The sequence below is a fragment of the Rosa chinensis genome, chromosome 7, assembly GCF_002994745.2.
Source record: "Rosa chinensis cultivar Old Blush chromosome 7, RchiOBHm-V2, whole genome shotgun sequence".
Lineage (NCBI taxonomy): Eukaryota > Viridiplantae > Streptophyta > Magnoliopsida > Rosales > Rosaceae > Rosa > Rosa chinensis.
In genome coordinates this window covers 58,175,916-58,248,004 of record NC_037094.1, presented here as the reverse complement: position 1 = coordinate 58,248,004, position 72,089 = coordinate 58,175,916, and the positions used below count along the sequence as shown (strand labels likewise).

At 36.4% G+C, this 72,089-nt stretch overlaps 3 protein-coding genes and 4 long non-coding RNA genes across 16 annotated transcripts; 3 read left to right on the top strand and 4 right to left on the bottom strand.

Moving 5' to 3' along the window:
* Positions 1–19,432: 19,432 nt before the first annotated feature.
* On the bottom strand, positions 19,433–31,703 carry LOC112177229 (probable rhamnogalacturonate lyase B). The gene is made up of 16 exons (XM_024315512.2): positions 31,549–31,703; positions 28,428–28,549; positions 28,280–28,339; positions 28,058–28,171; positions 27,854–27,973; positions 27,629–27,776; positions 22,571–22,741; positions 22,127–22,282; positions 21,873–21,979; positions 21,581–21,671; positions 20,717–20,858; positions 20,452–20,608; positions 20,205–20,321; positions 19,965–20,091; positions 19,579–19,834; positions 19,433–19,536 (listed from the first exon to the last, which is right to left on the bottom strand). The coding sequence occupies exons 1-15, from the start codon at positions 31,588–31,590 to the stop codon at positions 19,586–19,588; spliced, it is 1,923 nt and encodes a 640-aa protein (XP_024171280.1). The 5' UTR covers positions 31,591–31,703; the 3' UTR covers positions 19,433–19,536; positions 19,579–19,585.
* LOC121050470 lies at positions 23,497–26,694 on the top strand. Its single transcript, XR_005803088.1, has 3 exons — positions 23,497–24,823; positions 25,753–25,817; positions 26,451–26,694. It is a non-coding gene; the product is annotated as an uncharacterized LOC121050470 (long non-coding RNA).
* LOC121050471 lies at positions 29,449–30,638 on the top strand. Its single transcript, XR_005803089.1, has 2 exons — positions 29,449–30,151; positions 30,538–30,638. It is a non-coding gene; the product is annotated as an uncharacterized LOC121050471 (long non-coding RNA).
* A 1,747-nt stretch (positions 31,704–33,450) lies between the features above and the next one.
* On the bottom strand, positions 33,451–39,855 carry LOC112177228 (probable rhamnogalacturonate lyase B). 3 transcript variants are annotated; one of them, XM_024315509.2, is made up of 15 exons: positions 39,703–39,855; positions 38,704–38,825; positions 38,556–38,615; positions 38,251–38,364; positions 38,052–38,171; positions 37,828–37,975; positions 37,187–37,357; positions 36,731–36,886; positions 36,474–36,580; positions 36,180–36,270; positions 34,719–34,860; positions 34,454–34,610; positions 34,207–34,323; positions 33,965–34,091; positions 33,451–33,839 (listed from the first exon to the last, which is right to left on the bottom strand). In XM_024315509.2, the coding sequence occupies exons 1-15, from the start codon at positions 39,742–39,744 to the stop codon at positions 33,591–33,593; spliced, it is 1,923 nt and encodes a 640-aa protein (XP_024171277.1). In that variant the 5' UTR covers positions 39,745–39,855; the 3' UTR covers positions 33,451–33,590. The 3 variants fall into 3 exon arrangements, with proteins under 3 accessions (XP_024171277.1, XP_024171279.1, XP_024171278.1); XM_024315511.2 differs by lacking the exon at positions 36,731–36,886; XM_024315510.2 differs by lacking the exon at positions 38,556–38,615.
* Positions 39,856–42,006: 2,151 nt separating this feature from the next.
* Positions 42,007–47,275, bottom strand: LOC112179880 (rhamnogalacturonate lyase). 2 transcript variants are annotated; one of them, XM_024318373.2, is made up of 15 exons: positions 47,022–47,272; positions 46,712–46,833; positions 46,330–46,389; positions 46,008–46,127; positions 45,816–45,935; positions 45,143–45,284; positions 44,658–44,828; positions 44,313–44,471; positions 44,110–44,216; positions 43,804–43,897; positions 43,576–43,717; positions 43,332–43,485; positions 43,126–43,242; positions 42,774–42,900; positions 42,012–42,347 (listed from the first exon to the last, which is right to left on the bottom strand). In XM_024318373.2, the coding sequence occupies exons 1-15, from the start codon at positions 47,223–47,225 to the stop codon at positions 42,075–42,077; spliced, it is 2,112 nt and encodes a 703-aa protein (XP_024174141.1). In that variant the 5' UTR covers positions 47,226–47,272; the 3' UTR covers positions 42,012–42,074. The 2 variants fall into 2 exon arrangements, with proteins under 2 accessions (XP_024174140.1, XP_024174141.1); XM_024318372.2 differs by having other exon boundaries at positions 42,007–42,347; positions 43,332–43,717; positions 47,022–47,275.
* Positions 47,276–48,652: 1,377 nt separating this feature from the next.
* LOC112180663 lies at positions 48,653–49,603 on the top strand. The gene is made up of 2 exons (XR_002928394.2): positions 48,653–49,143; positions 49,305–49,603. It is a non-coding gene; the product is annotated as an uncharacterized LOC112180663 (long non-coding RNA).
* Positions 49,604–53,651: 4,048 nt separating this feature from the next.
* On the bottom strand, positions 53,652–57,236 carry LOC112180662. Of its 7 annotated transcripts, none has more exons than XR_002928389.2 (7): positions 56,887–57,236; positions 56,553–56,693; positions 55,835–56,321; positions 55,649–55,722; positions 55,380–55,499; positions 54,532–54,697; positions 53,652–53,894 (listed from the first exon to the last, which is right to left on the bottom strand). It is a non-coding gene; the product is annotated as an uncharacterized LOC112180662 (long non-coding RNA). The 7 variants fall into 7 exon arrangements; XR_002928391.2 differs by having other exon boundaries at positions 56,553–56,662; XR_002928390.2 differs by having other exon boundaries at positions 56,939–57,236.
* Positions 57,237–72,089: the final 14,853 nt, after the last annotated feature.

Here is a 72,089-nt window from a genome sequence, read left to right as displayed (position 1 = left end):
ATTCTATAGTTGTATTATTATGAGATTAGTCTTTATTAATAAACATATATTTAATATTTAGAAAAAATACCTATGTCAAAACAGGGATATAATGTTTTGTTTCATTATTTTGACAATATAAAAGAAAGCATTGGTGGAATTGTCATGAAATTTTAAATAAAAATGTCTCATATTCAAATCTCATCATTGTAGTTTTTTAATATTTTTAAAAACAAAATGAAATTTTGTGTTTGTAACGGGTCGGCCCACAATATATCGTGCTCGGGCCGTGCCGGGCCCATTACGGGCTCGGGCCGGGCCGGGCCAATGGGCCAATATTCTTAGGCCCAGCCCGACCCGTTATTCTAACGTGCTCGGGTCGTGCCGGACCACTAACGGGCTTGGGCCGTGCCGGGCCGCTTTTAAGAGTGCCGGGCCCGTGCCGTGCTCGTGCTTAGTGGCCCGTTTGCCACCTCTAATCATCCGCAATCGGACTGCCAAACCGAAGTTGTGAACAGGTCCCTAGAACAGTACTTATGCTGCTTTGCAACCGATAAACCGGCATCTTGGAGTTCTCTACTTCACTGGGCAGAGTGGTGGTACAACTTCACATATCACTCCACCATCAAGATGACACCATTTCAAGCAGTCTATGGCACCCCACCTCTATCAGTTGCAGCCTACATCCCAGGTTCTACTTCCGTGAATACTGTTGATAATGCCTTAAAGAGTCGTGATGATCTCCTTCAATTGCTCAAGCTACATATGCATCAAGCTCAAAATCGTATGAAGCAAACGGCGGACCGGACACGTACCGAGAGGGAGTTTAACATTGGTGATTGGGTGTTCCTAAAGCTACACCCTTATAGGCAGCGCTCCTTGATCAAGCATCCTTCTCATAAACTCAAACCAAGATACTATAGTCCTTTCCAAGTTCAAACTAGAATTGGTCCAGTTGCTTACCGTTTGGCACTTCCCCATTCTTGCCGGCTGCATCCAGTTTTTCATGTATCACTTCTCAAAAAACGCATTGGTGAAGGAACTCCGCTTACCACAACACTCTCGGAATTCAATGACAAAGGTGAACTGCTATGGCAACCGGAACGTGTGCTAGACATGGCAGTGGTGAAGAAAAACAAGAGGAATATCACCCAATGGCTCATTCAATGGCTCGGTCTTCCTCCTGTAGATGCCACTTGGGAGGATGCCCACACCATCAAAGCCAGATTTCCTGCATTTGGTGCCTGAGGTCAGGCCCCTACTCAAGGGGGGAGGAATTGTTAGGATCAATTACTGTTCATTCCTGACTTTCTTTGCTTTTGGTTCATTATCTTATTAGCTTTAACTCATGAGCTGGACACGTTTTGGTTCTAGCATGAATAGTTGACAGCTAGTTCAGATTATAACATTTTTGTAAAGACTATATATGTTATCGTGGGAACCCTGTTCTGGATATGAATGAAAATGCAGTTTCTTTAACTTTCCTCTGTTTCTTCTTTGTTTTGGTAAACTGTCTCTACCAGAATCCTATCCGAAAACCTACCCAACCATAACCACATACAGATTCATACAGGTAACAGAGTGCATGCTCTAGTTCTAAAACCAATAGCCCATTTTTCAGTTGGAAATGATTCTATACAAATCTCTCAAAGAAATTTGTTAATTTTTTAGCTTCCTTGCTTCAACATCTTAATATAACTCATTTAATTAAAGTAATATCCATAAGATGATCTATTATATATATATGTGTGTGTGTGTGTGTGTGTGTGTACTATCCAGAGTGGAGCTCCGCTTTGAAATTAACGTGTGAAGTTCGAGTTTTGTGTCACTTTTCGGTCGCATATCTCCATCTCGACCGTTCCGTTTTTAGATACTAGTGTATAGATCATCTCTGCAAATTTTTAGCCAAATTGATGATCGTTAAGGTATCTATCTCGCTTAAACCAATGGACGGACTAAATCTGTCAACCTGAACAGTACTAGCTTTAAGGCAGTTATCAATGCCTTAACGATCATCAATTTGCAGAGATGATCTATACACTAGTACCTAAAAACTGAATGGTCGAGATGTGGATATGTGACCGAAAAGTGACCAAAAACTCGAACTTCACACGTTAATTTTCAAAGCGGAGCTCTGCTCTGGATATGATACACACACATACACACACACACACACGAAGCGGTTCCAAAGAGGACGTCCGCACTTTCGCTAAAGTGCAGACATCGACGATGCAGCTCTGCTCAGGCCGCGACGGAGCAGTGCGGCTTGCCGGACGAAGGCTAGGGGTCTGACGGACTAGTTTGCAGTCGAGTGGAGTCGCCGGCGACGAGGTTGCAACGCTGCCCAGAACCTTGTAGTTGCAGGTCGGGTCGCTACCCAGAACCTGCAACCTCGATCGCTGCCCAAAACGGTGTGGGATGCCTTCAGCATCCATCTGACAAGCCCCGAGCCGCCGTCGCAACCTAAAACATTACAGAAGCATCAACATCACGAAGTGCGGACGTTCGCTTTGGAACCCGCCTGTATATATATATATATATATATATATATATATATATATATATATTTTTTTTTTTTTTTGGGTCGTCGAGAATTTTTTTTTTTTTTTTTTAAGGGCAACGAAATCAGGTTCTATTAGGTATATCGGTCAAGTTAGATGGATTCGAAAATCCCTCATATTACAATTCGATACAGAAAACAAACTGCACAAAACAGAAAGGCCTAAAGAAAAACAAAAACTAAAAAACAAAAGTAAAACCCCTCCACCTATCCCACCTTAAATTAGAACAACCAATCAAAGGAAGAAATAGGCCAAGTTAAGAGTAGAGTGAAGCTCCATTATTCGAAAACAAAAGTAGAAAAAACCTACGCCTACACAATCTTAGATTAAGGCACTGTCTTGGAACTTTGACTCCTAGAGACCTCAATGGTGTACATCGTGAAGCTCAATTATTCGAAACAAAAGAAGAAAAAACCTTCGCTTACACAATCTTAGATCAAAACACACTCTTGGAACTTTGACGCTTAGAGATCTTAATGGTGTACATCACAGCAACCAACACAGGACCAACTTTAATTTAAGATAGTATAGGACTAGACCACTCCTCAATAGCCTATCCCAAGTCCAATCCAAAAGGAAAAGGTAAAAATAGTGGGCTAGCCAGCTAACTAGGCTGCACTACTACAACCCAAGCAGGTTGAGGCCCAAAAGCACGAAGCCCACCATCCCTACCACATTCCCCCAGATCCACTAGCACCAACCATTAAGATAGCTGCAGTCAGTCACCACTCCAACGGCCGGCCTCGACCCTCCACCATCATCTTGGTCTAAGGAAGAAACACTGACCCCAATTTGGACTCAATCAACCGCGATCAACAGCAAAAGCAGATGGTTGCCGTCTTTAGAACCAATAATCTCCGATGTAGCTGATGTAGGACCCTCCGATGCAACACACCGACACGAGAGAGAAACACCACCCATCGAACTATGCATCCAGATCTACACCCTCAACCTTCTCTAACATAACCCAAACAGGCCTGCAGGGCCCACCTTAAGTAAAGTTTTACCAAAAATTCGGCAGAACTTCCTCTAAAATTGGACTACCCAAATTTAACAAAACCTGGACATGAAGCTCAAACTAACAACATGACACCAAAATGTATATCCCAAATATATACATTCCAGGTATATTACATTTCGGATAGTAATTCACCTTAGCACAACCATAACAACCAATTTAAGGTATTAGACATTCTTCCAACTTAAGTTTGGTTATCAGAGCAATACTACGAAAATTAAGCCGATATCTTACATAAGTAGGTTAAGTAATAACCTACAGTCAAAACGGAAGTGATGGATCCTAAGCTTTGAATTCCTGAACGCATGAGCTTGACAATCTAAAATCTAGGTAGTTGAAAAACCGAAGGGCCCAGGGAAAAACATTGAAAACCGTTAGAGTGAGTGGACAAAAATAAAGTAATTTACTAAAGAAATAAAAGTAAATTGAATTCTTTCCCATTTTCTTCATCTTAAATCTGGCATGCAACTTAGTAAATCACCATTCAAATCCATCATTTTAAAATCAATGTTCAGTGTAAAACATTCGATGACTAGAGGGTACTGTCGACTAGTCACCTCATGCCATCTGGAGGAAACTGTTGACTAGATGACGCATTAGAGAGTACTGCCGACCGAAATGTAGAAGATAGTGGTTAGAGGGTACTGTTGACTAACCACAGATAGTTAGAGGGTGCTGCCGATTAATTACCTGATGACATCTGGAGGGTGCTGCAGACCAGATGACGTATCAGAAAGTACTACTGACCGGAATATAGTCTTGAGGGTACTGCCGACCAGACTATTACCTGGAGGGTACTGCCAACCAGGTAATGCATGCATGCAACATACGATAGCCTCCTTGTCAAGTCACGTTTTAAAACTCATTTCCTTTCGATAACAATGAAATCACATTTAATTAAATATTTTAAATCTCAAGTTGAAACCATAATCAAAGATTCAGTACTGCATGCATAATTTAATTTAAAAGCAAAGGTCTACTCACATGTAAGCCTCACAGCTATGCCTGCTGCCTACAGGGATCTTCCTCACTCGAGTGCTCACTACGTCCTGTACAAATTGGCAGCGTATAAATAATAAAAGGGAAAAAGTTTAAAATCGACAATTTTTTCCACAAAATATTAATAACACAATTACTCATAATTTTCCTTAAACCCGACTTTTCCAATTTAAGGTTCTTAATACTCGAAATCCAAGATTCTCGATGATTTAACTGTCCCCAAATCCTCTTTTAGCATTCCTTAATCTTCTTTTAACATGCTACAATCCAATAAGGATACCATCATGTTTGACCCAATAATTTCAAAACTAACACTTCCCAATCAATATCTAAATTCGAATTTTCTAACATGAAGTGTGGCCAAAGGTTCCTAATTGCAGGATATGATTTATAAGCTAAAATAAAGCATTTTAAGTGGCTGCATGCACCTCCACGCGCCAACACACCAACACCAACATCCGGCCACACCACCTACACCAAAATGATCTCCACAACATACAGAACAACTTTTACTACAACAACAATCAATTGGTTGGAAATTGGCCCGAAAGCAAAAATCTAACAAACCCTAACTGCGCCTCTTTAATTTCTCCTCCTCTGGTCGATTCAAGCTACAAGAAGGTTAGCAAAGTGATCAGTGCCTCCCCAGCAAAAAAAAAAACCCCCCAAGATTTCTAGCCGGAAACAGTCAAAAATCAGAAACCCAAACAAAATCGGCAAAACTCCAATTTGAACAATCCCACTTCAATTAGCTCAATTCAAGGTTTCTCAATGGGAAATACTTACATGGATTGGAAGAGGAGGAAGAAAGGATCATTTTGTGACCAGTGGCATGCTCAACGGCGGTTGGACGACGGAGAACTTGCCGAAAATCTGTTTTCGGGTCCGTACAGCAAAAAAGAAAAAAACAAGTCGAGCCTTTTGGATGTGTGGTTGACTGAAATGGAAACCCTCTCTCTCTTCCAAAAGTAGAAACCTCAAATATATATATATATATATATATATATATATATATATCCACAATTATCTAGAATAGTAACTTAGGGTTTTTTATTATAACTTTTCCGTACAAACTCCGTTTTGGGCAAACTTCAAGTCTATGAACTCGGTTTAATGTATTTTACAACTTCCACAAGAAATTTTCTAAATTATCGGGTCAAAGAAAAAGTCAACTCTTTGTCCCCTAAACGTAAAGTAGAAGCCCACAAACTAAAAATCATTTTTTACTAACTGTAACTATAATAAGTTAAAGATTTTGGTAAAGGGTATAACAGTCTCAGCCAAAAACCGCCGCTATTGGAGCCTTGAGCAGTGCCTCAATATGTCTATCGAGCTACACCTAGAAAGAAACGCGCAACCACGCCGTCAAAAGAGAAGCCTGCAGGAGCACCGCCTCTTCCAACCACGCCGTCATCATCACGCTGTCGTTACCTGGTCTGGGGACCTCAAGGTCACCGCTAACAGCACGCGAAACCTAATTTCGCCTCTCAAGGTCACTCGGTAAACTACGGAGGCCTCATACAGAGCTAATATTATAATCCACTACTAGCAAAATAACAATACACACGGATTTACTATAGTTAAAAGCCACAGAAATCCGTGTGAAATAGAAATACTAACAGAAATCCGTGTGAAATGAGCATAATCGGGCCCACAATAATTTATACAATAACAATATCAACGGAAATCCGTGTGCATAAACAACAGTTACAGATATCTGTGTACAAACTAAAACATTTTCACACGGATATCTGTGTGAAAATCAATTCACACTGATTTCTGTACGTATTATAAATTAGTTCATTTCGAAATAATTAATTTTTTTTTTATGTGAATTATGGAGGGACGGATTTCCGTTACAATAAGCATTTGATACAGATATCTGTGTGAAAAGAACATAATTGAGCCCTACAGTGATTTATACAATAACAATATCGACTGAAATCCGTGTGAATAAACAATAGTAACAGATGTCTGTGTAAATGATAAAATATTTTTATACGGATATCTGTGTGCAGATCAATTCACACTGATTTCTGTGTGAAAATCCGAAATTAGTTTATTTCGGGATCATTAATTTTGTTTGTTATGTGAATTACGGAGGGACAGATTTCCGTTATAATAAGTATTTGATACAGATTTCTGTGTGCAATGAGTAATACACACAGATTTCCGTGTGCAAATGTTGACACAGATATCCGTGTGAAAAGAACAATGAGCTACAAAATTCCGTGTGAAAAAGGAGACTACACACAGAAATCCATGTGAATAAACAACAATAACTGATGTCTGTGTAAAAACTAAAACCTATTCACACGGATATCTGTGTGAAAAAAACAATTAGCTACAGAATTCCGTGTGAAAAAGTATATGTGTATATAAAGTTAACCACTTATTTGATATTGAAAGAACGGCAGATTGAGTTAATTTTTTTACACCTTACCTATTAATACGCTATAAATAGATGAGTAATGTCAAATTTATCAATTTTTTATTTTTATTTTTTGGATTGCACAAAATTCTTATATGTCTACTAATGTGGTATAACTAGTTTATTAGTTATAATGAAAAGTATACCTTCCATAAGCAACAATGCGTAGGAAATAGACTTTATCAAAATCGACCGTAGGATGTTATCATGATAAGAATAAACGGTTGTGTTCAAAATTTCAGCTATTTTCGTCGTCGTTTGGGTTTCGATCTAGTAGGTCAATCCTAAACTTTAAATACTACATGAAACTAATATGCTCATAACCGCACACTCGTAACTTATTTTTTTGATCTGTAAACTCTTATGCTCTCATGGGTAGAAGCTATATCAACTAATGTAAAAATTTCTGAAATTTTATCTCCTCAAGGGTCGGCTCCCCTTAGGGAAGTAGAAGCGTTTAAAGGGTTGACCGGTTTTTGGTACAGACATCTGTGTGAAATGAGTAATACACACGGATATCTGTGTGAAATGAGTAATACACACGGATATCTGTGTGAAATGTTAACACAGAAATCCGTGTGAAAAGAACAATGAGCTACAAAATTCCGTGTGAAAAATGAGACTACACACAGAAATCCGTGGGAATAAACAACAGTAACTGATGTCTGTGTAAAAACTAAAACCTATTCACACGGATATCCGTGTGAAAAGAACAATTAGCTACAGAATTCCGTGTGAAAAAGTATATGTGTATATAAAGTTAACCACTTATTTGATATTGAAAGAACGGCGGATTGAGTTAATTTTTTTACACCGTACCTATTACTATGCTATAAATAGATGAGTAATGTCAAATTTATCAATTTTTTATTTTTATTTTTTGGATTGCACAAAATTCTTATATGTCTACTAATGTGGTATAACTAGTTTATTAGTTATAATGAAAAGTATACCTTCCATAAGCAACAATGCGTAGGAAATAGACTTTATCAAAATCGACCGTAGGATGTTATCATGATAAGAATAAATGGTTGTGTTCAAAATTTCAGCTATTTTCGTCGTCGTTTGGGTTTCGATCTACTAAGTCAACCCTAAACTTTAAATACTACATAAAACTAATATGCTCATAACCGCACACTCGTAACTTATTTTTTTGATCTGTAAACTCTTATGCTCTCATGGGTAGAAGCTATATCAACTAATTTAAAAATTTCTGAAATTTTATCTCCTCAAGGGTCGGCTCCCCTTAGGGAAGTAGAAGCGTTTAAAGGGTTGACCAGTTTTTGGTATAGACATCTGTGTGAAATGAGTAATACTGTAACGTCCCGAACCTAAATCCACGTGTTTACTAGTCATTTGGACGGTAAACGACCTTTACTTTCACGTTTACTTTCGGTTTAGTACTTTTAGTAGCCCTAAAAGTTGACTTTTTGTTCGGGTCAAAATTTGAGAAAATGTTCTTCATGAAAGTTGTAGGGGACGTTAAACCGAGCGCGTGCATATGTGGTACGTAAAAATCGGACTTCGTATGTGAGAGTTATGACCAAAATTGTAAAGTTACTGTTCGTGGTAACTTTTGATAAAAATGGAAAGTTACCCGGGTAGGTTTCCATTTCCGGAAACCACCCCAGCTCTTTCTCTCTCCTCTCCCCCCGAGCTCTCTCTTCTCCGGTTTGGCCTCCTCCTCCCCCCTCCGATTTCCGGCGATTCCGGCCACCACAGGGCGTGCCACCGGTCACCAGAGGAGCGCCTCCTCCCTCCGAGCACCCCAGCAGCCTTGGTTTTCCACGATTTGGCCGGAAAACCACGGATCGAAGCCTAAACCACTCCGGCTGCAGTTTGGGACTTTTGCCGATTCCCGGCGATTTCGGCCACCTCCGGTCCCCATTTCTTCGTCGAAGGTTTGGTTTTTACCACTGATCATTTCCCCTATGGTCTTGTAACGCGATTTGAAGTGTAGAGGCCGGATCGAATTAGGGTTCTTGAAATTTTCTGGGTTTGTGTTCTTGGATTGATTTCAACTGTTTCTAGTTCTTATTTGGAATTGTTGTAGTTATGAAGTTGAATCAGTGTGTTGAGTAGGTGTTGTATCTGAAATTTGGTGGCCGGAGGTGGAGGTTGGCCACCGGCGCGTGAAACCCACGCACCGCCACTGTAGGTGGCGCGTGAGACAGGGTTTTGGCCGGGAATTTTGACCTGTTGTAAATGTAATTAATCAATTATACGTCTAGGTTATTAATCGTAGCTTGGAAATGGATTTGGAGTTGAATTGAATATAAATTTTGATGGTTAATCAAAGAATGGTGAAATTGTTAATCGAATTACGAGGAATCCATCCATCGGATTTCCTCGGTTTGGCCTTTGAGCCATACATTAAAGGAATAATATTATTGAAGAAGATTGGGAGAAATTGGGCAATTAAAGTTGATGTTAGGGTTGGTTTTAATTATCCCAATTAAGTTTTCCATCCGGTAATTAAAGTTACGAACGTTATATTGTACAGGACGTGAGGAGGATTCCCTCGAGGAGGGTTTGGATCGACGGCAGGCTTAGCCGTACATTGTGAGTGGACGTTTGTTTTAAATAAGTGATGCATGCATTTATTTATTAAAGCATGTTTTATTTTATCAACATATTATTTTCCGAGCATATAAAGTTGATTGCAAATGATCTTATGGATTTGCTTTTAAATAATGATTCTCATGAATAATTATGATTTATACCGGTTGTGAGTTTCGGTTATTAAGTTGTTATGCTCGGATTCGAATTTATAAATGATGTTGATTTTCGACGAATTGATTTTCGATGTGATTTTCGAGATTTATACTGTTTATATTATCTTTATAATCGTCGATTTGAGATTTCTGAAAGATTTTCGAAATGGGATTTCGATGGAATAAATTCTTGTTTATTTATTCGATTTTTGGCATTGGGAATGCCTCATTGACAATCTACTTATTTCTTTAGCGTGTGGGACACGCTGTTAATTTATACGACTCTTTGAGTATTTCCGGGTACGGTTGGGAATCGTACCCGTGTTTTTCTTTACTCGTGGGATATGGGGAAGCCTTAAGGATTTATGGGATTTTATTAGTTTTTACCCACCATACCTGGGTCGTTATATATATATTTATTGCTAGCTAGCCTATTAGAACTCCTCCCTACTTACTATGTGTTTGTGGGCGAGTAAGAGCAGAGCATGGGATGCTCCAGAGTGTGGGACACTCCGACCCGAGCCTGGGAGGCTCCCTTCTTTAGTATGGTGAAACTTCTTCCCCATATTTTATCGTTGCTTGACTAGCGGGGCTAGTCCGATTTTCACTGTAGCCAGCGGGGCTGGTCTTATTTTCTTGAGAAATGAGATTTCGGTTTTACGATATAGTTTTCAAATGTGGTGACTAGCAAGGCTAGTCGATTTATCGTTTTGGAATTCTTGGATTTAAAGCTAAATGTATTTTTCTAATTGTTGCATGCATCGGTTATTAAAGAGAATAAATGTGGGAAAGTATGAAATCCCTTTTTCCTTTAAATTGTTTATTTTGTCCACTCACGCTAACATTTTTCGTCTACTTTCCCCTGGGCCTTTCGGTTTCTAATGCCCAGTTTGCAGGCGAATTAGTGGAGGTCGGGCGTACATGACATTTGAGGCATAGTTGTCACTACTTCCGTAGTGTAGGATCACTTGATCCTTTACTCCTCTGTTATATCCCTGTGTATAGTAGTATTGCTCTGCATAACCTTGGGATTAGTATTTTTGAGTTTTGTGTTTTGTGAAAGTGGAGTTGTTGGTAATTGGGAGCAGGGTGGCTCCAGGAGTATAAGGTTGGTTTGCTTGAAGTGTTTAGTGTGTTTTACAGGTTTTTGGGTAGTCCATTTTAGAGGTGACTCTGCCGAATTTTTGGTAGGGTTATCTCTAAGGTGGGCCCCACAGTGCCACCTCGGGTTTCAGGGTGAAATTCGGGGTGGGTCCTGTCAAATACACACGGATATCTGTGTGAAATGTTAACACAGAAATCCGTGTGAAAAGAACAATGAGCTACAAAATTCCGTGTGAAAAAGGAGACTACACACAGAAATCTGTGTGAATAAACAACAATAACTGATGTCTGTGTAAAAACTAAAACCTATTCACACGGATATCCGTGTGAAAAGAACAATTAGCTACAGAATTCCGTTTGAAAAAGTATATGTGTATATAAAGTTAACCACTTATTTGATATTGAAAGAACGGCGGATTGAGTTAATTTTTTTACACCGTACCTATTACTATGCTATAAATAGATGAGTAATGTCAAATTTATCAATTTTTTATTTTTATTTTTTGGATTGCACAAAATTCTTATATGTCTACTAATGTGGTATAACTAGTTTATTAGTTATAATGAAAAGTATACCTTCCATAAGCAACAATGCGTAGGAAATAGACTTTATCAAAATCGACCGTAGGATGTTATCATGATAAGAATAAATGGTTGTGTTCAAAATTTTAGCTATTTTCGTCGTCGTATGGGTTTCGATCTAGTAGGTCAACCCTAAATTTTAAAGACTACATAAAACTAATATGCTCATAACCGCTCACTCGTAACTTATTTTTTTGATCTGTAAACTCTCATGCTCTCATGGGTAGAAGCTATATCAACTAATGTAAAAATTTCTGAAATTTTATCTCCTCAAGGGTCGGCTCCCCTTATGGAAGTAGTAGCATTTAAAGGGTTGACCGGTTTTTGGTACAGACATCTGTGTGAAATAAGTAACACACACGGATATCTGTGTGAAATGTTAACACGGAAATCCGTGTGAAAAGAACCATTCGCTACATAATTCTGTGTGAAAAACTCTATTAGCTACAGAATTCCGTTACAACAAGTGTTTAATACAGAATTATCTGTGAAATGAGCAACACACGAATATCTGTGTGAAATGTAGACACGGATATCTGTGTGAAAAGAAAAATTAGCTACTAAATTCAGTGTGAAAAAAATAGAATAGAGACAGAATTCAGTGTAAACAATAATTAACATGACAGTTATATATTACCGAGATAAATACACACGAAAATCAGTGGTAAATATATATGTATCTCACACGGATTTTCATGGTAAATTTTTTCCCGCTCACTTTTTTGGAACAAATTCAATTTCCCTCCCGTAGTAGTATTACACACGGATTTCCGTGGATTTCTTAAGTACATACACACGGATATCCGTAGCAAAGGTAAATGTATTTCACACGGATTGACGTGGAAATTCCGCTTATACCCAGCAAATTGCAATTGAATGACAATTATTTAGTTTCAAAAAACAAGGGCGGGCCAATCAATTTATTCCCGCTCAATATTTGGATATTCCCACGGATTACTGTGGGTGCTGTTGTAAATATTTAAATAACAATAGATGATAGCTATTGGGTTACCGAGGTAAATTCACACGGATATCTGTAGTAAATGCAAATGTATTTCACACGGATTTCCTTGTGAAATACTATAAACACACAGATTTCCGTGTATAATGCTGCTTAAAACCAGAAAATTTTCCACAAAATAACAACACACACGGATTTACTGTACTTAAAAGCCACAGAAATCCGTGTGAAATAGAAATACTAACAGAAATCCGTGTGAAATACTAACAGATATGTAGCTCACACGGATTTTCGTGGTAAATTTTTTTCCCGCTCATTTTTTTGGAATAAATTCAATTTTCCTCCCCTAGTAGTACTACACACGGATTTCTGTGGATTACTGAGCCATATACACGGATATCAGTAGCAAGGGTAAATGTATTTCACACGGATATCCGTGGAAATTCCGCTTATAACCAGCAAATTGATCCAAATCTGAAGCATATCGATCCCTATTTCTCTCTCTCCTCTCCCCGAGCTGAAAACAGAGCATGGAGTCTCCGGCTCCGTTCTCCCTCCTCCGGCCACCGTTTGATGCCAAACCACATCCTACTGCTTCGTATCTTCCTTGTGCAGATGCCTGTGGTAGCCTTGAGCGGCGGCACGGCCTGTATCGGCGGCGGTAACCACGTTTCCATTTTCGGCCGTTTTGGTTCAAACCGAGATTTCTCCTATCTCCGGCCACCAAAACTCGAGTTCTTTAGTTTGTTGAACTAGTATCAAGGAGTAGAACACGCAGAAAGAAGGACCGGACCCGAAGCAACTGTTTTTACGTTGAACGGAGCAGCTATCGGAAACTGCAGTTTTTCCGGCCAAACCGGACTGTTTTGGTAATTTTCGATCACTTGTACTCATTTTCTGACTTCGTGCTAGTTATAAATGTTTCTCAAAATGATGAAATGAAGCGGAGCAGCCCAGCCCCAACACCATTGGAGGTGGTCGGTGGCGGCTCTGCCCCTAACTCCGGCGACCTTTTTCGGCCAGTTCCGGGGGTCCCAAGAGCAGTTTCTGCTCATTTTTAGATTCTACATGTCGATACGATCATTTTGATATATAGCATGTGAATTTTGGATATCGTATGATTTAATTGTGAGTTTTACAATTTCGATCGATTTTGATAGTTCGATTTGTGATATGTGAAGATCGGACCATCCGTTAGACTTGTAATTTTGATATGATGATCGTAGGACTGTCACAAATGTGGGTCTTGCAGAAACTACCTACCTATATTGATTTTCAATTTGCTTGAGACGTGTTACTCTATGACATTGTCTTGGTTGCCATCAATCGAATACCGGTAATCGAAGACAAAGTTCGGTTATGTCAAGCTCTCATCCAAACTTTTCACATTTCACTTGGAATGTTGCAGCTTGGGCAGACAATGAAATTAGTAGTACTTGCATTGTTGATGATCATGTACTAATTTTTATTCTAATTAGCATTGGTATGAAATGTAAAAAAATATCTTGCTATGAATGTAAAGTTTGAATATTTTCGATTGAGTTGTGGATTTGTTCATTTTATTGTAAATATTTGTAATATATTTAAATTGTAGAAAAATAAAAGTATTTTTTTTTTGAATAAAAAATAAAAGTATTATTATGTTTAGGTTGCAAATTAATTAGCAGAAATTTTTTTTTTAACATGCTGTTACTTTTACACACAGAAATCAGTGAGAGTTAGGGTAAAAGGATTTGACACAGAAATCTGTGTGAGATAGGTATGTATTTGACACAAAAATCCGTGTGAGATTGATACGTATTTGGTACAGAAATCCGTGTGAAATAGAGTTGTTCACACGGATACATTCCATTACGGTGATCTATATTTACGGAAAGATAGTGGGGCCCACTTCTAATATTCACACGGACAAAATAATCCGTGTGAGATAGGTATGTATTTGACACAGAAATCCGTGTGAGATTGGTACGTATTTGGTACAGAAATCCGTGTGAAATAGAGTTGTTCACACGGATGCATTCCATTACGGTGATCTATATTTACGGAAAGATAGTGGGGCCCACTTCTAATATTTACACGGACAAAATAATCCGTGTGAGATAGGTATGTATTTGACACAGAAATCCGTGTGAGATAGGTACGTATTTGGCACAGAAATCCGTGTGAAATAGAGTTGTTCACACGGATTGCAGCTAATTCCGGTAATTTATATTTATGGAATTATAGTGGGGCCCACGTAAGTATTTCACACGGACAACATAATCCGTGGCAGATGAGCATTACCCCCCCCCTCCAAACCGCACGGTAATACCAATCTGTGCGTGCACTGTGTGTAAAAGCTATCACACACTGAAATCAGTGTGAGATAGTCTTATTACCCACAGATTAAAATCCGTGGGTAATTGTTGTTTTGCTAATAGTGATCTTTATCTGATTTTGAATGTTCGTCGAGAAACTTATTCGTATATCTAATTTTTTTTATAACAAGTTCCTTTGGTGCATGTAGATTACTGCAGTACACATCAAATAGCATACATTTGTCAACTTTTAGGAGAATGAGTTTCATGTTGCACTATAATCGGTAATGAAAACATTATGATTGAGGAAGAAATGGGTCGAGCGTGAACCAAACAGAAGTGAATGTTTTTTGGGAATGAAGCAAAATGGTAGGGCATTTTCCATTTTCTTTGGAATTTTTGTACTAGCTAGAAACAAAGACGTTTTCAATTACACACACACATGTATATGTATATTTGTGTGTGTATATCCTATGTGTAAACTATATCTTTTCTCAACATCCTCAAGATGCGCAAAATGATATCAATTTTTGATTCACTTGTGCACATAAATATAATTAGTACTATTATTAAGAGAAGAGAACTTTGTCTCCGTAATTAAAGTTTTTATAATTATAACCCTGAAATATTAATAAAATTTTAAAAAAAATTTAATTAACGAGGATAATAAAAAACATAATAAAAAGAAATTGGGAGGTTATGAGTTTGACTCACAATTGACTAGTTATTATATATGAGTTATTTATTTGATTAAAAAAAAAAAAACAAATTTCTACCAACATGGAGAAAAGAAACTCCCCAGTATATTTAAGGGTAATCTAAAATGCTCTCTTCTCTGACTCTCGCAAGAGAGGTTTCTCCACGGCGGCTGGTTTCGACTGGTGGCGGCTCTGTTCCTTTGACAGGGACTGGGGTCCTTTCTCCTCTCTCTCGTCTAAATTGCGGTGGTGGCGGCAGGCTTCTTCGTCGGTATCACCTAAACGTAGGCTTTGGCCTTTTTCTCATTGTTATTGCTGTTGGACATGATGGCAGTGATAGGTGTGTGCCCGATCAGATTTGGGATCTGAGGTGCTTTGGAATGAGGGCAGGGGTCGTCTCGACTTGCAGTGGTGGTTGGTTTGGCAGCAAAGACGACTGGGCTGGCCTTCAGATGTCGTCTAGGGCTTTACCAATTGATGGATGTGATGGAGATCCAGGGGTTGATTTAGGGCTGGTTTGGCCTGAGATTGGAAGCTATCGTGTTGGGATGATTACTCCCTCGTCCAGCGCAGCCAGTTTTGGTAGAAGTGGGATATTGGATTCGGTGATGCCAGCGAAGCAACGCTGCTCGTGGATGGCTTCGGCGACGCAACCTCTGGCCGGGGTCGTTGGTCGTTCTTGCTTTGGTGGCGGTAAAGGTGGCCTGGCTATCGGCGGCACCTCTGATGACAATAGTGGCAGTGCAGGTGGAGTCGGTGGCCTGTCTTTGGCGGTGACAGGGTTGGTGCTCCTTGGGCGAACTGAATATCTTGGTAGGGCTGTGTTCAGTTGGGTTTGGGTCTGGTGTGCTAGGTTCCTCGATTTTGGGCCTTGGTAGTATGGGCCTGGCCTGATGGGTTTCATAGAACTGTTAGTTCTCTATTTTTCATGATAAGTTTGGGTTCGCATCTTTTCTCACGAAAAGATGATGGGCTTTATTTTTTCTTTTTTTGAGAGAAGAGATCGCAAAAATCTAGTAACTCTGAGGGACATTTTATTTAAGCTTCGGAGTACTAGGTTTTTGTTAGAATAAAGATGTGTGAACTTCTTTAAAAGGTGGGTGTACTAGGGGTATGCTGGGTTCCTATTTTGTGTTAGAGTAGGGTTTTAGGGTGCTCTAAGGAACGATTCTTTCTGTCGACCCCTTAGGGTTGTTTCCTTTTTGTACTGTTTGCTGAATCTATATAATGGGCTGACCTCTTTTCATAAAAAAAAAACCCAGCACACAAAAAATTGTCATTTATTTCCAACTTCACCCCTAGTTGTACCCAACACCAACTTCCCCATCGTCATGATTCCACTTCGGCTCCGCTTCAATTCTTCCAAGTAACCATACTTTGTGGTCTCTCTACGATCATTTGTCTATACATGTATAGGTTAATAGTTCGAGTTGTTCAAATTGGACATATATCTGTAGTAATTTAGTGAAAGCTCAGTGCAATCATATATATACTTATTAGTTCTCAATGAAACTTTCTTTGCCTCATTTCATCAAGATGTTTGTGGAGAATTCCTTCTTATATCGCTTTAAGTTTACTGGGCACTGTTACTTGCTTTTAATCAATTGGATCTTTAATTAATTGTAATTTTCTTTTGACATGGAATTCGTTCATATAGGGACGATAACACACCAATGAAAATTCTCAACAAGCTAATTGGAATTTAATAAACTGTTGAATCATTCCAACATGAAACATGGGTGTTTTTGGACTGAGGAAAGAAAACCTCAGTTGGAGAATTTCGTCAAACGCAGAGACTTTCGTCAAACTCCGTTTGGTGGATTACCAAGAAAGATCAGCCGCATTTGATGCAGAGTTTGGAGGCAGGGGAGGTGAGGTTGGCGTTTGACTTAGAAATAGTTAAAATTGGAAATTTGAGGAAAAAAAAATTTATGCTGGTTACACCAGGATATATTTGCTGGGTACACCCTTTCATATTTCACCACATACATAGGATGTTGGCGCTGCTTGTACACACACACACAAATATATATATATATATATATATATATATATATATATATATATATATAGAGGGCTCTTCTACTAAGGGATCCCTTTTTTTAGTCTTTTATAGGGATAGGGCATTAGACAACTTTTCACTCACATTTTGGCATCTCAACCATTTAGTTTTTAGGTCATAATGTGCAGGATCATTTCTAGAAATTTTTAACCAAATCGGTGATCGTTAAGGTATTAAACTAGATTAAATCAATAGACGAACCAAATATGTCAAACTTGAACCGTTCATACTGATAAATATAAATCACCATTTTGAATGCCTTAACAATCACTGATTTGGCTGAAAATTTGTAGAAATGATCTACACATTAGGACCTAAAAACTGAACGGTTGAGATACCAAAATGTGAGTGAAAAGTTGTCAAATTCCCTATCCCTATAAAAGACTAAAAAAAAGGGATCCCTTAGTGGAAGAGCCCTCTATATGAGTGTGTGTGTGTGTACAAGCAGCGCCAACATCCTATGTATGTGGTGAAATATGAAAGGGTGTACCCAGCAAATATACCGTGGCGTAACCAGCATAAATTCATTGGCGTGCTATTGTCTCTATATATATACAGAGCCCTTCTAGTGAGAGATTCTTTTTTTTGTCTTTTCTAGGGATAGGGGATTAGACCAACTTTTCGACACATTTTCGCATCTTAATCATTCAGTTTTTAGGTTCTAATGTGTAGATCATTTCTGCAAATTTTCAGCCAAATCAGTGATCGTTAAGGTATCAAACTAGATTAAATCAACGAACGAACCAAATCTGTCAAACTTGAACCATTCATAGAATCATATTTATAATCTTTAATCGCCATTTTGAATGCCTTAACGATAATCAATTTGGCTGAAAATTTGCAGAAGTGATCTACACATTAAGACCTAAAAACTGAACGGTTGAGATGCAAAAGTATGATCGGAAAGTTGGTCTAATGCCCTATCTCTAGAAAAGATAAAAAAAAAAAAAGGATCCCTCACTAGAAGGTATATCAGATCCTATCCAGAGCGAGGTTAGGGTTTATGGTCACTTTTCGATCGCATATCCACATCTCAACCGTTCAGTTTTTAAGTACTAATGTATAGATCATCTCTGCAAAATTTCAGCAAAATTGATGGTCGTTAAGGCATTGATAACTGCCTTAAAGCTAGTATGGATCAGGTTGGACAGATTCAGTTCGTCCATTGGTTTAAGCGAGTTAGGTACCTTAAAAACCATCAATTTTGTTGAAATTTTGCAGAGATGATCTATACATTAATACCTAAAAACTGAACGGTTAAGATGTGGATATGCGACAGAAAAGTGACCCTAAACCCTAACCTCGCTCTGAAATTTCAAAGCGAGGCCTCGCTCTAGATAGGATATATATATCAAAAAATGGATCCCTGATTAGAAGGGCCCTGTTTATATATATATATATATATATATATATATATATATATATATATATATATATATATTAGACCAACTTTTCGATCATATTTTCACATCTCAATCGTTCAGTTTTTAGGTCCTAATGTATAGATCACTTATGCAAATTTTCAGCCAATTTGATGATCGTTAAGGCATCCAAAACTGCAATTTACCATTATTAACACGAACGGTTCCGGTTAGACATATTCGGTCCGTTCGTGTAAATTGCAGTTTCGGATGCCTTAACGATCACCAATTTGGCTGAAAATTTGCAGAAGTGATCTATACATTAGGACCAAAAAACTGAACGGTTAAGATGTGCAAAAATATAATCGAAAAGTTGGTCTAATGTCTATCCCTATAAAAGACCAAAAAAAGGGATCCCTTAGTGGAAGCCCTATATATATATATATATATTAGACAACATGCATCCTTTCTTAATTATTTGTGGCGTGGAATTTTTATGTTTCCAGTTCATTATTACCATCCTCTAGGATTAATTAGTATCTAAAAAACATTAATTTCCTGGATCTGTTACTTCGCATCACACATTTGATATATAGACTTACAGTGCTACGATAAAATATAATTGCGAATTGTGAACCAACAAATCTTTTCAGAAATAAACAAAGTAAACACATATTGCTGCTGTTTTCACTTCATTTACAAACGAAGTCAACAACTTATGGTACACTATGCTTAAAAGTTTTGTTCTTTGAGAAACACAAGTATGTAGATATATATATATATATATATATATATATATATATATATATATATATATATTAGGCGGAAGTTGAAGATGATGGGGCTTCTAAACGAATATAGTCATACATGATCCCCACGAAAGGGCTGGTGCTCAATGCTTGCGTTAGAAACACTGTATTGTCACCTTTCACAAGCAGTGTGCCGGGTACGTCTATTGTATACAGCCGGTAGAGACCATGAATTCCATGTCTGCAAATTGTGTTGTCGTGTCCGATCACACCGGTCGTAAACAGAGGAGGGTCTGCTTTGGAATCATTTATGCGAATCTTCATTTGGAAAAAAAAAAAAGGAACCTCAGATCAGAGCTTTAGCATGTGTATATCTCCACCGCACTCCATGTTGTTAGCTAATGTACGTAAGTGGATCTAAAAATATAGTCGCTCTAGCGTTACTGACCTGTAATTCTGCAATATTTGCAGTAGCAAGGGCCAATCGAAGTTTGTAGATTTTGGTCTGACTGACATTGTCAAGCTGAAACTTGATTTTCCATGTAGTCCCTTGATATGTGCCATCATCGTTCTTCCTGTTACCCAACAACTTGAAGGTAAGGCTATGAGTTTTTCCATAGTTTATCAATGGGATTACCAAATTCTATTTAGACATTAGCTTTGAGAATATATATAGGAAGAACTTAACCTGGTAACTTGAGCAAAGAACCAATCTTTAGTATAGTCACTAGTTCCAATAGTGTAAACTAAATCCTCATTAGGATATAACTCGGCATATCTTTCCCATAACCCCCACTGCCTAAACCTTCAAGTGTAACAAAATATGTCAGGACACAAAACTTCAGACATACAGAAAAAAGTTGATGGAAGTTAGATTGGTGTGACTAGATTAAAGTTTCATGGACTGCTCAAATATAACAAAGTTCGAGCTTCACCTGTCAGGATGGTTTACATAAAGTTTATTGATATACTTTGGATTAGGATCGGGAACATAGAATCCAGCAGCAGAGCGATCCGGGTAACCAATTTCCCACAATGTTGGTCCATCCCTTGGAGGCTCATATACAAGACTACCAAGGTCAATATCACAACCTGCTCCATGCATGTGCATGTAGGGATGATGTCGATCAGTTTTAATTTAGTTCTACGTAAATTCATCAAATTTCAGAAAGAAAAAAAAAGAACACGAGAGAAGTAGACCTGGAGTTAGGTCAATGGTTAAACCATAGCGGTAATCTCCGATAAACCCAGGAACCCACGCGTAGAGATTATAGTTCCCCTCGCGTATATCTTTGATAGAGTAATAGCCATTCTCATCTGCCCTAGTCCAGAACTGGTAACCCTGCTAGCAAGTAAAATATAAAATTGTCAAGCTTGCATAGAAAATTGACTTAGAAGGTAATTAGCTAGTGTGGATGTCTTCAGAGAATAAAGAAGGTATAAAGAAGCTATTTTAAACAAGAAGCTAGCAACTCCAAAATTGGTGTACAATAAAGAACAAATTAACAAGGCAAACCTTAGTGACACTAAATTAATGATCCAGCAACTCGTGCAATGGATAAATCAAAACTTTTTTATTTGGTATACCCTAAATATGTCTCATTTCTCTTGGTCACATTGGCAACATTTATAGACATGAAGAAATGTAGCAGATCGAGTTTCCAATTAACAGTAACTTTGTGATTAAACAAGCCTAAGCATGTATAAACTATTTTGATGTGATAGTGATACCAAAATATATACTAACCTCAGCGCGCTGTAGGAGATTTAAATAGCAGGAAATATTGGAAGAGATTAATCTATCTTAAATTCTTTGATAGAATACTAACACAATGAGTTAAATTATATATATTATTTGGATTACTAATTGTAGGGTGGAAAAAGTCAGGGTAAAGAGGGTACGTAATTACATATCTCAATCTCGCATGCATGTCAAAATTAATTTAATTATATAAAAAGTAATTAATAAGGCGATAATTAAGTAAGCCAATACCGAACTATAAGATTAATAAGGCATGTGCCCCTTCATGTTGTTTAAAGTATTCTGTTTAAAAATAAATTTACCTTGCAATCTCTTTGCCATGATCCAACATCTCCAGGTGGTGCCAATCCAACATAAGCACCATGGCCGAGAATGTGATCGTCGCTAACAAAGCTAAACAACCATTACCTTTTACGTAAGATTTTCAACTAACTTGATCAGAAATCGAAATATATAAACTACTTCGTTATATTTGCTCAACTTTATTAATAAGCTAATTTAACAACATGTTAGTGCTTAATTAGATTAGATATAACCGCCAACAAGATTAACAGGAAAAGAAGCAGAGAAAGAATGACCGAGTTAAATTAGTACCTATCTCCAACACGTATTCTACCACTAACATTACCCCGTTGCTTTGACGTTGGAAAATCAGTGGAAGCTGGAAACTCATAAGGCCAGCTTTTTACTTCTGTCATCATCTGAAGTGTCGAAAACACGCACTTAACCTTAAGAATGAAAATGTGGACTAAAAGAAAAGTACCATATTTTTGAAACTAGCTTGTTGATTCTCTGTTTTCAAATTTATCCTCCTAATAATAATTGAGAAGAAATTATGAAATAAAAACCTGTTTCTTTGCATCTTCCCAGAGTGGTGATGAATCTTTTGCATCAGATGCAGAATTAAGATAGATAAAAACAGGGCCGAAAACTTTCTTCCATGGCTCATCTGGTTTAAGTTTCAGCACAAGATCCTCTCCTGAATAGTGAGCACTCAGAAACATCTGAATTATATAGTAGTATCATATCAACATTAATATTGAAGGCATCTTAATTGATTCAAGATTCTTGAATAAGCATACTTGATTGTATGATTATATATCAGAACTCTTTATGAGAAGCACAAAGAATTCGATAAAAAATTTAGTACTTATGAAACCTTGGATCACTTATCGAAGCGCTTCTAAAAGAAGCATGCAATTGATATATAGTTGCTTGTTTCAGAAGTACTGTCAAGAGCTTCATTACCCTAAATTAAAATATTGTTAATGTATAAAGTTCATTCAACTTACTGCAAGACAAATAGGACCGACGTGGGATGTGAGGTTCTGTTTAAGAGGTCCGCCGGATCGGAACTCATCACTAGGCGTTATCTGCCAAAACCCTACATGAGGGTCCATGCATGTCCAACCGTGAACCCGCAAATTTTGGTTCTCGCATGAGTATTGGTACTTGTCATCCACCTGAAAGTTCATTATATTTTTGTTTGTTTTTAGGAATCTAACACGAAACAAGCGGGTGGCTACTATGTGTGTGGAAATGCATATTTCTTTCTCATTTCTTACACCTGAAATTTTAAACTTATGGGACATTGCCTTTAAATCTTTAACACATATAAGATATTTAGGTCACCATAATATAGATAAATCCGAAAAAGAAATGTTTTAATTCGGTGAAAATACATGAATGCTAATCCTACACTACTAGCAAAATAATAACATACACGGATTTACTGTATTTAAAAGCTACAGATATCCGTGCGAAACATAAATACTAATAGATAACAGTGTGAAATGATCATAATTGGGCCCACAATAATTTAAACAATAACAATATCAACGGAAATCTGTGTGAGTTAACACCAGTAACAGATGTCTGTGTGTAAACAAAAACATTTTCACACGGTTATCTGTGTGAATATCAATTCACACTGATTTCTGTACGCTTTACAAATTAGTTTATTTAGAAATCATTAATTTTTTATGATATGTGAATTATGGAGGGACGAATTTCCTTTACAATAACTTTTTGATACAGATTTCTGTGTGAGATGAGCAATACACGAATATCTGTGTGAAATTAAGACACGGATATCCATGTGAAAAGAAAAATCAGCTATAGAATTCTATGTGAAAAGAGGAACTAGATACAGATTTCCGTGTAATTAATCAAATGACAATTAACACGACAGCTAGCTATTAAGTTACTGAGATAAATACACACAGACATCTGTAGCAAATGTAAATGTATTTCACACGGATTTCCGTGACTATTCTACTTAATGTTACAGACATCCATGTCAAAAAGAAGCTACATACGAAATTCTGTGTAAAAAATTCAAAATTGATGCGATGTTCTTTCAGGTAGCTATCGACACGCAGATATTTATGAGAATTTTGAATGTATCTCACACGGATTTCAGTGATTACATTGCTTATACCTCCCCCGCCGCGCTCCCAATCTCATCAAATCCTTCATCTTCTACTCTCTCCTATCCATTCCCAATCCTATACTTTCACTTATCCTCTCAGAGACCCAAGTCCAAAATCCTAAACTTGGAAATTTATTTTTCAATCTCAGGATTTTCTTCACCCATCATCTCGCATGATTTTCTTCCTCTCATTGATATCTTCGAACCCAGATTCGATCTCGGATTTAAGAAAAAGTAGATCAATTCCAGGTATGTTTTTAGATCTTATCCTATTACTCTGTTCAATTTGTTATTGGATCTTGAATATTTTTCTTTTTGTGCTTCTTGGTTCCAGTTGTTTGTGGTGGATTGCTTTAGATGTGTTCATTGTGAAAAGGTTCGTGAAATCTGGATTCCTTTTCTTTCGCATGTTGATTTTATGGTTAGTTAATTTCATTCAATAATATTCTTGTTTCTCTCTCCTTGGTTTTGCAGCTCATTTAATTTCATTCAAGTTTACTGTCTTTATAATTTTTTCATATCTTTGGTTCATGGATCCTTATGGTAATGCTTTTGCAAATCCATGAATTTCATTCAAGATCCTTATGCTGCGTTCGCGGCAAGCATGGCTTGGGCTTGAAGTACATTTACTAGAGGGTTAACTTTTACAATTGGGTTTAGATGTAATCAGTAATTACTGGGAGGCTAGAAGTAGTTTCATGTAATGCCCCGTACCTTAAAATTTTTACTAGTTACATTTATCGGTTTTGACCGAGGAGTTGACTTTTTATTTTTTCTGTTAAGTTGGGAATTTCCTCGAGAATGTCGTAGTTTACGGAAAATCGAGTTCGTGGACACGTAGTTTGTGTAAATGGGAATTTTGACGGGAAAGTTATGACCTAAAATAGGAGTTACTATACTTAGTGGGTTTTATTTAAGTGGTTTCTATTTTGGGAAGAGAGAGAAAGTGACATAACAAGAAAAATGGGGAAAGCACGATCTTCTTCTTCTCCCCCTTTCCTTTTCGCACGCACAATGACCTGAGAAGACAATCGGGCAAATCCGTCGCCGTCAAGCCACCCCAGGTCGTCTCACCGGTCGGCAAGCTTCCTCTCTTCCTCCTCTTTCATCTCAGGTAAGCGATTTGCATTAGGTGGCCTTGATTTGAGAAAAATTTTGGAGAAATACCGATCGGGGTTTGGGAATTTTCGACTGGGTTTTCAATTTCATATGGTCTCCGGCCGGAAATCCTTGTGATTTTGGTTCTTTGAGAAGTGTTAAACATATTTCCAACCTTGTTGCAGTTTGATTTGGCCGGAGGAGGTGAGATTGATGATGAACGATTGATGATGAACAATAACCATCCGATTTCTTGATTTTGGAGTGAAATTCCAGTATTTTCTGCTTAGAAGTGGTGGTTGTTGCAAGTATATATTTTGTTGGGCTAGTTGTGGAGATTGTGTAGGTGAGATTTGGTGGCCGGTTTTGGATGTTGGAGTGGAGGCCCGTTGGTGGCGTTTAGAGGCCCCATCAATTCATTAGAAATGCTTTATTTTAGCTGTTAATTATACTTATTGTTGGGAGCCCTTGTTTGTCACTGTTTGTGCTTATTTTGAGTTGAAATCGTTGGGAGGTTGGAGAAGTAGAATGGATTATAGAATATCAAAAGAGAAATTGGAAATTTGGAAGAAAATGTATTTATAACCTTGATGACTAATTGTTGGTGGAGAAATTGGATGGAATTGTGAATTGAAAAGGAAAAAATTAAGGAAGAATTTGGAAGTTCGGAAAGGAAATCATTGTATATTTGGTGGTTAGTTTTGGTTAAGTAATTGAATTAAATTGGCTAAGTTATTGAACTATCCTTGTGAAGGTTAAAGATTAATTGAGGATGTGGAAGTTGTTAAGAAAAATTCGAATTCGAGAATTTTAATTTCAAATTGAAGTGTGGGATTTTTTTTATAAGAATTTTTGAGTAACGAATATTAATTCCAGAGGGAATGAGTTTTGATTTTGAGATTATTGACTTATTATGGTTAATTATATCCTGTCCATTTGCTACAGGACGTATTGATCCCTCGAGCGAGGAGGATACGGGCAGGTAGCAGGATTAGCTGCGAGATTCACCTGTGAGTGGACTTTTATTTAATTTAAATAATGCATGTATTAAATTTATAATGGATTATTATTTGAGTAAATGTGGTTTTTGTGAAAAGAAAAGAATTTAAAGAAAGGAGTTGACAAGGAGGCTAGTTTCGGCGCATGCGTACATTACCTAGTCGGCAGTCCCCTCTAGGTAATAGTCTAGTCGGCAGTCCCCTCCAGCCGGTCGGCAGTCCCCTCCGGTGAGTCATCTGGTCGGCAGTCCCCTCCAGATGACATGAGTTAGTTAGTCGGCAGTCCCCTCTAACTACCTGTGGTTAGTTAGCAGTCCTTTCTAACCACTGCCTCCTAAATCCGGTCTGTAGTCCCCTCCGATGCGTCATCTGGGCGGCAGTCCCCTCCAGATGACATGAGATGACTAGACAGCAGTCCTCTCTAATCATCGAACGAGTCTTCTTAAGAAGGATATAAAAGGATTGAGTTGGAAACATTTTTGTAAATCTCGCTACATGTCGGTTTTTGTTAACAAGAAAATGGGGAAGCATTCAATTAATTGTTTCATAACTTGTTTCATAACTTGTTTCAGTTTTGTCCACCCAGTCTAACTGATTTTAAATGTTTTCCCCTGGGCCCTTCGGTTTTAAATGCCCCGATTTCAGATTTGCCGAGATCGCGTCCAGGAACTCGAGGCATAGGAATCAGTGCTTCCGTTTTGACCGTAGGTTAATACTTAACCTACCTTGTATGATATCGGTTTAGTTATGTAGCACTGCTCTGATAACCTTTTAATTTGGAGAATGTTAATGCTTGAGAATCTGTAACCATAATTGAAGTTAGGGTGGATTTCGTACTTCCTGAATGTAACTTATATACGTGGAATGTAAATATTGGAATGTGTATCTGAGTAGGAACTTATTACTATTCATGTCCAGGTTTTGTGAAATTTTGGGTAGCCTATTTTAGGGGAGGTTCTGCCCATTTTTTGGTAGGATTTCACTTAAAGTGGGCCCCACAGGCTCGTATCCAGGTTTCGGGGTGAAGCTTGGGTCGGGTCCTGTCATTTCATCTCATGGTAATTGGGTTGATTCTGAATTTCTGACTAGTCATCTTTCATTGTCTATAAGAATCTGATCTATTATGTAGTTCATGACCTGTGGGTTGGGTTGGGTTGGCTATGTGATTCGGATTTCCTGAATTTGGGCGTTCTTTTTGTGGTGCAATTGCTGCTGTGATTTTATGCGCTTGATATATGTTGTTGGATAGATTGGCTCTATTTTGTTGAAATGTTCAGGAAAAAAAAAAGTGGTTGACTGGTTGCAGATGTATTTGATAATTAATTTGCAGAAATTTTTTTTTGAAAGCTATAACTCTTTCACATAGAAATCCGTTTGGGATAGGGTTTATGTATTTTACACAGATATCCGTGTCGTTGTTCACACAGACTCCATTCCATTACGGTATTTTATATTTATGGAAAGTAGTCGGGCCCACATCTAATATTCACACGGACAAAATAATCCGTGTGAGATGAGTATTAACCCCCTCCAAACCACACGGTAACTCAATCTGTGTGTGTACTATGGGTAAAAGTCATCACGTACTGAAATTTGTGTGAAAAAGTCTTATTACACAAATTAAAATCTGTGGGTAATTCTTGTTTTGCTAGTAGTGCTAGCTAGGTGGTATATATACATCTATCTAATCAGTGGGTTTGAATTTATATTGAAAATTATTAATAATTTTCATGGGTACACGTAATTGACTTTTGTAATGCAATGATAGCGTTTCTCTTAACATGGGGTTAGTTTGTGTGTGTGTGCGCGTGCGTATATATTACCTCTCCCGTATATTGTGGCTCTATAGGATTGACAAGAAGGACTGCTTCTGGGAAATCTGAATTTAGGATTTGGCATCGTTCGGGTAATCGGTCGTCAGGAAGGGGCATGTTTCTTTGCCTGTCATCAGCTATCGCCATGTACTGAAACCTATACGTTCAATCATATATGACAGCAGTAAATAATTGATCATATAGATAATAGAGTTAAAATGGCTAAATACGCACTTCTCTTTACTGAGCTTGAACACAATCCTGGTTTGGGGAAGGTTGAAAGGAGGCCATTCTTTCAAGTGCTCGTAGATGGCGTACGAGTAGAAGCCTGACGAATTACGAAGCATTACAAACCTGAAAATTTGAAAAATATATCGTTCTTTTGTCATATCGTATAGTACGTATACAAAGATTATCTATGGCATCACCTAATCAAACCTTTTGTCTATATTTAGCGGGACATTCTTGTCCTCGTGATTCCACTCTCTAGTGAATGATATCTCTACTTGTTCTTCACTTTTCACTATAACAGTGAATTTTGTTCCTATAATTCTGCAATTAATGGATAAACAAGCAAGTTAAATCTCGATCACATGTGGAATTATAGAAACTTCCACATCATATGTTAGGGTTTAGGCCGTTTAGCTGGTAGTCTCGTACCGATCATAGGTTCCGGTTGTTCCGATACTTCCCGTTTCACTCCAAACAAGGTCCCAGTACCTTTAAAATTCAAAAGCATAGTAGGATGATCATTAAAAGAAAATGAACCGTAAATAGTTTCTAGTAGGTGAATTACACATGCACGTACCCTCTATTATCCTCTTCATTGAGAACTTCAAGTAAATTGTCAATGCCGTTATAATGGATCCCAGTAACAATTCCACCTGGATTTGATAATGTAACTTGGAGTGTGCCGTTATCCATAATCACCTGCAGAGCATTGTGTGTATATAATATATTTGTTATTTGGTATATGTAACATGTTAGTGTATTGATAGTTCTTTTGGTATTTGTAGAAAGGGATATCTTCATATATGGTATATGAACTTTAGGCATTTCTACATTTTGATGTACCAACTTTCATAACTATCAGAATGGTGTATCAAGTTTGCTCAAATCTTTCATTTTGGTGTATGTCGTTAAATTTTCCGTTATCTTTGACAAAAAAAATAAAAAATCTGTTATCTTTCCTTTAGCTTTGTCAATTTTTGACTTTCTGTTTTGTTTTTGTTTGTAAGGATAACTGAAAGATAACGGAAAACTTAATGGCGTACACCAAAATGAAAGATTTGAGCAAACTTGATACACCATTCTAATAGTTATGAAAGTTGGTACACCAAAGTATAGAAATGCCTAGAGTTCATACATCATTTGTGATCTTTTCCCTTGTAGAAAATGCCTCAAGTTTGAATCCCCTTCTCATCTAATATTCATTGATAAAAAGAAAAATAATTAAATACTATTTAGTCCATGAATTTTTACTAAAAATTATTTTAGTTCATATCTTTCTAATTTCACATGTTTAATCTTTGTACTCTCAATTTTAGACCAACAAGTTCATTCAGTTACTTTCAATCTAGAAACTTGTTAAGTTGTTGACGTGGTAATTTTTTCTCATCAAAATGTCTATTATACCTTCACTTCTTTTTTTAATTTTTTTTTATATTTTATTTTATTTTATTATGCTTACCACTTGTCTCCAAAACCCTCCAACATCTTGCCCAGTATCATTTAGTCTAATGACATAGTCTCTTCTTCAAAAGTATAAGTTTGTGAGTTCGACTCACAAAAAACTAGTTATAGCATTATCTAATAAAATAAATAAATAAATAAATAAACCAACCTCTTCTCTCTCCCAACCACCACCTCCCGCCCACATTTCTCAATCTCAACCCACACTCTCACATAATTTGGTTCTTCGATTCTTGGACACACAGTCTTAACCCAAACGAGATAGTCCGGCCCCGGCTCCAGATTTCCGCCGAGAACAAGAACCACCTCTGCCGCCTACTCCTCAACTCCGGCCTGTCGTCCGCGGTCCCGGTCGTCGAGTCGCTCCAGATTTCCTTCTTGATTGTCACTTTTCCCTATCAATCCCCAAAACCCTAATCGATTTTCGCTTTTCATGTCAATTTAGAGGAAGGTCGAAGTGCAAGTTTAGCCATGGCCAATGACAAAAGCTTGTTCAAGAAAGAACATGGTCTGGAGAGGAGGCAAGCAGCAGCTTGTCGAATCAGGGAGAAGTATCTGGAGAGAGTACTGGTAAAGTGGTGACTGTGGAGAAGGCTCCGATCAGTTGTCGGAGGTCTGGGCTGAAATCTGGGTGAAGTTCTTGAGCGTCGGGTCTACCGGCGAGTGAATCTGACAGAGTATGGGAGAAGCCAAAGGTTCCAAGTACCAACTGCCAAGTCTTTATCTTGGTCAAATTGTGCTGAACTGCTATCTGGGTTGGTTTATTTGGTTGGGATTGTAGTAGCTTGTGTTTAGCGACGACATTCCTCTAAGATCTGGTGGTGGGTTTCGGCAATCAAGGTCAGTCTTTTCGATCTGGTTTTGCCTCATTCTGAAGCTCGCAGCTTTTTCTACAACGTTCTGTTTTGTATCTTGGAGTTTTGATCTGTTCTTGGATGTGTGAATTTATATGAATTCTGTAAAAAGTTTGTTTCTTTGTGTGAGACTTTTTCTGGGTTGTATACCATTTGTTGTTAATCTGCTGAGTTGTTTGGAAAGAACCATTCTTTATTGCAAAATCTAATCTGGGGTTGTAGCGGACTATGTTTAGCTCAAATGTTTGGAAAGAACCATTCTTTTTGGTCTCTGGTAGTTTATCTTCTTTGATTAGAATTGTCTATTAATACATTGGTGTTATGATTTTGTCGTGCGTTTGATCTGATTCATGGTATTGTATATTTATCAAGGAACAATGGCCGAAGCCAAAAGCAGATACCCTTGAAGGTGGAAGAAGAGCTAAACGGGAAAAATAAAAGAAAAAAGAGAAGAAAAAAAAAGAAAGAAGAAGTGAGGGTATAATAAACATTTTCGCATTAAAAAATTACCAAGTCAGTAATTTAACGAAGTTTTTGGATGGAGAATAACAGAATGAATGTATTGGTTTAAAATTAAGATTACAATGATTAAACATGTGAAATTATAGAGAGATGCGCTGAAGTGTTTTTTTTTTTTTCAATAAAAGTTTTGGGACTAAACAATATTTAATTGAAAGAAAAATGAAAAATTAATGCAAAATGTATGACCAAGATGCTTACTTGTTAAAATCAACATGATGTTGAGTATACTAAATTTTGTGTGATAAACATATATTAACCTCAAGTTCAAAGTTCAATCCAATGTAAATAAAAAACAATCCATTAGCTGAACATGTTAATATATCTACCCATTCGTAAATTAATAATCCAAAGCTACCACATTTTTTCGTATATAAAAGAATTTAAGTGAGTCACTAAAATTTCAATATGTGATTGATATTTACAAATAAAACTAAATTTCTTTCAGAAGTTGTACAAAACCAAAAACTCATCATTCTTTCTCCAAAAGTCTAATACATGAACTTTCTATGAGCGATTACTAGTTAATTAGTAAAACATGCTATAGTATTCCTAGTTAATTAATTTTTTTTCCTTTTCTTTTTCTTAATCATTTGATCATGTAGTGGATAATATGTATAATATTGCTTTCTTCTTAAAACTTATTTGATGAATTGACCGGAATTATGAAAATTTGATTGAAGTTCTCTAAATATTTAACTTATTTAATTAATTGTGTAAAACTTATCGGTTTTAGCAGGATTTATACGCATGTTTTCTTAACAAACATGTCATATATACAATTTATATGCATATAGCCATGCATACACAGATTACAAAAAAAATAAGAACTAAACAAAACGAAAAACTTATAGTATCACTTACATGATCATCCTGAATATGCAATTGCACCCCCAGGGACGACATTGTGTGAAGACTCCCTATGAAATCTCAATATGGGTTTATAGGCAGAACTGAATTTTATGAAAGATATGCATATTGCTTCTTCATTAATCTGTTATATATAATATATCCTACCTACCCTACCCCTAGATGGCTGGGTTCAAGTTAGGGGTTGATTAAAAGAAGCGTTCTTTCTTTACTTTTCCTTTGCGTGTGGTTTTCATTTACTCATGTATACTGCCTGAAGTTCTTTGTATCCTTCTTCAATTATTAGTTTTCGATCAAAAGACATAGGAATATCTGCTAACATCTTCAAATATGTGTGAACGAGTCTGTAATAAGAAACCAAAAATGTCCGTGACTTGGAGTCTTCTGTCTATGTTCTATAATAAGATCTGGATTTTTTTTGTTTTTTTTTTAAAGGAGATTTGGATGTTGATATTGGATTGTTGTTTAAAGGATAAAGGTCACGGACTCAAGGGAGCTTATTTTCAAGCTTAAGTTTGCTTGACTGCATTGGAAGTCATGCTAGTAGAAGTAACATCTCGCTCAAGCTCAATTTTCATGAAGTTCCCATAGGTTTGATCAGACTCAACAAATGATGAAAACTTGGGACAATTCAACGTTGGCCGCCCAACTGCGCAAGCATATGCATCTGTTCTGGGCCACATCAAAATGTAGTTCCATATGTTACACCTTCGATAGCAAATATATATGACGGTGAAAGGATATGATCTTGCAACATGCATGTCACATCGAGAATCACATACGCCAACCGATAAAGCACTAATGGTTGCAAATTGCTTACAAGCGTGAAGCGTGCACCGGAACACAATATGCAATCCAATGCAAATATTGAAAATTATGTCCAAAGGAAACGTGAACTTGCCCTTTTTTTTTCCGTATACTTTATCCTTTATATACCAACAAAAATTCGATAGAAAATCCCTTTTCTTATTTTTTTTTTTTTGACAGGAGTGAGAGTGAAAACTTTACGGTCAAGTAATTGACTATACGTCTTCGGAACTTAGATCAGTATTTTTAGAGTACTTGAGATGCCTAATTAAATCAGTGATGGTTTGAGTTGTAGTAGGTTTAGATGGCCAGAATTAATTGGTTACCGGCCTCAAATGTTCACTTTATCAATTATATATAGGTGAGTTTGAATGCATATCTCGATACTCAAGTACTGCGCGCAGTGGTGTGCATAGTGCGCAAGTCATGCCTTAGTGGATCCACTAAACCAATAAATTATGTAAGGAGGTGGTCTGGAGTTCTGAAATGAGAGTCACGCAAGTACGAAATTCATCAAGGCATGGTACATCAAGACCTTGACAAGAAATTATGCGTAGGAGGATCACGTCAAGGTGGTAGTGACGAACCTCATACTATATATTCAGAATTGTCAAAGTTGCATGCGAAGGCTGACGGTAAAGTTTTTTCTTCCCCCACTCTGAGCTCATGTGGAAAGAAAACAGAGGGAATTTTAACTTAGGTTTTAGTCACGGAATGGTCTGATAGAGAGAGAGCCCAACTTGTTTGAGATAAATTCGTTGAGGTAAAATTCCATCCAAATAAGGTGCAATGAAATCCTCTCAAAGCAGATGTGCAATTCTCTTAAGACAGATTTAAGTGAGGTGAAATCCACACAAAACATAACCATTTATTATCATCCACTAAGGATTATTATTATCTAAAAACCATTAATTTTTTCAAGCGTATATAGCTAGCTAGTAACACCGTTACTTCCTTGTTTTGGTCGAAAGTAACACCTTTATTTCGCACGACACATTTGATTTCTTGTGGTACGTACAATCATGACAGTGCTAGCTAAAATATTATTGCGAATGATGAACCAACAGATCTTTCAGAAACAAATCAACAAAAATAAACACAACAACAGAGATATTTCACTTCATTTGCAAATGAAGATCAACAAGTTTTGTTACACGATGTTTAAAAGTTTTATTCTTTGACAAACACAACAGCAGAGGTATTTCACTTCATTTGCAAATACTTGCAATTTAGGCGGAAGTTGAAGATGATGGAGCTTCTAAACGAATATAGTCATACATGATTCCCACGAAAGGGCTGGTGCTCATTGCTTGAGTTAGATACACTGTATTGTCACCTTTCACAAGCAATGTGCTGGATACATCTATGCTATACAGCCTGTAGAGACCATGAATTCCATGTCTGCAAATTGTGTTGTCGTGTCCAATCACACCGGTCGTAAACAGAGGAGGGTCTGCTTTGGAATCATTTATGCGAATCTTAATTTGGAAAAAAAAGGAACCTCAGATCAGAGCTTTAGCATGTGTATATCTCCACCGCACTTCATGTTGTTAGCTTAGTACGTAAGTGGATCTAAAAATATGGTCGCTCTAGCGTTACTGACCTGTAATTCTGCAATATTTGCAGTAGCGAGGGCCAATCGAAGTTTGTAGATTTTGGTCTGACTGACATTGTCAAGCTGAAACTTGATTTTCCATGTAGTCCCTTGATATGTGCCATCATCTTTCTTCCTGTTACCCAACAACTTGAAGGTAAGGCTATGAGTTTTTCCATATTTTATCAATGGGATGACCAAATTCTATTTAGACATTAACTTTGAGAATATATATATAGCAAGAACTTGACCTGGTAACTTGAGTAAAGAACCAATCTTTAGCATAGTCACTAGTTCCAATAGTGTAAACTAAATCCTCATTAGGATATAACTCGGCATATCTTTCCCATAACCCCCACTGCCTAAACCTTCAAGTGTAACAAAATATGTCAGGACACAAAACTTCAGACATATAGAAAAAAGTTGATGGAAGTTAGATTGGTGTGACTAGATTAAAGTTTCATGGACTGCTCAAAAATAACAAAGTTCGAGCTTCACCTGTCAGGATGGTTTACATAAAGTTTATTGATATACTTTGGATTAGGATCGGGAACATAGAATCCAGCAGCAGAGCGATCCGGGTAACCAATTTCCCACAATGTTGGTCCATCCCTTGGAGGCTCATATACAAGATCACCAAGGTCAATATTACAACCTGCCCAATTCATATATACATATGGATGATATCGATCAGTTTTAATTTAGTTCTACGTAAATTCATCAGAGTTCAGAAAAAGAAGGTAAAAGAACAAGAGAAGTAGACCTGGAGTGATGTTAATGGTTAAACCATAGCGGTAATCTCCAATAAACCCAGGAATCCACGCGTAGAGATTGTAGTCCCCCTCACGTATATTTTTGATAGAGTAGTAGCCATTCTCGTCTGCCCTAGTCCAGAACTGGTAACCCTGCTAGCAAGTATTTTAATCAAGCCAACTAATCTAGAATAGTGTTCGAGTCGGCCCATAACCGACCTTATTTGGGCCGAACCGCTGCCTAACTCCAAAACCGAACCGGTCAAAGCGCAAACCGATATTTCGGTATGCGGTCGCTTTAATTCGGTATTAGGCAACCACCTTTTTGTTTTCAGGGCCCATTTCAGTTTTGTGTGGAGGAATAAACTCTTGAAGCACAGTTTTACTTTTACAGCATTTTTTGAGTTTTGAACTTTTAATTGACTCTCCGGCTCATTTGGCATAAAATGAATCAACATACCACAAACCACAGTACTCCACCGTCAATATTACATCCTATTGAAGTCACAACTCCATTCAAAATTGGCAAATTCTGTTAGGAGTTGAGACTTGATGAGGTATTTCTAGAAGGGTAATTAGTCTGCGTGTCCAATTAAATAGAATAAAGAAGGTACAAAGAAAGCAATAACTTTAAACAGTTTTTTTTTTTGGGGATAAAATTCTCCTCTCCAAACTCTACACCATGGAGCAACCCCAAAATTAATGTACAATAAAGAACAAATAAGGGAGACCTTAGTCACACAAACTGGTCCAACAACTCGTGCAACGAGTATATCAAGGCTCTTTTATTTGGTGTACCATAGATATGTCTCATTTCTCTTGGTCACATGCATTTACAACATTTATAGAAAAAATGAAATGTACCTGAGTAATTTCCAATTAACATTAACTTTGTGATTAAATCATGCATGTATAATGCATGGCTAAGGATGGATAGAATATTTGCATATGATACCAACTTATATACTAACCTCAACCCGTAGAAAGATTCAGATAACGTGAGATATTGAAAAAGATTAATCTTATATTATTTGATAAGATAGAATAATGTGTTATTAATAGGGGCAGAATCAAGATTTGTAATTTGGGGGGGGGAGGGGGTCGAGAAGAATATACTTATTACCAAACAAAGAAATTAATTTGCTTAATGTAACGTCCATTCTTATACATTTTCTATTTGATTTTCCTTATATGTGATTTAGTCTCACTAAACAAGTTCTTTTATATTAATTAGTAAATACTTATGAAAATTATTTTTTATGAGGTGTAATTAACATTTCTATCTCATCATCTTGTATCAATTTATTTTTCAGTTTTCTTCTTCATCAGATGTTTTAGTAGAAAAGTAACTAATGAGGGAGATAATTAATTTAAGCCAATACTGAAGTATAAGATTAATCAGGCATAATGTGCCCCTTTAATTATGTTATCTAAAGTATCATTTAAGAAAGATTGTTTGAAAGTGCATTCACCTTGCAATCTCTTTGCCATGATCCAACATCTCCAGGGGGTGCCAACCCAACATAAGCACCATGGCCGAGTATGTGATCGTCGCTAACAAAGCTAAACAACCATTACTTTTTACGTAAGACTTCCAACTAACTTGATTAGAAATCTAAATATATAAACTACGTGGTTATATCTGTTCAACTTTGTTAATAAGATAATTTAACAACATATTAGTGCTTAATTAGATTAAATATAACGGCCATCATGATTAACAGGAAAAAGAAACAAAAAGAATGACCAAGTTGATTAATTAGTACCTATCTCGAACACGTATTCTACCACTAACATTACCCCGTTGCTTTGACGTTGGAAAATCATTGGAAGCTGGAAAGTCATAAGGCCAGCTCTGTACTTCTGTCATCATCTGAAATGTTGAAAACGCGCACTTAAGTAACCTTAAGAATGAAATATAGAAAAAGAGAAAAGTACCATAATTTGGAAACTTGTTGATTCTCCGTTTTCAAATACATCCTCCTAATAATAAAATAGAAAAACTTATATATGAAATAAAAACCTGTTTCTTTGCATCTTCCCAAAGTGGTGATGAATCTATTGCATGAGATGCGGAATTAAGATAGATAAAAACAGGGCCGAAAACTTTTTTCCATGGCTCATTTGGTTTAAGCTTCAGCACAAGGTCCTCTCCTGAATAGTGAGCACTCAGAAACTTCTGAATTATATATAGTAACATTAATATTCAAGGCCGTCTTGATTAATTCACTATTCTGGAATAAGATACAAAAAACTCATATCTACTGGGAAATGCTTTTGATGAAAACCTCTTTATGAGAAACACAAATAATTCGATAAAAGTTCTAGTACTTCTCAAATCTCAAACCTTGGATCACTTCTCGATCAAACATTTCTAAAGGAAGCATGCAATTGATAGGTGCTTGTTTAAGCAGTATTATATAGAGAGAGCTCCATTACCCTAAATATATGCTAAATGTATAAAGTTCATTCAGCTTACTGCAAGACAATAAGGACCGACGTGGGAGGTGAGGTTTTGTTTAAGAGGCCCGCCAGATCGGAACTCATCACTGGGCGTTATCTGCCAAAACCCTACATGAGGGTCCATGCATATCCAACCGTGAACCCACAAATTTTGGTTCTCGCATGAGTATTGGTACTTGTCATCCACCTGAAAAAAAAATTATTTCAACCTTTTTTTTTTTGGTAAGCTAAACACGAAACAAAGCGGGTGGCACGATTAAATAGTAATGTGCGAGGAAATGCATATTTGTTTCTCATTTCTTGCACCTGAAAGTTTGGACTTATGGGACATTAATTTCCTTTAATATATATCAGATATTTAGGTCACCAGATATAGGTAAATCCAAACACGACATTAGCCGGTGAAAATCTGAACATGAATTGCTAACCCTAGGTGTATATATAGGGACATTTCCTTTAATTTAACTGCCATCAACAACGGCTTAGAATTAATTTTGAAAATTATTCAACGCCATTGGTAGACGTAATTGACTTTTGTGATGCAATGATACTGAGAGTTCCTCTTAAATATAATAATATAGCGGATAACATGGGGGTAGTTTGTGTGTGTGTGTGTGTTATAATAGATATATATCCTAGAGTCGGTGTAGATATTACCTCTCCCTTATATTGTGGCTCTATAGGATTGACAAGAAGGAGTGCTTCTGGGAATTCTGAGTTTAGGATTTGGCTTCTCTCTGGTGATCGGTCATCAGGAAGGGGCATGTTTCTTTGCCTGTTATCAGCTATCGCCATATACTGAAACCTGTACGTCCAATCATATATGACAGCAGTAAACAATGATCATATATATAAAGGAGTTAACATGGCTAAGTACTCACTTCTCTTTACTGAGCTTGAACACAATCCTGGTCTGGGGAAGGTTGAAAGGAGGCCATTCTTTCAAGTGCTCGTAGATGGCGTACGAGTAGAAGCCTGACGAATTACGAAGCATTACAAACCTGAAAAACATAGCATTTTTTTTTGGTCATATCGTACAGTATGTATATAAAGATTATCTATGGCATCACCTAATCAAACCTTTTGTCTATATTTAGCGGGACATTCTTGTCCTCGTGATTCCACTCTCTGGTGAATGAGATCTCTACTTGTTCTTCACTTTCCACTATAACGGTGAGTTTTGTTCCTATAATTCTGCAATGGATAAACATGGTTAAATCTCACACGGAGAAACTTACGTATCACGAGGTGAGTTTTGTCCCTATATACACAAACACACACACACACATGTATATATATATATACATATATACACATACATATATGTTATGTGTGTGTGTGTGTGTGTGTTAGAGTTTAGCCGTTTAGGTGCAGTAGTCTCGTACGGATCAAAGGTTCCAGTTGTTCCGGTACTTCCCGTTTCACTCCAAACGAGGTCCCAATACCTTCAAAGTTCAAATTGTAGTATCTCGATCATGAAAAGAGGAACGAATTGTAAGTAGTTGCAAGTAGGTGAAGTAGCTATGTACGTACCCTCTATTAGCTTCTTCATCAAGAACTTCAAGTAAATTGTCAATGCCGTTATATTGGATCCCGGTAACAATTCCATCTGGATTTGATAATGTAACTTGGAGTATGCCGTTATCCATAATCACCTGTATGCATTGTGTGTATATAATATATTTGTTATTTGGTACATGTTAGTCTATTAGTATTTTGATTTCTTTTGGTATTTGTAGAAAGTGCCTCAAGTTTGAATCCCCTTCTCACATACTAATTGATCGATAAAAGATGAATGAAAAAATAATGCATAGTGTATGACGAAGGATGCATTACTAGATAAAATTAACATGATGTTGAGCAATACTAAATTTTGTGTGATGGAAACATATATTAACCTCACGTTCAAAGTTCAATCCAATGCTAACCACAAAACTAAAAAAGAATCCATTAATTAGCTTATATACAAAAGAAAAAAAAGAATTTCATTAGCTCTACATAGTAATATATCTGAAATATTTGAAGAAATTAAAGTTTATTAATATATAAATAATTCAAAGCTGACTAGTTCTTCGGTATATAAAAGAATTTAAGTGAAAGTGTAGAATCTTCTTTGAAACTTCTGTCACTCAAAATGTGACTGATGGATACAAATAAAACTAAATTTACTTCAAAGGTAGCACAAAACATAAAACTCATCATTCTTTCACCTATTAGTATATTTTTCCTTTTTCTAATCATTTAATTATGTAGTAGATAATACGTATAATATTGCTTTCTTTTTGAAACTTTGATGAATTGACGAAATCATGAAAATTTGATTGAAGTACTCTATGTGAAATATTTAATTTATTTAATTAAATGTGTGAAAAAAGAGAATCGATTATAAAACTTAACGGTTTTAGCAAGTTTTCTATACATGTTTTCTTAACTAACATTTCATACAATTTATAGGCATACAACCATACACTCGCGACAAAAAAAAAAAAAACAAATAAATAAATAAAATGAAAAACTTAGAGCATGACTTACATGATGGTCCTGAATATGCAATTGCACCCCCAGGGACGACATTGTGTGAAGACTCCCTATGAAATCTCAATATGGGTTTGTAGGCAGAACTGAATTTTATGAAAGACACGCGTGTTGCTTCTTCATTGATATAGTGTATCCTACCGACCCTAAGCTACCTCTAGTAGTTGATCAAAAGAAGCGTTCTTTCTTTACTTTTCCCTTACGTGTGGTTCTTATTTACGCATGTATAATGCGTGAAGTTCTTTGTATCCTTCTTCAATTAGTTACTTTTCCATCAAACGACATAGGAATATCTGCTATCATCTTCAAATACATGTGAACCAGGCTGTAATAAACAACCAAAAATGTGTGTGATTAATTTGTACTTTTCTGTCTATATATATTTTATTATAAGATCTGGATGTTGATGTTGGATTGTTGTTTAGAGGCTAAAGGTCACGGACTCAAGGGAGCTTATCTTCAAGATTAAGTTAGCTTGACTGCATTGGAAGTCATTCCAGTGAAAGTAACATATCGCTCAAGCTCAATTTTCATAAACTCACATGAAATTAACCCTCCAACAACTACTTGATTAGACTCAACAAATGGTGTAAACTTAGGACAATTAAACGTTGGTCGCCCAAGCATATGCATGTGTTCTGGGCGACGTCAAAATGTAGTTCCATGTGAGTTTACACCTTCGAAAGCAAATATATATGACGGTAAAAGGATGTGATCTTGCAACGTGCATGTCACATCAAGAATCACATTCACCAACCAATAAAGCACTAATGGTTGCAAATTGCTTACAAGCGTGATGCGTGCACCAGAACACAATATGCAATCCAATGCCAATATTGAAAACTATGTCCAACGGAAACGCGAACTTGCCCTATTTGTTTTTTTTTGAGTAAATTTGATTCTTTACCTTTTGGTGCGGAAAAATTAGATATACAATCTCCTCACCTTTTTTTTTTTTAATTGGAGTGAGAGCAAAAACCTCACGGTCAAGTAATTGACTACGCATCTTCAAAATTTAGATTGGCGTTTGTCAAGCCAAGCTTGAGAAGGGAGAACTTACAAAAGATATTATGATGTCTAAGCCAGTGAAAGTTTACGTTGTAATAGGAGTAGATGGGATTGATTGTTTACCTCATATGTTCACTTTATCAAGTATTTATAGTTGAGTTTAAACGAACGTACATCTCGATTAATGCTTATAGTGGTGTGCAAAATTCGCAAATCATGCGTTAGTAGATCTACTGCACCAAAAACTTATGAAAGGAGGTGGTCCAGAGTTCTGAAAGGAGGGTCACGCAAGTATGTAATTAATTCATTGAGGCATGAGATATCAAGACATTGACAAGAAATTATGCATAGGAGGATCACATCAAGGTGATAGTGACGAACCTCAAACGATATATTGAGAAGTGACAAAGCTGTGAAGTCCGACGGCAAAGCTTGAAGAGTTTTTCCTTCCCCCACTCTAAGCTCACGCGGAAAGGTAAAAGGGAACATTGTGGGGATACAAAAATAAAAAAATAATAAATAAATAAATAAAATAAATTTTAAACCATTTTATTCACGAAATTGCTTGATAGAGAGAGCCAAACTTGTTGAGAAAAATTTCTCAAGCTAAAATTCCCTCAGAGAGGATTTAAGTGAGGTGTAATCCCCTTGAGACATATCCAAAAATAGGTGAAATCCTCTCAAGGCAGATTTAAATGAGGTGAAATCCGCTCAAGACAGATTCAAGTGAGGTGAAATCCCCTCGAAACATATCAAAGTGACGTGAAATCTCTTCAAGGCGGATCATAGTGAGGTGAAATCATGTTCTAGTTAAGAGATGAGCTAAAAGAGAGACGGTCCGATCTATTTGTGGAGCTCTGAAAATTGTTAGATTCTCCTGAGAAGAAATCCTCTCTAGATGGATATAGATTAGGCGGAACCAGTCAGCTCGACTGAATCCGTAGCGAGCGGGAAGCATTCTCCCATGTTATCTTGAGACTTGAGAGTGACGTAGTAAATCCACGCATGACTTGAGGACTTTGCACACTACTATGCACACTAGTCGAGATTTCGTTCAAGTTGGCTTATAAATACTTGGTAAAGTGAACATTTGAGGCAAGTAATCAATCTCATCTACATCTACTACAACTCAAAATATCATTGACTTAGGCATTGAATTATCTTTTGCAAGTACCATCTTTTTTAAGATCGGCTTGTGAAACAGCGATTCAAGTTTTGAATAGTCAATTTCTTGCTCTCACTCCAGTCAGAAATAGGTGAAGAGATTTTCTATGAAATTTTCCGTAAGTTTAAAAATTCTTTTCTATACTATCAGATTAGTGGCTACATAGTAAAATGAATGATTAATTTCTTATTTCTTTCTATGAACTAAATCCAATATTATTGTTGTCATTAGAAGATTGGGGGCCTTCTAAACGAATATAATCATACATGATTCCCTGAAAGGGGCTGACACTCAATTCTCGAGTTAGAAATATGGTATTGTTCCCGTCGACTAGCTGAGCGCTTGGAATGACCACATTGTATAGCCTGTACAGTCCATGAATTCCATGCCTTGCGATCGTGTTGTCGTTCCCAATCTGTCCGGTAGTAAATAGAGGATCATTCTCTGAATCGGGGTCATTGATCCGAACCTTGAAGAGTTGAAAAAAAGTTATCATTAGCAAATAATAATATATGTTACATGATCATGCACTAGAATACTAAAGTAAAACAATTTAATATGCTATGTTGACAGATTTTCATTCTCAACCAATTCTCATTTATCAAGCCAGTAGATTGTTATTAGAATAACAACCTTGCATATAAAATGTACATGTATCTAGTTAAATAAATCATTTGCTATATTTTGTAAGTGCGCAGTAAAATATTAGATGTACTATTTCTTGGAAAGAGAACATTTTTCGAGTACTGCATCTAAATAGATATGATATATATATATATATATATACATATATATATATATATATATATATATATATATATATGATTCAAATTTTCGTGAGTATAATGATTTTAGGGAAAGCTAATAAAAAATTGATCGAGTTCAAGAGTAATACTTGTAATTCAGAAACATGTGCTGTTGCAAGTGATACTCGTAGTTTGTAGGTAGTGTTCTTGTCCACGTTGTCTAGGTTAAACCTAATCTGCCATGTTGATCCTTTGTATGTGTTATTACCTGTCTTCCTGCGAACAATAAAACAAGGTTTAATGTTGTTATCTGATCATATATGAATTGGAAACACGTAATATTAAATATTAAATGAAAACCTGCTATTAAAGATGCAGTAGATCGATATTTAATTGATCATTTTTCTACTATACGCTAGAAGGGCGTGTGTAGTAGTAGCTGAGTAATGGCGGTTTCATGAATTTTTCCAAAGAAGAAGAACAATCGAAGAGTAACCGAACCTGGTAACCTGAGCAAAGAAGAAATCCTTTCTATAATCGCTAACTCCAATTGTGTAAACCAAGTCATTGTCAGGATATAACTCTGCATATCTTTCCCACAATCCATATTGTCTAAACCTGTCGATCATAATAAGCATATGCATAAGTTTCATAACATACCTTTTCCAATCATTAAAAGAAGATAATTACCAACAAGTGCAACAAACCTGTCAGTGTTGACGTAGAGTTTGTTAATGTACTTTGGATTAGGATCTGGGACGTAAAATTCTGCTGCAGTTCGATCGGGGACGCCTATTTCCCACAGAGTTGGGCCAGTTCGCGGAGGCTCATATACAAGTGTACCCACATCAACATCACCATCTGCAGCGTAATTTACATTAGTATAAGATAAACCAAAAATTATGTATGACAATACATATATAAAATAAAAAGATTGAAGTAGAATAAGACCTGGAGTTACAACAATTTCAGAAACATCTCGGTAATCACCAATAAAACCAGGAACCCATGCATAAAGATTATAGGTCCCTGGGCGTACGCCATGAATAGAGAAGTAGCCATCATTATCAGCTTTGGTCCAGAATTGGTAACCCTAGGGTTTTATATGAAAATATGTTATGTGAAAATACAAAATTGCTATCTTAACAGACCTTGCGTGAGAGATTTAAAATAACGTACCTTGCATTCTAACTGCCATGATCCAACAACTCCTGGAGCTGCCAAGCCTACCAGAGTTCCATTTCCCGGTACGTCTTTATCATCCGTAACATACCTATATATGCAAGTGTACTTGGTGAAATTTTTTTCTGATCGACTTGTGAACTTTTCTCGATATATAGGGCAAGAGGAAAAAGCTCTCAAACAAATTTAATTTTGCCGGTCGTTTGAGACATTTTATCGAGCAGATTGCACTCATTCTTATAAAACAATATATCAGGCTAGAAGTTCAATTATATATAAGCTAAGAATTAGCAAAGTAAGTACCTTTCGCGGACCAATAGTCTGCCGCTAACTGTTCCTCGTTGCTTAGGCGACAGAAAGTCCTTTGAAGCTGGAAAATCATATGGCCACCTTTCAACTTCATCGTTCATCTGAAAAATGTCAATTATTTTTATAGTAAATTTCCACCCATTTACCCATTGAAGTTGTAATTATATGCATAACTTTAAGTATTGAAGGCTTTGGACCTGTTGCTTAGCATCCTCCCATAGACACTGGAAAGGGTTAGCTCCATCACCCAAAGAATTAAGATAGAAAAAAACTGGGCCAAACACTTTCTTCCATGGCTCATTGGACCCAAATTGTAATATCAGTTCCCCTCCTGAGTAATGGGTACTATGAAAGATCTGTTGATTATTCCATTGCAATCGAAATTAGCATGGTAGTTGCATATTGTTACTTAGTGATCTTCGATCATATTGTAGTAGAGAAAACGTTATGTGTATAAAGAATCCTAATTGCAAGCATCATTTAGATTCAGAACCTAACAGATATTCAACAAAAAACAACTTTACTTGTTGAACGATACTTACGGCAAGGGTGATGGGTCCCACATGTGAAGTAAGGCACTGCTTGAAGGGACCTCCAGATTTAAACTCTTCGCTGGGAGTAATCTGCCAAAATCCAACCTGTGAGTCATTTGCTATCCATCCATGCACCCGATTATGTATGTTCTCAACCGAATATTGATATTTGTCATCCACCTGAAAAATAGATGAACCAAAAGTAGAAGAAGGAGATTAATGTGATTAGTTAGACGCAACACCAAATCCTAACTGTGTTGTATCAAAGATGTTATGTTTTATTGCTAGACTATATTATCATGTATTTGCCAACATATCAGTTGACAACATTGAATTATGGGTTATTATTCTCATTTTTTATGGTGTGTCAAATTCTTGGTGCGCAAGAAAACTTTATCAATAATGTGAATATAAAAGTCCAATATAAATACAGTGCAAGGTTTTATTTTTTTTATTTATTTTATAAGTTATATCAGGAAGAAAACAATACATACCTCTCCTTTGAACTCTGGCTCGACCGGATTGACGAGCAAGACCGCCTCCGGGTAAGCCAGGGCTTGCCCTCTTTTTTCTGATCGATCATCGGGAAGGGGCATGTGTCTTTGCCTGCTGTCTGATATTGCCATGTAATGAAACCTACGCAGACATCAAAATTAATGTAAAAACACACATGATGAACAAAATATTACAATTGAAAACCTCATATAACTAGTGAACACGTTTACCTATTTAGAAGTATAATTTTGTAAATCATTTGAGGTTTGATAGCTAACGAGGATAAAATATTGACCAGCACGTACGTTCTCCACCTTCCTGGGTTTGTTGGCCACGACAAAACTAACACAAACTAAGTCCTACTACAGTTAGGTTCTAAATCCTAATGCATTGATTTACTCTATGTTGAAGCTAAAGCTGGTGCCTCTCTATTGGAGCTTTAATAATATTTCTGGATCTGCTTGCATGAGATATTTTTGAAAGGATCATAACCATCACGAGAAAGCAACCATTTGTTGTCTTTTGGATCAGAAATCACGAGAAAGGTTAGCCGTACATTTTTCATTTTTCTCTTTGTTTATATGTATGGTAAGAATCAAGCTCCCAACTAACCCAGGAAGAAAATGAAAACTTGAGTAAATAAAAGAAAAAATGGAGGAAGTTGTAAATTACTTGTCTTTTCTGAGCTTAAACACAGTCCTGGTGTTGGTCAAGTTGAAAGCAGGCCATTCCTTCAAGTGTTCATAAATGGCGTAAGTGTAGAAACCCGACGAGTTACGAAGCAACACGAACCTTCAAAATGATTGTGTTATTATCATTTTAATCACCTATTAATCAAACGAAAACTAGTGTAATATAAAAGACCTTTTGTCTATGTTTAAAGGGACAACTTTGCCCTCTAAAGAGGGATCCCACATTCTGGTGAATGAAAGCTCTATCTGATCCTCAGTTTCCACTATAACCGTAAAATTTGTTCCTTCCATCCTGCACATAGATGTAGCAAGCTTATTATGTTAAACAGAAAACTTGCATTCTTTTATTAGAGGGTCTTAGTAGAACACTATATATAGTTGAGCAAAATGCATGTTCAACTATCTAGCAAGATCAACATTTCTTGTCATAATCGATGATTGTAGTAATATTATTGACCAAATTGTATTGTATGTACATAGAGTGAATGGAGTACCTATCAAATGCGCCTTTCTTTCTCGTAATTCCTGGTGCAGACCAAACCATATCCCAGTACCTACATCGTTATATTATGAGTTGATAAGCATGCATGTATTGACTAAAACATTAGTTAGATACATCTTTCTGTACGTTTTGGTTGAAAGAAAAGTAATCGTAATTATTTTCTCATCATGACTAGCCACTTAGGGAAGGAATTATTTATATGGATTCCAAATAAAGCGAGTCGTGAATTGATACACACAGCATTGAATATTGAACATGCCTTATCTAGCCGGCCGGGTTATATTGAGATTCCTTGTATGTCATAATCAATTAATATAATCCTTAATTTGAAAAATATAAACAACATGAAATAGTAGCAAGCAAGAGGCCGGTACCCTCTATTGGTTTCATCTTCAAGAACTTCAAGCAGATTGTCGATGCCTTTATATTGTATTCCAGTAACCATCCCCTCTGGTTTTGAAAGATTGACTTGGAGAATGCCATTATCCATGACCACCTGCGCATATAAAGTAAAATCGGTCAGAAACTGATTCCTTACCTCAATGTTTAAAACTTTAAATCAAAATGGTAAGAACACTATTATACAGAGACCACTTATTTCTACCATGCACCGGCTTTGTTCATCTATTCCAACAGTACGTAAAACACTGGTGCATGCATGGTTGAGTTTCGGACTGAACTTACATATTGATTGAAGATATGCAGTTGCAGGCCTGTTGTATTTTCTGAAGTAGTGGCTTGGATGAATAGATCTTCATCCAGAAATGTCTGGCTGGAGAAGAGGAGGAGAATCATGGTACCCAACTTTGCCGAAATCCATGTTATTGTGGAAAGCGAAAAAATGGTGCGGATTGGTCCTTTGCCTAATCCAACAGGAAAGGTCGACATGTGAACTTTTTGGCCAAGCTTCCGTGAACAATAAACAAAAGGCTAGGCTTATGATGATATGTAGATATTCTCTACGTTGCTTTCACTTTCTTCTGATTGATTGCTTTACTTTGTCGCTACCACTGTACATTTGTGTTTGGTGAACAAGATGTGGGTGAAGCATGATTCCTTTGTTGAGAAACAGATGAAAATATTTATATGAGTTGGGAGGGGAGACTTAGCTAGGTAGCTGTTTAATTACTACCGAATTACAATTAGGAAGTGATCTCATGCATGATCTTAACGGTCTGCTTATTGATTTGGTGAACTGTCAAGATTCAGTCATAAATATAATTGGGTCAGATTATTAAGAAATTTCAATGTCATTACATTTATGGAAAATGCAATATGTGCATTTGTTAGAAATATTTAAGTCTTAAAATCATGAATCATTAATACATCATTTGGTATACATTTGAAATATCTAACGATACATAATTATTTCACTTTGACCATTGTTTTTTTCTTTGGACAAGCACTTTGATCATTGTTAAGTAGAATACTGAATCACAGTCTATACTGACATGCATCTTCTGTTTGAATTTGTTTGGATAAATCGCAACATTTTCTTCTTCTTCTTTTTTGGCTAAGAGCGAAACACTTTTTATCATGGATAGATTTGAGATCCTACATACATACCCAAAGTAACATTAATTCAGGACACCATTTAGATTTATCAGACACGGGTATCATTAATTAACAGCGCAATTGATGAATATTTACAAATCATATTATTAATATCCTTTCTGTTATGACTAAATATGTTCTTCTTTGGTTCCTGCAATCTTTAATAACCAAATCTAATCTTCGATTTGTTTTTCTTTTTTCTAAGGAATCTCAATTTATTTTTGTTCCTGCAATTCCTATACGATTAATCATAATTCCATTCTACGACAGTGAATAAATAATATTTAGGTAATAGGTAATACTTGCTACCCTTGGTCGAAGCAGCTGAAAGTAATTTACTGGAAACAGGCTCATTTGAGAATAATCCCCACTAGACGCGCCATAGCCTTCTTCGGAGTAGAGGAATCTCTCAAAGTAATAGTTTGGTTGACAGTATCATTTGGACAATATTTTGGTTGGCAATATCCTCCAAAACATATAGGATCAACAGTACCATCCGATATGTCATCTTGGGAAGTAATGTAGTATTGTGGGATCTCTGAAAGTTGGTTTCCTATTTTTGAAAGGGAAAAATATTTTGAGCCATATTTTTATTTAATTTCTATTATTTCCTATAGTTTTTATAGCTTTCAAAAATTATTTAAATTTTGATTTTGTCAAATTTTATCTTTTGAGCCTGTAGGATTAAACTAGAGGTTGTTACGAGTTCGTAGAAATTTTTGGAGAATTTCAGACACCGAAGCTATTTTTAATGATATTTGGCAGTTGAAATTATCCAAGAATTATTTAAAAATAAATCTTTTGAGGTGGCTTGATCTGGACCGTGGATTTCAAAAGACAGAAGATGTAGACCGTTGAAGAAACAGATATACAACGGATCAGCTCAGACCGACCCAAGTCAACGACTCGTTTTGCAGCGGCGGTGGCCCGACCTTTTCTCCTCCGTCCAGCCACCTCCAGACGTCACACTGGAGCAGTTCGACTCGTCTCGGAGGCGCGAATCAGAGCGCGGTCGCTCCTACTCGAAAGACCGGCGACGGTGGTAAGAAGAATAAGCCCGAAAGCTTTTCGTGTTGGCCGGCGGATTCTCTAATGTCGGCCACTTCTCGGCTACGGACGGGTAGCGGCAGCTTCCTCTCGACCTCGCCGATCTATCTATGGTGTATGTTTTTCCAGATGATAAGGTATGAGAAAGAATCAAAGCCAGTAAGCTTCGGTGCTTCTTGCTTTTCCGGCGACTTCGACGAGTAAGGTATCAAACTTCATCCCCTCGTTGAGCTCTACATGTTGGTGCAATTGTTTTTCATATTCGGTTCATGTTTTACGATTTGGTTGTTTCGGGGCTCCGACGTTTTTGTTGTGTTTTCCGCCGTTTATCTGTGTACTTTCCGGTGACGATTAGCTTTAAACCAGGTATGAAATATCATCTAATCAGCAAGTTATAACCTGAGAGTATGATTTTGATTGTTGATTATGCTTGAATTCAAGAATTGGAGGAGTAATTGAACTCGAAAATGCGAATGGTTACTTTGATTTTCACCAAAGGCATGAGAGAGAATCGAAGGGGAGAAGAATTTTGGAATTCCCGGCGAGTTTCCATGTTTTTCGCCGACCATTCTGTTTTAGTTTGCTTGTAATTATTGTCTTTTGAAGATTATGCTTTCTGGGATTTGATTGTTTCAGTGTGTAATTGCTAGATTTGGGTACTATGATTTGTTGGGCCACTGTAATTGCTAGATGTGTGTGTGTGTTTTACAGTAGTTGAGAGAGAAAAAAATAGAAAAAAAATGTTTAGATAAAAAAAAAACCAATGGATGAAGACATGAAAAGACGAAAAAATCTTTAACGGAGCTAAATGCTTCAGGTTATGGAGCTAACAGCTGCATGTATCAATCTTCGGCCGGGATCAGAACTTCAGGTATCATTCTGATATTATATGAACATGAGATACAGAAGTTTAGAATGAGTCAAACGTCAGGTAGTGTATGGATGATTTTCCCATGATTTGAAAATAAATGAAGAATTAGTGTGTAATTGTTTATTTTGGGTCGTTTAGGTTCAGAAATTCTGAAAAAAAAAGAACAATCATTGTGCTAACATATTTGGGATTGAAATGATTTATTGAATGCATGAAGTTGGAATTGGTTCAAGAACATCAGTTATCGGGGAATTAGAATTGATTTATGTTTCAGATCAAACAATTTACGACGAAGTAGTTTAGATTATTATTTTTGGGTGTCCATAGATTGAATGAATTTATGATTTGATTTCATTATTGAAGACGGAACATTCGGAGTTTGGATTAGTGTTTGGAGCCGGATTGGGTACGCTAACAGAATTGAACCTATGTGATATTGATTGGGAAAGTATTGAAAAATCGGGAATGAAAATTTAGGTGTCCTTAGTAAATTGAGGGATTTGGCTGATTTCTATTTTAGAATAATTGATCAAGTTGATTTGAAGTACTTCGGTTACTGTCATTGAAGAAGGATTTGATTTGAAGATGGAATGTGGTGCTACCAATGTCATAAGCATAAGAACAAAGATTTCATAATGCAATTCGCAGTGTTACTAATTTCGAGTAGCGATGCAGTTAAAGCTTAGATTTCCAAGTAGGATATCTCAGGAAATCTTTTCTATTAAATGTTAAATAGTATTATAATTGAAATCGGTGAATCGTTTGATATTGCTTGACTAAATCGCGAAGGCATGTGGTGGACCTTATATTATGAGCATTGATATTCAAATTGTCAATACTTAACGCATAAAGAGGCATTGTGGATATGCATTTGAAAGTGGTGTATGCGGAAGGATGTGAGGGATGTTGATATCAAAATGAGATTGAAAGAAATGTATTCTTTTGTGTAGTTGAGTTTACGTCATAAGGCGTTTAGGATCTATGATAAACCAAAAACAAGTTTCGGAACTGTAATTATAGTCGGCCTGTAAGTGCACATTGAGGGAAAGCAAACCTTTTCAACAAAGAGTGTTGGTTAAACGACATCGAGTTTCGGGTCTTAAGATCATGAGTAAACAAGATGACTAACAAAAGAGGAATGTGGATTGAATTGTTACGGGTGTTAGATCATATATCCGAAACATCTAAGGCCACCCTTAGTTGGTAAAATACACGGTATGAGACGTGTAGGCTCTTTTGTTTTAATATATGGACTAACGGGTAATTAAGTGGAGTTCATTTGACTTACATGTATCAATTATTATCATTTATAGATAACTTGATTGTTTTACGTAGTTAAGAATGACATAAAGAGGTTTGGCCCTATTGAGCGGAAGCTCACCCTTATAGATATTTACCTTGTTCAGGAGGTTCGACACGTTTATGGAGAGGACTAAGTGAGATGTTACTTATGTTTAAGAGACTCAAAAAAGGATTGCAGAAGACAAAAGCGAGTTAGACTAGAGAGTACGATGTAATTTTCTCTTTATTTGAGTATTGTTATTTCAAATGTTCTAGGGGTCGTCATGGGCCGGGCTAGGGCCGGCCCTACCCTAAATTTTAGGGCTTAGGGTCGGGCCGGGCCGGGCTTTGACCAAGTCAACAAAACTTAGGGCTGGGCCGGGCCAGGGCTTCAATATGTAAACCCTTACCCGCCCTTAAGGCCCATTTTGCAAGGGTCGAAAGGGCCGGGCCGGGCCTTTCTCTGTTTTAACACTTTTTAACTCAAACTCACAAGGAATAACATCAAATTTGAATAACATCACTGAATGTCTTCAATATTGTAGTTTGAAATCTCTATATCATCAATTACAATATGACTGAAGACAAAATCTCCATATGATGATTACAATATTACTTAAACTAAAGTTACTGAATGAGAATGATTTCAATATTGTAGTCTGAAATCTCTATATCATCAATTACAATATGACTGAAGACAAAAACTCCATAGTCCATATGATGATTACAATAAACTAAAGTTACTGAATGATGTTAAAAACAATATTACATAATCAGTCCAAGAAAAAAAATAGTAGGAAAGGTTAAAAATAATACATTAAAGCATTCAAATCCTCTCTTTCGTAGGAAAGTCATTCTTGAAGACTTCCGTAGTCAAGATCCAAAAATCCTCTCTCCCCATGAGTGATGAGTCTGTTAAAGCACAACACAAAAAAATGTTAAAAAACAATACATTAAACCTATAAACCATCTACAGCAAACCATCATTACTTATTCCCACAATATTTCAGTTCATGGTAGCACATTATTCTGAGTTTCTGACAGCAAATGAACACCACAAGTCCACAACCACACAATGCAGCAAGAAATTTCAGTTGCATGCAAGAACAAAAGGCATAGTTATAAGAACCGTAATGTGCAGTTCAAAACAACACCAACCTTTACTCAATATTTGTGATTGACTCGTTCGCAGCTGAGTTTGATTGAGCACGTTCAAGGGCAAGCATCCATTCCGGTCTTGCTAACTGTGCATTTCGTATCTCTTTAGCTCGCTGCTCATCTTACTCCCTGTCTTGCTGTCTTGCTTCTGCCAGCCTCCAATATTTTACACAAATCAAGGCTTCAATTGTGTTTGGGCTCAAACTTGCTCTCTTCTCCGATACGACTCCCCCCCCCTCCCCCCGCACTAAAAGCAGATTCTGATGCTACTGTTGAAGCTGGAACGGACAGTAGGTCACGAGCTATCACAGATAGGACATGATACACTTCTTCATGAGATCTCCACCAATCTAAAAGGTTAAATTCCTGTCCATCAGCAATTTCAAGTGGAGGCATATCAATATAATATTGTAAATCAGAATTTGATGAAAAGCTGGAAGTAGAACTTGCTGTCTTAGCCTTTTTTAAGACCTCCTCAGCAAAGTCCTCATCTTCATCAATAGGTAAAACCAGAAAATCAGAAGATGTAGGTAATTGAGAGGTTACACTAGAGGTTGGAACCGAAGGCACTATATTTTCCTTGTACAGATCATGTAATTCAACTAATTGATGCTTTAGAGAAGATATAGTAGTTTCGATTTCCCAATCCTCAACATTCATACTTTTCATCCATTGACCAATTGCAAAAAACTTATACCTAGGATCCATAGCAGCAGCAAGACAAAATACAGTAGGAAATGTTTTCCAATACTTAGCAAATTTTGCCTTCATGGCAGTCAAAGCAGCAGCAATTACAGCATATCGAGAATATTTATTAAAGGCTCACTACTAGAGAAAACCCATTCAGGGACAAAATCATTTTGTCTCCAAAAGCTGAGAATTCGTCACCCAAAAAAATTTGAGACGGAACCATTTTGTGGCCAAAGTCGTCTCCTAAAGCTCGTCCCTAATTGTTTTAGGCGACAACTACTAAATTCCGTCCTCTAATGCATTTGGAGAAGAAATGAAAATTGTCCCCGATTCAATGAGATTTCATCTCCCATTCTCATTGAGCATTGACAGACTGGCGGGAAATTTAACTAATTTTGGCGCCAATCAAAGGAATAAGGGACAAAACTCACACTGTCTCCTTTTGTTTTCAAATTTTAATTTTAATTTTTTTCAAATTTAATAGCGCCAAACAAACAAAAAGGGGACAAAATTCATTCCGTCTCCATTTATTCTTAAATTTTAAATTATTTTAAATTTTCATTTTATTGTCAATATTGAATTATATGAACAAATTTTTTTTTTTTAAACAAAAAATTCAAATTTATTACGGATAATGTAGTGATAAACAAAGCCATAACATCAACTTATTTTTCAACTCCAACTAAGATGAAAAACTTGAGCACTTTCATAAATTTGCTTCATTAGTCTTCAACTAGAGATAAAATCTGCAACTACTTAAGGGCATCCATGTGTAAATATAAGATAGACAACGTCCTAATGAATAGTAACTTATGAAAACCTAATACGCTTAATGCCAAAATCCTCTTCATTTTCTTCATCTTCAGCATCCATATCACATGGGGAACATATATTGCTTTTTCATATGTTGCAAACTTGGCTTCCAGTTCCTCTATTTTTCAATACCATCTTCAAACCTGCATATAACTTTACAGTTTTCAACTTATTCAAACTCAAAACAAATTCAATACAGCAAAGGAGAAGTATAACTTTTTTATTGAAGTTAGATGGTTATTGAGTATATGCTGTAGGCTGTAGCATATTATCAGAAGTAGTAAAACATCAACACCACCATTACTAACAGTAACCCGGTAACCATTCACCACAAAAAATTTGTAGAGAAAGGAAGTAAATGAAAAATTGGAAAGATTTTTGGTACATAATTACTTATTTTTCTGTATGACAAATGGACCAGAATTATTGCACATATAGAATTTGGAGTTTTAAAACTCATAGTTATCTGTTATAGACTGAATTAACTTTTCTTAACTATGGAACTTCGGAGTGTTTAGACATTTTGGTGAAAGTCAGGCCCTACTTGATCATTGGCATTATCCAAATTTGTCGCATTATCAAAGGACTTCAAAAATTACAGAGAAAATCACCTAGTTTCTGACCAAAAAAACAAAAAAGAAGAAACAGAAGAAACCACCTAGTTAACTTACTTCCTCCAACCAGACCAACAAAAATTACCCCTAGTAGACTGTAGACAGTAACAAAATCAATAATTTATTTACTGTGAATTTTATATGTAATGAAAAAGATTTCACATACCTCAAGTCCCAATCTCTAGTCACATCCCAGTAAAATGAGTACAAAGAGTTCAAAATGGCTAAGAGAAGCCAAAAGGGCTAATAGAAGTTTGTCCACTTCTCTGGGAAGACTTGATATTTAAGGGCTGAGAGAAAAATCACAGGTACTGCAATCGGATAATTTAAAGCTGAAACCAGGAGTAGACAACATCAATACTGTAATGACTAAGGAGTAAATCCATCAAATCAATTTCAAAGCAATAATGTACCACACAGAATCTAGCAATAAAAGACAAAATTTTGTAACAAAAGTAGGGGCAAAGAGTACCTAATTGCAAGATTAGAAAACAAATTCCATGGCTTAGGTGATTAAGTACTGGCATGTGGCTTATTTTGATGATTTCGACTTTTAGCATTCAGCAAGATACAGACTTGATATCTTTCAGGTTCAGTACTTTCTATTCCATCTAAGGAAACTAAAAGATATTAAACAAACTTTACTTCTTAGCTAATATGTAAAACCACTAATTAAGTGCTTTACCTTTTGCTTTGAATTGGCTTATCAAAACATACCATTAGTTAGAATTTACAAATTATTGCATTTTAGAAGCTAAGATGTGGTACACTACTACAGGATACAACAGTAAGTGTGTAATAACGTGGAATCCTCACAACTGTTTAGATAATAGGTATTTACACCATCAAATTGGTTTTACAATTTATGACTCTATGCTTACATAGACATGCTCAGAGTGTCAAAAGCATTCATGATTTGGTAAAGCCAAGGAGAAGAAAATATGGTCAAACAAATGGAGGTAACAAATTGAAGCTACAGAGAAACCACTTAGAATAAAGGCCTTGTCAGCGTACCATTCAGAAGGCTTATATTCTCTCCAGTATCCTTGTATTGTCAAAGGCATTGGAACAAACGAACAAATATGCCCAACATTCACTGCTCTGCCTACAATCAATCCTTGCTAAAACATAGACCTAAATGTAAATAGGTAAAGCAAAAGGGTGAGTTCCATTATGTCCTGCAATATCTCTATTAAACATCAGCTCAGTTTTTTTTTTTTACTCTTTTTTCAATGAGAAAAATCATATGAAAAAGCTATGGTTCATGCTTTATATATACTTACCTCCCAGCCTCATCCTTCTCTCTAGCTTTACTTCAGAAAAGAATGCTTGCTCTAATAGGCACTTCCTCCTACACCTGGGGTGTCATTGAAAAAAGAAGAAGTTACTATTGCCTACGGTATTGCATTCATTCACATGAGCAGTCATCCAATTCCAACTCTAGTATATCATAGATTAGAGCAAATTACCTCTCGACACTGTTTGATGGACTAGGGTCCATTCCAGCCCCATGAATACTGCAAATCCAGAAGAAAGAAGGCTTGAGGTGAATCAAAATCCAAAGGCCAATCATTCTGTTTTTGCTAGAGGTAGTTATCTTCATCTCCTGATAGTAATTCCTCATCTAGAGGATTATCATCGATAAAATCATCGTCACTTATGTTGCTTTGTTCAATATCTTTGCTACTCAAACCAACAATTTCAGGTTCGACATCTCTTCTACAAAGTGTTGGCATTGAATTAACATTCTCTTCAATGGGATGAGTGATATTGCTAGCCTCTTCTTCTTGGTCTACCCCATCAACATAACTTGTTTCGGTATCACAAGGACATAATGTCTCATTATTTGCATTCAAATGATGTTTTGCAACATCAATGAAAGACTGAATACCTTCCTTGTATTCTTGGCAGAGTTTGTTTTTAGAATGAATCCACTCTCTATTCATTTTGGATCCCCTGACATTTACAAACAAACACTACCCTATAAATGGGCATTGAAAAATAACAGTAACAAAGAAAAGAAAGACTTGGTCTGTTTTAGAGTTTTATTCATGTAATATTTGGTTAGTTATAGTCTTATTAAGTAAAGCAAATACCTCAAGTATTAAAGCATAACATCAAGGGTATCAACAAAGTTCAATAATTATTTGCTATGAATTTTATATGTAATGAAAAAGATTCACATACCTCAACTCCCAATCTCTAGTCAAGCTCCAGTGAAATGAGTACAAAGAGTTCAAAATGCCTTGGCTGTGCTCTGTTATCACGCTACTCCAGCAGATCTTGCATAAATGAAACTATACATTGATCCTCTAGTGATTAGTTAACCTGGGAACCCACCGTCTAATTCAGAAAACCATAAACTTCTAGACATTGAAGAAACATAGGAAAACAAAACGGGGCCAGAAACATGAACAACAACAACCCAGAGGTTTAATCGAAAATTAAATCAAAGCTTGAATGAAACAAAACTTTAAATCAATGAAAAATTGAGAGAGAGAGAGAGAGAGAGAGAACGAACCTGAAGACAGAAACGGAAAACGAATCTGAGAATATTCGGGAAGAGAACAAACCTGAAGCAGAAAAGAAGAAGCTTTAAAGTGAGAGGAAGAGAGATTGGTTTGCGAGGAATTATGGGTCTGCAACTTTGTGTTGGGAGAGGAGAAAATCTGAACAGAGATGAAGGCCAATCTGCTGCACCCTAAACCCACGAACAAAGGAGACTAGAGTCGTGGAGAAGGAATTGGAGGCACCTGCTGCACCCTAAACCCACGAACAAAGAAGACTAGAGTTGTGGAGAAGGAATTTTGGAGGCACCTATGTGGAGAAGGAGTTGGAGGCACCGGCAAAAGACTATACGGCAAAAGACTATACCTATGTAAAATCATGGGAAAAGGAAAAAAGGAAAAAAGATTCGTATAAAAAAAAAATCAACAAATTGGAGGCACTTAATTTACAACATATATAGTTATTTACTATTTATTTTTTAATTAAAAAAATATAGAAATATTCCTTACACCCCTCTTATAGTCGTATGGTTGAAATACATATGAAAAAGATTGCAACAGATATCTAGGCCAATCAAGTCACTGCAATTGATTTTAATATGAAATTATATTTAATATAAAATATTTTCCGAATTGAAAAAACACAAATATCATTAAATTCAATATAAAATGCTCTCCTAATTGAAAGAAATCCTCCCCAAAGCGAACTTGGGTAAAGAGAAATCCTCTCAAAGTGAATCCCCTAAATATAAATGTGTGTGAGGACAAATCTCTCATTTCCTCAAAGCGAATATGAGTAGAAGTATTCCCTTCAAGGGAAATCCGAGTGAAGAGTGAAATCCAGATGAGGGGAAATCTTCTCAAACCGAATTTAATTAGGTGAGGAGTATTCCCTTCCCTTCAAGGGAAATCCAAGTGAAGAGTGAAATCCAGATGAGGGGAAATCTTCTCAAACCGAATTTAATTAGGTGAGGAGTATTCCCTTCCTTTCAAGGGAAATCCAAGTGAGGAGTGGAATTCAGGTGAGGGGAAATCTTCTCAAACCGAATTTAGGTGAGGAGTATTCCCTTCAAAGGAAATCCAAGTGAGGAGTGGAATCCAGGTGAGGAGAAATCTTCTCAAAGTGTATCTGGGCGAGGAATATTTCTTTAAGGGAAATCCAAGTAAGGAGTGGAATTCAGGTGAGGAAAAATTCTCTCAAGACGAATCTGAGTGAGGAGAATTCATGATGGAGCAATTTTCGCAAAAGAAAAAAAACTTGATGAAGCCATGTTTCAAAAAGTAACTCATTGTAGTTCAAAAACTTAATGGAACCACCTATAATCTCTTTTTGGACATAAATGAAGTTGACATTCGTATTTTTTTGTATGTAAATCTAATAAGCTAACATTCATATCACTAATGATTGAAGAACTTGATCACGCTTGTTGAGGTCAGACTATCTAGAAACTCAAATCTTGGTTGCTCATTGGCTGAATTAAATGTCCAAGTAAATTTTAATTAAAGATAAATTATATGTGATAAATATAAGAGCTAAAGTCATTTTTCCACCCTTAACTTTATACCTAAAATCATTTGTGCCCCTAAACTTCTACTATGAACGCTTGTGCCCTTGTACTTCTCCAATGTGATTGATTATAGCCAATCCTTAACTAATCGATCAACATAGTGTTGCCCACTCAAACTAGATTTTGGCCTTCAATCATGCAAGAAACACACCATTTACATGTCCAAAGCTAAAAACTGACCCTAAGTGGACTCTCATCATCATCAATTTAGAAAGAAATTGATGAATTAGTTTATTAATGGCTTTGATTAATTATATTGGAGAGTATAAGGGCATATGTGATTAAATTAGAAGTTTGGGAACATAAACGATTTTAGATGTAAAGTTCATGGTGGTAAAATGATTTTAGCTCTAAATATAATTATAAAAAAATAAATAAATACCATACATATGATTATCATAAATTTTGTTTACGTAAATACCCCTTATACATATACTATATGAACCACATTAATTTAGAAGGGTAAATAAGTAAAATTAGAGATAAGAAATAATAAGAAATTAAAATAAAAATCTTTTAAATATGATCTTCTATTCCTCTCGTAGGGTTTTTTCCTCTTCTTTTGGATTCTAAAGCCGAGAGCTTCTTCTTGGTCAATAATATCATAGATTTTTTTTATATGTAAATATAATAAGCTGACGTTCATATCACTATTGACTGAAGAACTCGATCACTCTTGTTGAGGTCAGACAATCTAGAAATTCAAATCTTCATTGCGCACGCATTGGCTGAATTAAATGTCTAAGTAAATTTTAATTAAAGATAAATCATATATGATAATTATAATTATGAAAGAATAAAGTGTAGGGTGAAAACATGATAGTGTAGGGTGAAAACATCACATGGCTCTCAAGGAATGTAAACAAAAACATAATTAATCAAAGTGGTATTATGCCGTGATCAATATTATAGAATAAAAGGTCTCCTACTTATGGAGACCTAAAGATTCCTGCTAAAGCCTTAAAAGGTTTCCTATATTAACTCTCTCCTAAATCCTGATAAATCCCGCCAAAGGTCTCCTACTTATTGATTCTTAACTAAATCCCGCCAAAAGAAAACGTAAGTAAGACAAAAATTCTTTTATTAACTATTGCTAAACCAGCCAAAAAAAACTTCAGTAAAACAAAAATATTGCCAATAGAATTGGGGGCAAAAAATTTAGCCCCTATTTCTTTTCGTCTAAATTTTAAAAGTCATCATAATTCTCCGCTTAAATTTTTACCAATTATTTACAAAATAAAAAAAATATAGGAGACCAAATTAAATCTCATCCCCAATTAAATTTTGGGACAAATATTTTTCGTCTCCAATTGAAATTTATTTGTCTCTAACAGCGTTGAATGAACAATTCGGAAGACCAAAACTTTTAGAGACAAAATTAAAAAATTTGTCCCTAATTATGTGTTTGGGGGACAAAAAATTGGTCCGTCCCAAAAGATTTTGTCTCTAAATGGGTTTTCTCTAGTAGTGGCTGCATTAACACTTACTAAGCAAGGAATAACACGACATGATGTCGGATAATACACACCACACAAGTTTTTTGTTGAAGAATCAAAAATTTTTAAAAAACGACACACAATTGTAGCTATTAACCAATCTTCATCAGTGGGAGGTACTAAAGTGGAATGACGAGTAGATTGGTTTAGCTTTTGAACATATCGATTCAAAACTAACTTATACCTTTCAGCTAATTGCAACAGATCATATGTGGAATTCCACCTATGAGGAACATCATTATCGATATTCCTCTTTGGCATATTCAAGTCAGTACAACAATTAACCCATAACTCATGCCTCTTAATAGATGAATTCATGCTACGAACAATATTTGTGATTTTTTCAATTGATGGAGATAACAAAGTCAAACCATCTTGAACAATTAAATTTAAAATATGAGCACTACATCGCACATGAAATATCTTCTTAAAGGCAGAATTCAGCATAAGAAACTCAGGGAGTAATTCAGCGACAACATCATTATTGGTGGCATTATCTAAAGATATTGAAAGAATTTTTCTATGAATGCGCCAACAAATCAGCTCCTCATTTATGTGATTAGCAAGTGATTCACCAGTGTGTGGGTACTCTATCATTTTAAAAGTAATAATTCTCTTATTCAAATTCCAATTTTTATCAATAAAATGGGCAGTAAGACACATATATCCCATCTTTTGACGTGACGACCAGCAATCAGAAGTCAAACAAATTTTTCCTTGAAAACTTTCAAACAATTTCAGCAACTCTTTTTTTCCTTCAACAAAAAACTTCATGACATCCCTTTTGCAAGTAGAAGCTGACGTTCCCACAAATTGAGGACAAAATGCTCTTTGTATCAGTCCCTTAAAATCATGTTTGTCTACAAATGTAAAAGGTTGTTCAGCCCTAATGACATAGTCTACAACTTCCTTTCTAGCAACATCCTTGTCATAAGACCAATTAAACACATTCCCACTAGAATCTGATCCTAATTGCATTTGAGTCCTAATATCAACTGATTGACTACTAATATGACCCTCCCAATGCCTACGTAAATGGCTAGTGCCATAAGTTCCTCCACGTACCAACAATTGAGAGCAAATACTACATTTAGCATATTTCATAGCAAGGTTACCCTCAGTGACTTCAACCTTTTCATAGAAGTTCCAAACAGTTTCTTTTTTTATCTATTTGCTTTCTATGTATAGGAGGTTTTTCAGAAGTTTGTTGATTAGGTAAAGGAGGTTGTGAATTTGTTGGGTCTGTGGAAGCAACATTCATAGGACTAGTTATTGATTCAGCCATTTCCTCCATCACACTCGGGAGAATTCTTAAGTTAACAAAACGACACTAAGTGGAACAACAATACAACTAGACGTCTAGACTCACACACAATAACACAATATCACACACAATAACACACAACACAGCAACAAGTGCACTGAACTATAGAAAGGTTTAGAGTTTACTGGAAGCTTTTATAACAAATTGAAGAGACACTCTGAAAGCTTGAACAGAATACACAAAGCCCTCTCCCTCCTCCTTGCAAGTCTGCTAGTGCTCCATCACTGTAAAACACACACACACAAAAAACTTGATAAGGATACTGAAATACTGAATACTAAATTGTAATGAAGAGAAAAATAGGTTAGTTGAAAATACTGATACTCTTACCAGTAGTTCAGAGCTGGATACTAAATTGATGTTTATGTTTGGAATATGAAAATAAGTTGACGTTTATGTTTATTTATAGAGATCAGACAAGAAAAAGAGGATTGCAACGGCCATATTCTGTCTAACGGTAACTTAATTTTTTTTTTTTTTAGAATAACGGTAACTTAATTTTTTGGGGGTGTGTGAACAACGGTAAAAAAAATCACTATATAGACTAAACCACTGTCCCACTGCATACAAATTGGCTAGTAATTCATTTTTCAACCACCAAATATAAAGAAATTTGCACGGAACAGAAACTCACCGTCTTATTCCGTTGCCGGCATCTGAGAGCTAAACCCAACCACAGAGTCTTCTTCTTAAAATATGCGAGTCTTCTTCTTCCGTCTCTCTCTCTCTCTCTCTCAACCCAAACAGAACACCAGAAAACACCAACAAGTAGGTCATCAAATTTGAACAGTAACTAGAAAAATTCGCTGTAAAACCAAAGGAAATGTTAATTTGAGTAGCTAATTGGCGTACCTAGACAAACAATCGGGTTATTTCACTACCCACGGTTGTGAAAATCGAAAGCTTCAGTCTTTATTCTCCAATCTCCATCATGATGCTACCCAGAAGCAAAAGCTTCAGTCTTTATTGGTAAAGGCGTCGGGGAGGGCGGTGACTGGGTCTCGGGATCTGTGGACAGTGGCTATGGATGTGTGAACCGCAAGCGGGTTGAACTGCAGCGACTGGTTGAACTGTAGGCGGAGGAGGAATGGTATACTGATCGGAGAAGGAGGACGGGTCTTGAGATCGGCGAAGGAGGATGGGTCTCGGGGTCTGCGACGAATTGGACTGCAGGCGGAGGAGGGCTTTACGGATCGGAGAAGGAGGATGGGTCTCCAATCTCCATCATGCTAACCAGAAGTAAAAGCTTCAGTCGGGGAAGGGCGGCGACTGGGTCTCGGGATCTGTGGAGGGTGGCGACGGATGTGTGAACTGCAGGCGGGTTGAACTGCAGTGATGGGTTGAACTGCAGGCGGAGGAGGAATGGTATACTGATCGGAGAAGGAGGACGGCTCTTGAGATCGACGATTGGATTGCAGGCGGAGGAGGAGGGCTTTACGGATCGGAGAAGGAGGATGGGTGGCCAGATCTGTGAAGTGCGGCGATGGGGTCTCGGGGTCGGCTAACGGCGGCGATGGATCGGACTGCACCGCAGCCTACCTCTCTCTCTCTCAGTCTCTCTCAAATGGATAAGAATGATATACGCGAATACGCGATAATGAATGGGAAGTCAGGACTAAAGAGGTCGAGTGTAGTCAATGACCTAGTTGACGACACTTTGGGCTTTGGGTTCAGTCTAGGCAAAATGGGCCTCATAAATTAATTGGGACAGAAGACAAAATATTACCCATCCTCTAAATTCTAAAATATCAGATTTTATTTTCTTTCTATGTAAAGATGTAATATAGAAAATAAATATAAATAAAATATAAATTTTAGGGTTGGGCCGGGCCGGGCTTGGCCCTTACGGGCTCAATCGGGCCGGGCCGGGCTTCATTTACATAACCCATACCCTATCCTATTTAAAAAAGGGTTGGGCCGGCCCGCCCTAATGCAAGGGCCGGGTCGGGCTTCGGCCCTACGGGTCGGGCGGGCTTAGGGTAGGTTTAGGGCCGAAGGGCCAAATGGTGAGGCCTAAAATGTTCTATTTTTGACCATTTCGGAAAAATGTATTTGGTGTTATTTTTAATTTTCACTTCACATTTTTATGTTCAAACCTCGGATTCTGTGTTAGGTACCTAATCTCACCTCCACCTAGTTAGGGGCGTGACATGTACCCTCCAGATTGCATGAGATGGTTAGTCGGCAATACTCTCTAACCATTGCCTCATATTATACTGGTCGGCAGTGCCCTCTGATCTGGTCAACGGTATCCTCCGATCTGGTCGGCAGTACCCTCCATATAGCATATGATGGTTAGTCGATAGTACTCTCTAGTCATTGCTTCCTCGTATTCCAGTAGGCAGCACCCTCCGATGCATCAGCTGGTCGGCAGTACCCTCCAAGTGACATGAGATGACTAGTCGGCAGTATCCTCTAGTATCGCGTATTTTATGTGATGAGTTACAGTATATTTTGAGATATCTTTATTAGAGGTTTTGAAACGGATTTTGAGTTGATTTACAGTATCTATTGGGATATTTTATCATGATAGGATTTGAAACAGTTTTAAATGAGATAATTTACAGCTTGATTTGAGATTTCAGTACTAGAGAATAACTAAAAGTATTTTCACAAGACTTTACTGCATGCTTGGTTTTATATGAAAAAAAAATTTGGGAAAGCATTTAATTTAGTTTTATTTCATGTTCATTGAAATTATTTAGTTTTGGTCAACTCACTCTAATAGTTTATATAAATGTTTTTCCCTTAGCTTTTAGGTTTTTCGTGCCCAACTTGCAGATTAATTGAGGTCAGGCATGCATAAGAGTTGTGGCATAGTTTTCACCACTTCTATCTTTGATATAGGTTACTGTTTAACATACATATGTAGTATATCAATTTAATCCTTAGATTGCTCTGATCACCAGGCTATTGAATTTAATTGTAAAGTTAAGCATTTGGAATTTGAATTTGGCTGTTGGGATCATTGGTTTAAAATCTTGTTTACACGTTTGATGTTTGGGTAGTCCACTTTGAGGAGAAGTACCGCCAAATTTTTTGTAAGATTTCTCCTAAGGTGGGCCATGCAAGGCCACTTCTGATTTCATGGTGAAATCCGGAGCGGGTTATGTCAAATACAAATTAGTCTTTTGACCTAAGACACTATAGTTTCGTTATATGTTAGTTAATCAAGTTTTGATGATACAATAATATTGTGTCCCTTAATGGATATGATCCATACATTCATTAGTGTACTCAATTTGCTCATAGAGACATGTGAATGTACAGTAAAGAATTTCCGTCCTTAAGTAAATGAGGTGTATGTTCAAAGATGTGTTTCAACGAGTCTTTGGTGAAAATGTTGAATAAGATTAAAAAAGAGTTTCTAATCAAATTCTTAGAATCAAATAAGTATAGAAATCACATTATGAGATTAACATATCAATTCCATGTCGGATTATATGATTTAGAACATTGTATTAGGGAAAGAATGTATTGTATTGTAATTCCAACTGAATGAGTTCTATGTCATTCTATATTAACTAGGTTAGTCATGATATGTTGCAAGACATGATTCATGATTTGTGAATTCTGTTAGCCAAATAGTCACCCTCAAGTATAAGGAGTACAAGTAATAGTATAGGGATTCAAGAAAAGTTGTCAAACCCACGAGGATATTTCCTTTCACTAGATAAGGTGTGAACTTAAAGGGAGTTAGAATATGCAAATGTACAATCATAAACCTTAAATCACAAGAAAATTTAGGTTCATGGTGAGTAAGTGCACACAATTCCTTCACATACACATAGATGATGCTATATATCATGCTTTTAATGCTAAATATTTGATAGGAGCATAATTATGCAATGTTTATAACATTAGTCTCTATACTTTCTTTGTTAGTTTAGTGTTTTTTCTAGTTATTTACTTTGTATATTTGTTTTATACAAAGAAGAATAAATGAAGAATAAATGAAGCAAAAGAGGGATTGAGGCAAAATCGGCAAATCTGCCTATGCATATCAGTCAACTCTAACAAATTGAGACCAGCTTAGGATGAACCAGATGATGATCTTTATATTTTTGGAAAGCCTTAGATGTCTACTTTCTAGATATTTTTACGATTTGTCAATATCTTTTTTCAAGAAGAAGTTATTGCTGATTTAGTACAAGAAGGTTAGTTTGCGTGTGAATCTGAGGTTGGACGAGAACGTATGTTTCGAGACCCAAATTGGGGGCCCAAACCGGATTTGTGCTTCATATTCCAACTTAATATGGACAAATGGCGTGACGTGAATGGTTGGAATGAGTCATCAAGTTCAAGAGCTAATAGGAAAATTCCACCTAAGCATGCTAACCCTAATACTTTTAGGTTTTGGACTTCCTACACAACAAGAAAGATGAGGGCAACCTCTATGCATATAAAAGAGGATCATGTGTAGTAGCTCTCTCTCTCTATCTTCCTTCCCTTTTCTTGTTTTGTTTCTTATATGTTAAACTAGGTTCTTATTAACAAGGATGATTTGGCCTTTGATTTTATTTACTTTTAATTTAAGATGAGACTTTAGTTTACTACTTTTCCATTGATGAATGCTTGGTTTTATGCTTTGAGTGCACGCTTAGTATGCATGTTAGGATTCTAACGCTTTGATTGTTCGATGCCTGTATCAATAGTTGGACTCCTCAAACCTTCTAGAGAAGCAAATGTTAGTCTTCACTATTAGGTAAACTAAGTCCTAGGTTTAGCAAGGCGCTAAGTTTATTGCAATGCCTAGTGATGTCTCAATTCCCTCTTTTAAAACTTAATGATCTCTTCTTGTTAAATCTAATAAACATACCTACAGGTTGCATTTTAGAGAATAGCGTACAAAGTAAGAAAGGGTAATCAGTTGTGTACGTTCAAGCGTTTCGAGCCAATCTGAGCAACGTCATCTAGATTAATTGAATTAGGATTGAATAAATTGTCTTGTGTGTGATTGTCGGAATGGATGCTTGCTCCCTAACTAGCTTCATCTCATTAATCTCAACCTCTGTTAGAAACTGTTTTACTTCGTTTTATGTTATGTCCCTTGTTGTTACGATTTTTTTTTAATATAGTAAACGATCTCCGAATAATCTGAAATTTTGTGTGCTGGTCGCCCTCTGTGTATATTACTTCTTTGTAAATTTTCATAATTTTTTGAATAGTTTAGATTAAGTTTTGAATTAGATTTTTGACTGCTGTTTGTTAGGAACAGTGATCACTTTTGTGACATTGTTAATTTTGAGTAGTTAGAACCTTTGTCCTCTACAGGAAAGACTCTTGTATATCCTTGCTACAATTGACAATCTTAAGTGTGAATAAGGAAAATCAATAACTTTTAATTTAGCTATCAATATTTTTCAAGAAATGACAAATACAACACATTCAGAGTAGTTAAGTTCAAATGAATGCACTCTTGAATTAGCATATAAAAATGATAATCATAAATAGCATCAAATGTAAACTAAAACATCAATCCATACAAGTTTGGCTAGAGTTCTCAACCCTATCCCCAACAAATCAGTACTCACTCATAATTACATACACTAACTTCATAATCAAATTAAACACCAAAATATATCTAGAGTAAAAAGGATAGAGTTGGCTTATTGGTGTGCAGAATGGACCCAAGCTCACGTCTTGGTACTGATGGCCGATGGTGGTGGTGATACTTCTCCTTCTCACTCTTGAAGATTTGATGATAAAAGATAGTAAAATTTTAATTATATATGTATTATGTGAATAGGTGGAGTAGATGGAAAAAAAAGATGACAGATTTAAGGGTGGAGAAATGATGTAGTAGTTGTGATATTAATATAGGTAGAAGATAAGAAATAGTGGTGGTGATGGATGAGATAGAGTTTGAAAAAAGAAGATTTTGATTATGAGAGATGGGAAAAGATGTAATGAAGGTGGTGGGAGGGAAGATGAGTTTTGGGAAACTTGTAGAGGAGAGAAAAGCTTATATAGAGGAAGGAGAGAAAGAAGAGCATCTAGCTCTTTCTTCTTATATTAGGAAACAAAGGAAGAATAAGGAGAAAAGTCAGCAATGAGAGGTAGGCTTTAGGGATAATGCGTAGGGGCATAATGATGATGTTAGAGAGTGCAGAGTAGAAAAAGGTGACTAAGGAGTAAAGAGAGCAACTAACTTTCTCTATTGTGCATGGTGAATAAGCAAGGGAGAAGTGTGCAAATGGTTTTGGGTCACTAAAGTCAAGCGGACAAGCATGAGAGAGAAGGTGTACATATTGATGCCTATAGGATGGATGTAACGATACTCCTACTCCTTGCTTTTTCTTAATTGTGACCGAAAAAGCTATAGCACCAACATAAGTGGTGGTGGACCGCCATATGTGCCGCCATTTGTGGTGGTTCGTCGGAATCCAGAATTTTATTTTTTTCTCCCATTGGATTGACATTCTTCCAGAATTTTACTTTTTTTTCTCCCATTAGATCAGCATTCTTCCTTGCTCCGATTCTCTACTTCAATGTCCCAAAGTGGATGATTTCTTCATTTTTCCAATATTCCTAGATAAACAAGAAATGATTTAGTGAAAGCTAATACATAATCCAAAACAAGTTGAATTCGATATTTAGGAGAATGCATATATATGTAAATTATGGTCTAACAAAGTCCATGAGGATTGATAAACAATTTTAATCCTAATGACAAGGGAGAATCAAAATGAAGTTTCGATTCATATGTGGTTTCACAAACTTCATTGCCTCGTGAATTCGAATGTAAAAAATCACTATATAAGTGGATCATTGAGATTGTACATGCAGAAGATTAAACAAGAGCAGTTTATGACCAAATAGATAGTAGATTTATTATTTAGACGTAGTTAAACTTTTCGGGTAAAACCGAGTTTATGGGACATAAATGTTATCAACCTTTTTTGGGTATAGACTTGGCCTTTATAAAGTCAAACTTAATTGTAATCCTAAGACACAATTTTAAAGCTCAATAACATGCACCAGCCAACATTTTTGGCTTTCTGAAAGTCCAGCCAAGTATTTGGCTTTGTGAAAATCAATATTTCACTTTTAGTTGTTGGAATAAGTTTCTAACTATTTAAGGTAAAGGCATGACCAAAATATACTGTGTGTTTTTGTACCACTATTTTTAGTTGGTAGAAGAAAGTTTTCTCTTTCTCCAGTACATATGTTGGTTATAACAAGGAATGAACAACACTTGCACACTTCTTTCTTTATTTCATCGTTCTTCAACTCTTAATCCACTTGGTGAAGATCCTTAAAGGCCACATTCACTTGTAGTTCTACTTTTTATATCGAGGAAGAGTTTACAAGCACAAGAAGGAGTACAAGAAAGAATTCTTAATCAAAAGTGCTTCAAGGTAGAGGAAACACATAAGGATAGATCAAGAAGAGAAACTTTGATGGTGCACTTGGATCAAATTGAAATCACGCTCCAAATATGAGTAGAACATAAGCTCCCTCTTTATTCTTCCTTACTAGGTATTAATTCATACATACATACAAGGTACTTATGTTAGTAAACATTTAAGTTGATAAATAGGTTAAAAAGCGCACCACAATGTATCACACAAATTACTTATTAGCATTAAAAATGGTAATTAAGATGGAGATTTTTTTTTTTTAAAAAAATTTATAATTATTTTTCTTTTTATCTAAGAGCGTAAAACGTCACAAAATTGGGTTACTGATCTCCTCTAGTCATTCAATATTCCTAGCATCCACGTATATTTTTCAAGGAATATTGTGTACTCTAACCATGGTCAAATTCCTAATGAGTAGCAAAACCTATTTCTGTTTGACTTTCGCCTGTAATAAGGTTCTAATATGATTTAGAGGTAACAAAGAAACCTTAGTGGGAGTTCCCTCTCGTTTCTTATATTATAGCTGCAACAACTATCATTTCCAAACCCATAATCTCCTTCTTCTCTATCCTCTGCTACACAGCCCTAACCCTCATGCTCCCATGACTAGCGTTGATGTCATGATCGTTAGACTGGTGGCGACTCTAGTCCTCCACATTGGTGGCACTGGGGGTTTAACCTATTGGCTGCAAAAAAGAGGTCATTTTCTGGTTGCACGACTTATGTCATCCAACTCAAATATGATCTGGTCCACTTCCATCAAAGCAACTATGTCCCTTGTACGGCCTGTTCGCAGACAGGTTTTGATATGAGAATAGATAGAAGATAAATACCTAGTCTAATTCAACTTGGAAGACAAGGATAGTGTCCTTTGCGATAGCCCTTGAATTTTTTTTTCCTTGACATGCAATGTGGTCTTGATGAGGTAGAGCAAGGTGTCTCATCTTCCCGTCTGGGTCAAGATCAAGGGTCCCGCCTCCAACACTTTGCAACCACAACACGACCAAGATTGTTGATTAGTCACTAGGTAACTATCTCGGCCTAAATCAACGTCGCTTGGTGTTATTTGTTGATTAAGAGTAAGGCTGTCAATGGGTAGTGTCGGGTTGGGTTTGTGTCGGGTCAATATATTTATTGTGTCGCATGAGACAAACCTAAATCCAACCCATTTAATAATCATGTCAAAAATTTAAACTCAAACCCAACCTATTTATTAAACGGGTTACCCGTTTCCAACCCGCTTAACCCATTTAATAAATAGGTCGTGTCTTGTTAGACAAAATGACCCATTTAAGGGTTAACAATGCAACCCATTTAACTAAAAAAATGTATAAATTGATTAAATTCACTAAAAACTCCACAAGACGAAGAATATAAATAATAACATATAATTCATAAATAATTAAATCAAATGATTATAAAGTAAAATATTTCAAATTGTCTAATCTTATAATCAAATACTCCCAACTTCCAAAATTTCAAGATGAAGTATAGCATAATAGGGTTATACAGGTTCACTTCGTGTTGGCGGGTTAACCCATGACCGACCCATTTATTAAATGGGTTATGGCGGATTGACCCACGGCTGACCCGCTTTTTAATCGTGCGGGTTCAACCAGTTTTATTTTGTGCGAGTTTCGAGTCGTGTCGGAATTGACAGCCCTAATTAAGAGCAACTCCAACAGCTTCTCCATATTTTGATTTTTCTCCACTTTTGGGAAAAATGAGCATCTTTTGCTCTAACAGATTCCCTATAACTATTCCTATTTTAGGGAAAGTGAGGAAAGAGAAAACCAAATTCTCTATATTTACAGCAATCTCTAACATTTTAAGGAAGAATATGGAGATTTTAGAGATTGTTGTAAAATAGGGAATATGTTGGAGTTGGAGAAGAAAAAGATGTTAAAACTTTAATTTTTACTTCCCTATTATACAGAAATTACAGGGAAGCTGTTGGAGTTGCTCTAATAATGTAAAAGGGCACCGCTTTCCTTTGGTAACAAGTAGGCCTGGACACGGGCCGGTTTCTTTATGAAATATCAAGGTTCGGGACATGCCCAATTAGTATTTTATGGGCCAGGTTTTTGGATTTGAAAGGCATGGACCGGTAAAAGCCTGAACCAATATATTTCGGGTTGGGTTTTCGGGCTCAATAAGCAAAAGTCTAGAAATGAAGAACCAGTAATTTTCAATCGTTATCAGCAACAAAACCCAGAAACTTGAGAAATTTATAAAAATAACATCTTTTAAGATCTTGAATTGAATTATAACACACCTTTACAAAATAATTTAATTTTTTAACATTTTTTTGAGTGTCAAAAGACATAAATTTCCCTTTTCAAAAAAAGAAAAAGACATAAATTTCCTACATTTTATAAATTATGCAGAATTTTTTCCGTCATCGTTTCAATCTTTATATATCTTAACGTATCAAAAATAAAATCATCGACTCATTCATAATGTTTGTACCCCGCCATGGAGAATTCAATCTCTTATCAAAGACATCCAAATCCTGGCAACCAACTTTGAAAATATAAGAGCTTCAAGCATGAAGCCAACTTTGTGGCAGATGCAATTATGAATCTAGGACACATTGCTACTCTAAGACAGTTTGGTATCAAGAAGTTGCCGATGTCTGCACTTAGTGTCTTTAATTTCAATCAATTTAGTTCTGTTTTAGGAGTTTCAAGTTGTAATTTTCTTTTTCTTCTAAAAAAAAAAAAGTTTATATCTTAAGCTTCCATCACTTCATGTATCATCGATATCAGTTTCTCTTTGCGATTTGTATCCTGAACCATGCCAACTCAATAAAAGAAGTAACCGTCTCTTACATTTGAATGCATTTTTAGGAGCCTATGCGAGTAACTGCATAGGGTTCAAAGTTCATTCTTTCATCAAGTATGCAGTTATATTAAGGGCCTTCTAGTGAGAGAGTTTTTTTTTTTTTTTTGTCATTTTAAGGGATCGCTTTTTCGGTCATATATCGGCATAATGACCGTTCAATTTTTAGTCGAGTACATCACTTCTGCAAAATCATAGGTACCTTTCCAGGAGATACAATTCCTATAAAAACACAACGAGATACATCTAGATTCTAGGCACCCCACCAAAAAGAATGCTCCATAGAAGATTGAAAAGAAAAAAAAAATAGTAATAATAATAAAACAAAATCTCTAACAATACATACAAGCTGCATTATCCACTTCTATGTTCTGCCTTCTAACTATTTTCAGTATTGAGAAGGACTATCATGTATGTCCATTGATGTGTCGTTGAAACTCGGAGGGAAAGAAGAATTTGTGAATTGCACATTGGTATGTGTATGCTGATATTGAACTGGCAGTACTCTAGGGCATATCGCCTGCGTTGCCTCGTCTCCACAATATCCCAGCTCATTCTGAAGGTAACAGAGTACATTGTCCGTCGTAACTCTCGATCCTCCTTGTTGTGTACTGCGGATCCACT

Coding starts and splice junctions, on each gene's coding strand:
- LOC112177229 (XM_024315512.2), bottom strand. CDS start 31,590: ATGTCGTCCCTGGGGGTGCAATTGCATATTCAGGATGATCAT. Junction 28,340..28,427: donor AATGAAGAGGATAATAGAGG/GTACGTGCATGT, acceptor TGAATTTTAAAG/GTACTGGGACCTTGTTTGGA. Junction 21,980..22,126: donor GGGAAGATGCAAAGAAACAG/GTTTTTATTTCA, acceptor TCGACACTTCAG/ATGATGACAGAAGTAAAAAG.
- LOC112179880 (XM_024318372.2), bottom strand. CDS start 47,225: ATGTCGACCTTTCCTGTTGGATTAGGCAAAGGACCAATCCGCACCATT. Junction 45,936..46,007: donor CCTTTAAACATAGACAAAAG/GTCTTTTATATT, acceptor ATCATTTTGAAG/GTTCGTGTTGCTTCGTAACT. Junction 45,285..45,815: donor TTTAAGCTCAGAAAAGACAA/GTAATTTACAAC, acceptor ATGTCTGCGTAG/GTTTCATTACATGGCAATAT.
- LOC112177228 (XM_024315509.2), bottom strand. CDS start 39,744: ATGTCGTCCCTGGGGGTGCAATTGCATATTCAGGACCATCAT. Junction 38,365..38,555: donor ACAACTGGAACCTTTGATCC/GTACGAGACTAC, acceptor TATCCATTGCAG/AATTATAGGAACAAAACTCA. Junction 33,840..33,964: donor CAAATATTGCAGAATTACAG/GTCAGTAACGCT, acceptor TTCCAAATTAAG/ATTCGCATAAATGATTCCAA.